At 44.0% G+C, this 72,089-nt stretch overlaps 2 long non-coding RNA genes across 9 annotated transcripts; one reads left to right on the top strand and one right to left on the bottom strand.

Annotated features, from left to right (window-relative positions):
• The first annotated feature begins 34,893 nt into the window (after positions 1-34,893).
• Positions 34,894-41,661, top strand: LOC123112080 (uncharacterized). Of its 8 annotated transcripts, none has more exons than XR_006455094.1 (7): positions 34,895-35,419; positions 36,387-38,517; positions 39,281-39,888; positions 40,006-40,315; positions 40,449-40,541; positions 40,689-40,909; positions 41,011-41,661. It is a non-coding gene; the product is annotated as an uncharacterized lncRNA (long non-coding RNA). The 8 variants fall into 8 exon arrangements; XR_006455091.1 differs by having other exon boundaries at positions 40,397-40,541; XR_006455093.1 differs by lacking the exon at positions 40,449-40,541 and having other exon boundaries at positions 34,896-35,419; positions 36,387-36,537; positions 36,626-38,517.
• Positions 41,662-44,402: 2,741 nt separating this feature from the next.
• Positions 44,403-46,971, bottom strand: LOC123116221 (uncharacterized). Its single transcript, XR_006456988.1, has 4 exons — positions 46,472-46,971; positions 46,378-46,396; positions 46,213-46,259; positions 44,403-44,790 (listed from the first exon to the last, which is right to left on the bottom strand). It is a non-coding gene; the product is annotated as an uncharacterized lncRNA (long non-coding RNA).
• Positions 46,972-72,089: the final 25,118 nt, after the last annotated feature.

Genomic DNA, 72,089 nt, shown 5'->3' with positions numbered 1-72,089 from the left:
TCCAAGTCGACTTGGCCATGTCCGATCATCACGTGAGACGGACTAGTCATCATCGGTGAACATCTCCATGTTGATCGTATCTTTCATACGACTCATTTTCGACCTTTCGGTCTCTTGTGTTCCGAGGCCATGTCTGTACATGCTAGGCTCGTCAAGTTAACCTAAGTGTTTTGCATGTGTAAATCTGTCTTACACCCGTTGTATGTGAACATTAGAATCTATCACACCCGATCATCACCTGGTGCTTCGAAACAACAAACTGTCGCAACGGCGCACAGTTAGGGGGAACACTTTCTTGAAATTATTATGAGGGATCATCTTATTTACTACCGTCGTTCTAAGTAAACAAGATGCAAAAACATGATAAACATCACATGCAATCAAATAGTAGTGAGATGATATGACCAATATCATATAGCTCCTTTGATCTCCATCTTCGGGGCTCCATGATCATCTTCGTCACCGGCATGACACCATGATCTCCATCATCGTGTCTCCATGAAGTTGCTCGCCAACTATTACTTCTACTACTATAGCTAACGGTTTAGCAATAAAGTAAAGTAATTACATGGCGTTAAATCATTGACACGCAGGTCATACAATAATTAAGACAACTCCTATGGCTCCTGCCGGTTGTCATACTCATCAACATGCAAGTCGTGATTCCTATTACAAGAACATGATCGCATACATCACAATATATCATTGATCATTCATCACAACTTTTGGCCATATCACATCACGAAGCAATTGCTGCAAAAACAAGTTAGACGTCCTCTAATTGTTGTTGCATCTTTTACGTGGCTGCAATAGGGTTCTAGCAAGAATGTTTTCTTACCTACGAAAAAGCCACAACATGATTTGTCAACTTCTATTTACCCTTCATAAGGACCCTTTTCATCGAATCCGCTCCAACTAAAGTGGGAGAGACAGACACCCGCTAGCCACCTTATGCAACTAGTGCATGTCAGTCGGTGGAACCTGTCTCACGTAAGCGTATGTGTAAGGTCGGTCCGGGCCGCTTCATCCCACAATACCGCTGAAGAAAAATAAGACTAGTAGTGGCAAGAAAGTTGACAACATCTACGCCCACAACAGATTTGTGTTTTACTCGTGTAAAGAGAACTACGCATAGGCCTAGCTCATGATGCCACTGTTGGGGAACGTTGCAGAAAACAAAAAATTTCCTACGGTTTCACCAAGATCAATCTATGAGTTCATCTAGCAACGAGAGAGAGGAGTGCATCTACATACCCTTGTAGATCGAGCGGAAGCGTTCAAGAGAACGGGGTTGAGGGAGTCGTACTCGTCGTGATCCAAATCACCGGAGATCCTAGCGCCGAATGGATGGCACCTCTGCGTTCAACACACGTACGATCAGCGTGACGTCTCCTCCTTCTTGATCCAGCAAGGGGAAAGGAGAGGTTGATGAAGATCCAGCAGCACGACGGCGTGATGGTGGATGCAGCAGGGATCCCGGCAGGGCTTCGCCAAGCGTCTGCGGGAGGGAGAGGTGTAGCAAGGGGGAAGGGAGGCGCCAAGTGCAAGGGTGCGGCTGCCCTCCCTCCCCCCTCTTTATATAGGGACCCTTGGGGGGCGCCGGCCCTAGAAGATTGAATCTCCAAGGTGGGGCGGCGGCCAAGGGGGTGCCTTGCCACCCAAGGCAAGTGGAGGCGCCCCCTCCCCTAGGGTTCTCAACCCTAGGCACAGGTGGGGGCCAAGGAGGGGTGCACCAGCCCACCAGGGGCTGGTTCCCCTCCTATTTCAGCCCATGGGACCCTTCGAGATAGGTGGCCCCACCCGGTGGACCCCCGGGACCCTTCCAGTGGTCCCGGTACAATACCGGTGACCCCCGAAACTTTCCCGATGGCCGAAACTCGACTTCCCATATATAATTCTTTACCTCCGGACCATTTCGGAACTCCTTGTGACGTCCGGGATCTCATCCGGGACTTTGAACAACTTTTGGTTTGCTGCATACTAATATCTCTACAATCCTAGCATCACGGAACCTTAAGTGTGTAGACCCTACGGGTTCGGGAGACACGTAGACATGACCGAGATGGCTCTCCGATCAATAACCAACAGCGGGATCTGGATACCCATGTTGGCTCCCACATGCTCCTCGATGATCTCATCGGATGAACCACGATGTCGAGGATTCAAGCAACCCCGTATACAATTCCCTTTGTCAATCGGTATGTTACTTGCCCGAGATTCGATCGTCGGTATCCCAATACCTCGTTCAATCTCGTTACTGGCAAGTCACTTTACTCGTACCATAATGCATGATCCCGTGACCAGACATTTGGTCACTTTGAGCTCATTATGATGATGCATTACTGAGTGGGCCCAGAGATACCTCTCCGTCATACGGAGTGACAAATCCCAGTCTCGATCCGTGTCAACCCAACAGACACTTTCGGAGATACCCGTAGTATACCTTTATAGTCACCCAGTTACATTGTGACATTTGGTACACCCAAAGCACTCCTACGCTGTCCGGTAGTTACACGATCTCATGGTCTAAGGAAAATATACTTGACATTGGAAAAGCTCTAGCAAATGAACTACATGATCTTGTGCTATGCTTAGGATTGGGTCTTGTCCATCACATCATTCTCCTAATGATGTGATCCCATTATCAATGACATCCAATGTCCATAGTCAGGAAACCATGACTATCTGTTGATCAACGGGCTAGTCCACTAGAGGCTCACTAGGGACATATTATGGTCTATGTATTCACACATGTATTACGATTTCCCGATAACACAATTATAGCATGAATAAAAGACAATTATCATGAATAAGGAAATATAATAATAATCCTTTTATTATTGCCTCTAGGGCATATTTCCAACATTTAGTTGATGTTGATTACGTTACTAAGTGGGTAGAAGCTATTCCAACTAGTAGTGCTGATCATAACACTTCTATTAAAATGCTTAAAGAAGTTATTTTTCCGAGGTTTGGAGTCCCTAGATACCTTATAACTGATGGTGGTTCACACTTTATTCATGGTGCTTTCCGTAAGATGCTTGCTAAGTATGATGTCAATCATAGAATCGCATCTCCTTATCACCCGCGGTCTAATGGTCAAGTAGAGTTGAGCAATAGAGAGCTCAAATTAATTTTGCAAAAGGCTGTGAATAGATCTAGAAAGAATTGGTCCAAAAAACTTGATGATGCATTATGGGCCTATAGAACTGCATACGAAAATCCTATGGGTATGTCTCCATATAAGATGGTTTATGGAAAAGCATGTCATTTACCTCTTGAACTTGAACATAAAGCATATTGGGCTATTAAAGAGCTCAATTATGACTTCAAACTTGCCGGTGAGAAGAGGTTGTTTGATATTAGCTCACTTGATGAATGGAGAACCCAAGCATATGAGAATGCCAAGCTTTTCAAAGAAAAAGTCAAACCCTGGCATGATAAGAGGATACAAAAGCGTGAGTTTAACATAGGAGATTATGTGTTATTATTCAACTATCGTTTAAGACTTTTTGCAGGAAAACTTCTCTCAAAATGGGAAGGTCCCTACGTTATCGAGGAGGTCTATCGTTCTGGTGCTATAAAAATCAACAACTTCGAAGGCACAAATCTGAGGGTGGTTAACGGTCAAAGAATTAAACATTATATTTCAGGTAATCCTATCAATGTTGAAACTAATATTATTGAAACCATAACTCCCGTGGAATACATAAGAGACACTTTCCAGAACGTTCCAGACCCCGAAAAGGCATAGGTACATGGTACGGTAAGTAAACCGACTCCAAAACAACTCTAATGGCATTTTTTGTCAGTTTTGGATTATTTAAGAATTCTAGGAACGAAGAAGTAGTCCGAAAGGGACACGAGGCTCCCACAAGAGAGGAGGCCGCGCCCCCCTTGTAGGGGGCGCCCCGTGTCTCGTGGGCACCTCGTGTGCCTCCCAGACTCCGTTTTCTTGTATGATACGTATTTTGGTCAGTAAAAATTCATTATATATACTCCCGAAGGTTTTGACCACCGTATCACGCAAATATCTTCTATTTTCATTTCGAGTTGTTCCTGTTGCAGAATAAAGCAAGATGTCTTCTCAGGAATCAGTTGGGGAGAGTTGGGTGTCTCACCCAACGCCAGGTCCAGGAGCAAATGGCGATGCCTATCACTTTGGACCATCAACGGAGGATGAGATGGAGGCTGATTTGAAAAGGATAGATGCCATGGAGGAAGATCAAGAAGTTACCTCTCGTCTCCAAGCAGAATTCACTATGGGGGAACTACCTAGCCTGGTTGTCCCTGCTTCAGTCATCCCTTCCAACTCTAGATTTCTTTCTTATGAAAATATGAAAAAGAGTTTCACGTGTTCTCCAGAAGCTATGCAGCATCCTTGGGTAAAAGGAGCTTTGGCCATTACGGGCAAGCTCCGTAAAGAAATTATGGACCTCAAACAACAAGTCAATAAGCTCGAGGAGGAGAACCGGATCCTGAAGGGCATCATCGCCAAGAAGATCATAACACCAACCGTGAAGAAGGAGAAATAATCACTTGGGTATGGGCACTCCCCTTGGCAACTGCCAAGCTTGGGGGAGGTGCCCCGGTATCGTATCACCATCACACTCCTATCTTTACCGCTTTATTTAGTTCGATCCTTTTAGTAGTATCTTGATCTAGTAGATTGAAGTTTTGATATCAAGTAGTTTTGAGTTTTGCATTGTGATCTCTTTATGTAATCGAGTCCTTGTGCTATCTATAATAAAGATTAGTGTTGAGTCAAGGGCTTTGCTATGTTGCTATGATCTTGAGAAAGTAGAAAGAACAAAAGAGTTCATATTGATCTTATGGATAGTGATAACTTCACACATAGAAAGTATGAGGCATAAAAATTGTTGAGAGTTGATGAAAGTAGCCTTGGTCATCGTTGCAATTAATAGGAAGTGATAAGGAAAGAGGGGTTCACATATAAATATATTATCTTGGACATCTTTTATGATTGTGAAGCACTCATTAAGTATGACATGCTAAAAGAGTTGATGTTGGACAAGGAAGACAACGTAATGGTTTATGTTTTCCGACATCTCAGTTAAAGTATATTGTCATTGACCTTCCAAATAGGTTGAGCTTGCCTTTCCCCCTCTTGCTAGCCAAATTCCTTGCACCAAGTAGAGATACTACTTGTGCTTCCAAATATCCTCAAACCCAGTTTTGCTATGAGAGTCCACCATACCTACCTATGGATTGAGTAAGATCCTTCAAGTAAGTTGTCATCGATGCAAGCAATAAAAATTGCTCTCTAATATGTATGACTTATTAGTGCAGAGAAAATAAGCTTTGTACGAACTTGTTGTGGAAGTAATAAAAGCGACAGATTGCATAATAAAGGTCCACATACAAGGGGCAATATAAAGTGACGTTCTTTTGCATTAAGATTTCGTGCATCAACCCTAAACGCGCATGACAACCTCTGCTTCCCTCTGCGAAGGGCTTATCTTTTACTTTATGTTTTTACTTTATGCCTGAGTCAAGGTGATCCTCACCTTTCCCCTTTTTCATTTTATCCTTTGGCAAGCTCCTCATGTTTGAAAGATCATGATACATATATCCAATTGGATGTAAGTTGGCATAGGCTATTATTGTTGACATCACCTAAAGGTGAATACGTTGGGAGGCAACACAATAAGCCCCTATCTTTCTTAGTGTCCGGCTGAAACTCTATAACCACAAGTATTGCGTGAGTGTTAGAAATTATGGGAGACTACGAGATAGTTGAGTATGTGAGCTTGTTGAAAAGCTCTATTATTGACTCTTTCTGATGTTACGATAAATTGCAATTGCTTCAATGACTGATATCATAGTTTGTTAGTTCCCAATGAAGTTTATGAACCATACTTGACATTGTGAATTGCTTATTACTTGAGCATAGGAAATCATATGACAAAATGTATATATGTTATTGTTATTAGAATGATCATGATGCCCTCATGTCCGTATTTTATTTTTATCGACACCTCTATCTCTAAACATGTGGACATATTTTTCGATTTCGGCTTTCGCTTGAGGACAAGCGAGGTCTAAGCCTGGGGGAGTTGATACGTCCATTTTGCATCATGCTTTTATATCAATATTTATTGCATTATGGGCTGTCATTACACATTATATCTCAATACTTATGGCTATTTTCTCTTATTTTACAAGGTTTACCATGAAGAGGGGGAATGCCGGCAGTTGGAATTCTGGCTGGAAAAGGAGCAAACGTTGGAAACATATTCTGCACAACTCCAAAAGTCCTGAAACTCCACGAAACAACTTTTTGGATTTATTAAGAATTTATGAGCGAAAGAAATAGGCCAGGGGGCCCACACCCTGTCCAGGAGACAGGGGCGCCCCCTATCTCCTGGGCCCCCTGGTGGGCCTCCGGCGTCCATCTTCTGCTATGTCATCACTTTTACCCTGGAAAAAATCATGGGCAAACTTACGGGACGAAACTCCGCTGCCACGAGGCGGAACCTTGGCGGAATCAATCTAGGGCTCTGGCGGAGCTGTTCTGCCGGGGACACTTCCCTTCGGGAGGGGGAAATCATCACCAACGTCATCACCAACGATCCTCTCATCGGGAGGGGGTCAATCTCCATCAACATCTTCACCAGCACCATCTCCTCTCAAAACCCTAGTTCATCTCTTGTATCCGATATTGTATCAAAACCACAAATTGGTACCTGTGGGTTGCTAGTAGTGTTGATTACTCCTTGTAGTTGATGCTAATTGGTTTACCTGGTGGAAGATCATATGTTCAGATCCTCTATGCATATTATTACTCCTCTGATTATGAACATGAATATGCTTTCTGAGTAGTTACGTTTGTTCCTGAGGACATGGGTGAAGTCTTGCTATTAGTAGTCATGTGAATTTGGTATTCGTTCGATATTTTGATGAGATGTATGTTGTCTTTCCTCTAGTGGTGTTATGTGAACGTCGACTACATGACACTTCACCATTATTTAGGCCTAGAGGAAGGCATAGGGAAGTAATAAGTAGATGATGGGTTGCTAGAGTGACAGAAGCTTAAACCCTAGTTTATGCGTTGCTTCGTTAGGGGTTGATATGGACCCACATGTTTAATGATGTGGTTAGGTTTACCTTAATACTCCTTTTTGTAGTTGCAGATGCTTGCAATAGGGGTTAATCATAAGTGGGATGTTTGTCCAAGTTAGGGCAGTACCCAAGTGTCGGTCCACCCACATATCAAATTATCAAAGTACCGAACGCGAATCTTACGAACGTGATGAAAACTAGCTTGACGATAATTCCCAATGTGTCCTCGGGAGCTCCTTCTTCATTATTAGAATTTATCCAGGCTTATCCTTTGCTACATAAAGGATTGGGCCACCTTGCTGCACTTTATTTACCTTATTTACTTTTTGCTCGTTACTATTTATCTTATCACAAAATTATCTATCACCTACTATTTCAGTGCTTGCAGAGAAAACCTTACTGAAAACCGCTTATCATTTCCTTCTGCTCCTTGTTGGATTCGACACTCTTACTTATCGAAAGGACTACGATAGATCCCCTACACTTGTGGGTCATCAATTAACTTCTACCTCGTTTCTTGTTTCTTGACATATCAACCAATAAAAGATGAGGGGTGTGCATGCTTTTAATGAGTTGAGACTACAAACACGACATGCAGTGGTTAGTTCATTGCATGCAATGATATTAATTAGCAAATAAACATTAATGTCTCTCGTTTTCCCCTCCTCCTTGGTCACGGTGCACAACCTAAGATGACTTACTCACCTAGACGGAGGGAGTACCTGAAGAAGCATTCATAATATGTCACCACCATAATGATCAATCATTTGTTCATTATGGAAGTACTCCCTCTATTTAATTATACAAGGCCACTATGAAATATACATTTTGCATCTATACAAGGCCACCAACAATAATCGACGTAAAAATTAATGATATTTCTTGTACTAGTAACTTGTTTAATGCCTGCATGCATACAGTCATAATGACACTTAGCTACTTCATCCACTCAGTTTTCTTGCATGCATGCAGTGAATTAATTATCTCGGTAAACAAGAAGAGAAGTTGACTTGCAAAGCATATATTAATTTTTACCTTGGTATCTGTAATCTGAGTTTGTGGCCTTGTATATAAAAATGGAGTATTGATAATACCAAGCCTCCATGACTTTTCGGCCTACTTATTTTTGTTATCAGCCACATTCCAAATCCATGTATCCCTATCGGCCACCGCCTCAAGAATGATGGTGTCATCCTTGGTGCGTCCTTTGAACTGTCCATGCCACGTTGTTGGACAATTCTTCCACTTCCAGTGCATGCAATCATATACCCAAGCCTACCTAGTAACCCACGGGTTGTGTTCATCTTCAAATGCCTCTGAGTATCCTGAGCATTGGGTGCTCTCAAGTACTCCCGAACAAACACTTCTACAATAGTCTTTGCAAATTGTTTGACATGAAAGAAAAGATAGAAGCGCTCTCTGCCATTGCCAAATTGTTATCAATTTAATCTGCTGGAATACCATAGGCCATCATGTGCAATGCAGCAGGGACCTTCTACACAGTGCTATGTCCAAGCAAACCGGCGCAATTCCTCCTCTGCTCGGAGCTCGGTCATGATGCTTCACGGAATTGCAAATGTGGATAAACAATCCTTGGACATTTTGAAAAGGCGGTGAAAATACCTCAACCGGTGGAGTACCAAAATAGTTGCGCATTAATTTTTCATGCGCCTCTACCCGTTCTCCCCAGTCAATAAGATGGTACTGCTGGTGCGGATATGGTTCTAAGAGATATCAAGGGCAAGATCATATTCTCATCCTGTAGGGTGCTATTTTCATGTGGTGAGGCTCTCGAAGCTGAGTTGTATGCGTGCATGGAAGGTCTCTCTTTCGCCCTACAAAGAAGTGACTTATCTATCATAATTGAGATGGATTCTATAGTTGTTGTCAAGTTGATCCAAGGCCGGGAAGAGGATAGATCAATCTACGCTTCTCTCATTAAGGAAATTAGGCATCTCTTGTCTCTTCGTGATTCTTGTATTACTCATATTAATCGTACTCGGAATAATGTTAGTGATAGTCTAGCAAAGTTTGCTAGAGATGAGGATAGAACTATGACTTGGTTAGGGTCTGGCCCTGAAGTTGTTTTGTCTTTAGCTTTTGATGATTGTAAGGATCTTGTGGTTGAGTAATACAACTTTTCACCCGCAAAAAAAAAACCTATGTGTCGTTGCGATTTCCTTAATCCTGTCTTGCCAAACTCGAATGCTTAATCTTGTTCGAATCGATGTTCATGATCGCAATTTGTTAGATGTGCCACGACTCCTCCAAGGTTCCAAACTGGCTGCCGAGCTCAAATGGCGAGAACATGCAGTGGAGCTAGCTAGGCCGGGTGAGCGCGGCCGGCCGTTTAATCAAACCAAGTACACCCGGTGTGGGGCAGCTTCCACAGAACTGGAGTCCTCTCCAGTGGTGTTTTACTCAAAAAAAAAAACTAAATCACGCTGTCTTTGCTCGGACCACACGTCTAATTAAGTCGTCATGCTTGTTCGTTTAAAAAAAAAAGTCGTCATGCTTGAAGCTGTCAACAAAAAAGTCGTCATGCTTGAAACTTCACGTGCGGGAACGCATTAGACCGAGACAGGTGTCTGGTCTGCTAAGAACGCAGGTTGGTTATTTTGCCAGGATGAGTATATACTGCTCGTGCATCGCATGTCTCGGGCTGGGACTCATCGACGAATGAATGTGATAAAGTTGATTTGCGTACGACCGCTCGATCGATCGGTCGACCAGGTCCCGCGTTTCTTGACCCTATGCATCTTCGATCGCTCTGTCCCATGGCCACGGGCAGTCGATCGACCCGGAACGATCGACGTGCACATGGTTCACCAACCCCGCACTCTCTGTCCTGCACAGTGATCCATCTAGCCAGCCAGTTCAGCCGTGCGTTCGCATGCATGCACGTACGGCGGAGGCGAAGGAACGATTGGTACGTACTCCTATACGTATGATGAGTGGCGAGGGAACGGAAGCATAACGTAATCAAAGCTAATCCACTACCCTCTCAGTCATCTTCCAACGGGTTAGATTACACCCGTCCCCTCCTGCTCCTCGTTTACATGGTGATGGTGGCGTGGGTGTACCTTGTCCTCGATCGGCCCGTGCGTGCGTGGCTAACCATTCGTGGCTGGGTCACGCATGATCGGTCAGTGTCACGCTGTCACTGATCGGCACCAAACCTAGGAGAAAACCGTTCATTCTTTGGGTCACTTCCGATTCAGGGGGAGGCGTCTTAGGTTCAAAACTGCACCTGCCACCGGCGGACCAATAAATGTGGCGACCGAAAGCGCTAGGTTGGATGAACGTGGGAGAAAAACCGAATGCTTTCGACGGCTACGAATGTCGATGTCTGATTTGCCCCGAAGAGTTTTCACATGTGTGTTTTTTTTTCCTGCAAAGCCCACATAATTCTTCTGATGCAGTATCATGTCAATTTAGGTTTGAAAGTAGACGGAGCAATTTTGAAGCTCATTGCCTAGGTAAGCATTCATTATCTCTCTCGGTAGGCTGCCATGTTTGGCTGGGCACTCGCCATGATATTGTAGGACGTGTTTAGTAGCCTGCATATGTAGGTCTAACCAGGCCGGCGCGATGCAATTTTGGCTCGTTTGTTGCATGTCCTGCATCTAAATTTTGACCCGCACAATGTTAAAAGCACCATGGGGCTTGGCTGAGTAGGAACGCTCGAATCGGTCGTTTTTTCACAACCAGGCCCGCGCGATGTAACTTGAGGCACGTGGGCATTGGAGGTTGCACACGTGGAGCCACAATCGAGACGTCGCTTTGTTTTCGAAAGCGCCACCATAACTACCCTCACCTTTCTCTCACCACTCTCCCCTCCCTCCCTCTCCACTCTCACACCGGCGGCGGCGAGCGCAAGATCCGGACAGCGAGCAACGGTGGCAAGCAAGGTTGTCAGAATCGTGATTTTGAATCGAATCGGAGCTCTGATGGTAGGATCGCAAATCGTAGAATCTTCACTATCAGGATCGTAACAACGTAGATTCTATGAACTAAAATCGTAGAATCAGAGGGGTTAGTTTGGATCGTAAAGTCGTAGAATCGTATAACAGAATCGCGATTCTGACAACCTTGGTGGCAAGCATCCGAGCGAAGAACTGGATGGCAAGCACCGACGTCGATCACTGGCTTCACTACCTCACCGACAGGCACTCGGAAATGGCAGTAAGCCCCCTGTCCCGATGGAATCGATTTATTCATGTCCACATTCGATTTACGCATCGCGCACTAGGCATCTAGTCTACCTTCCGGGCTCAATTTGGCACCCGGTTTAGGCATATTCGATTAGGGATTTGAGCACTTTGAATGGGATTGAGTACAATTTTCACTGGGAGGGGAGGGTGGGGGTACATCAAGCTTACATCCATTCAAACCCATCCCAAGAAGCACTGCATCCTAGTCGCGGCGAGCATGGAGGCGCTTGGGGCGCCAGAAGCATTGATGCTTGTAATCGTCCACCTCCATGGGCAGTGTACAGTCACCTGGCTCCGACGCCCAGACCACCATCTCCACCACTTTGCCATTGCGAGCATCCTCAGGCTCAACCATAGCATCCACCATCTCCTTCTCCTCCGCGCCCTCCAGAATGATGGTGGTCGGCGCCACCACGACGACTGATTGGTTATGAGGAGCCCTGACAAGTTTGTACTTGGCCCATCTAGCTCTCTGACCTGGATCGGCCGATTCAGCCTCATCCATAGCCCACTATAGTATTTCCACTAACATAGCACATTTGGCTCGGTCATAATACAAACTCTTCAACTTGGTCTTCGTCGCCTTTAACAACACAATGTATGCCTCTGCATCTCGCCGATGCTCTTGAACAAAGAGCACGCCTCCATGGTGTTTGCGAACTTGGTGCAGTCACCGATCGAGCACCCATGTAGGAATGCCCTCCATCCAATGCCTTTGGGGAAGGGGATGGGGATGGGGTTCATGGCAGTTGATCGGTAGTGAGATATAGGGAGAGTTGTGGAAGAGGGGACAATATAACACACACACACACACACACACACACACACACAGAGAGAGAGAGAGAGAGAGAGAGAGATGGTTGGAAGAGGTAATAGAGTACGATGGCGGATAAATAGGGTCTTCCGAGTAGGTGAGTGGGATGAATGAATGTTGAACTTTGGTCAACAAGTATGGTAATTATGGTCAAACAATTCTGCTTACATCCATCGATCTTGCTCATATGTGTGTTGCATTTTGCCCCTCCATTGACCTCCATTCATCATGTTCATAGTGCAAGGAGGTGGTCGTGGACAACAAGGGCAAGGCAGTGCTGGATCATGGCAGTGCCCCCAAGTGGCAGAAGAACTACGACCATTTGCATGAGGAGGCTGATGGCCTACAAATATAGGGGGTCAATCGTGGTCCTTTCATCAAGTAAGAGTGTCGAACCCAATGAGGAGCAGAAGGAAATGGCAAGTGATTTTCAGCAAGGTAATTTCTGCAAGAACTAAAATTGTCGGTAACAGGTAGTTTGATAGCAAGATAATTTGTAACGAGCAAGTAACGGTAACGATAACAAAAGTGCAACAAGGTAGCCCAATCCTTATTGTAGCAAAGGACAGGCTAGAACGGTCTCTTATAATAAGCAAAGCGTTCTTGAGGACACACGGAAATTTCATCTAGTCACTTTTGCTTGGGTGATGTTCGTACTTGAACAAGCCTCCCACTTATGATTAACCCTTCTCGCAAGCATCCGCAACTACGAAAGAAGAATTAAGATAAAAGCTAACCATAGCAATAAACATGTGGATCCAAATCATCCCTTACGGAATAGCGCATCAGCTAGGGTTTAAGCTTATGTCACTCTAGCAACCCATCATCTAATAACTACTCCACAATGCATTCCCTTAGACCCAAAGATGGAGGTTGGTGCAACTACATCTATGGCCCCCTCCCTCCCGCGGCGCTCCAGCGAGCGCCCGAGGGGAAAACCCTAGCGCCGCCTCCAGCCCCCCTTCCTCAAGCCTCCCTCTCCTCCCCGCTGCCTCGACGTACTAGCAGGCAAAGCCCGCCAGTGCTGGCGGTGGCGGGGTCCTCTCCTTCCCCCTCTCGGTCTGGCAGGCGCGGGCTTCCGGGGCGGGCGGCGGCAACGCGAGTTGTGGGCGGCAGCGTGAAGGGGCTGCAGTGGAGGTGCTGCGAGGAGGGCTCCGGCGGCAGCGTTCGGCCAGATCTGGGGCCTACCGGCGAGGTCCGCGGTCGGCGTGGGTTGCGGGCATCCGCCCCTATCGAGGCCTCGGCTGGTGGTGGTGGAGGCGCAACGGCGGTGGGTGGTGGGTGTGCTGGTCGGGATTCAGTCGTCCCGCTGGCTGGACGACAACGGCAGGGCAGATGGGCTCCCCAGTGAGTATTCTTCGCGTTCGGCGGCTGTACTTGGGGTCCCCATTGCCGGTGGTTGGGTCTGCATCGGTGGCCCTGCGCGGTGCTGCGTCGGCCGCCGCGGTGGGGCACCATAGGGGTGTGTCCGGCGGGGAGGCAGTCTGGAGGGATGGGTGGCGCCGACAGGGTGTCCCGATCTTTCGATGAGATGATAACTATCGATTTGGTGGAGACGACTTTGACGATCCGACTACAAACGTGCCCGATGTTGCGCCTTAGCAATCGCTAAACCAACTCCGAGAGGTTATTGACCATACCGGAGCACGATCAACCTGACCACGAAGGTCTATTCCTGCAAGCAATCGAAGAACAAGCAAGAATATAATAAAGCAATCTGAATATTGCGAATATATATGAAGTACTGATAAAGGTGGGGATCCGTAAGCGGTCTTGGTCTGGTCATTGGACACAAATGAAGTACACGAAGTTGCAATGGCTAACTTTTGACTAAACAAATCCTAAAAAAAAACTACTAGATGGATCTACTTATATAGGAGCAAAGGGTGGCGGCCAAAGAGGTGGGAGGACGTCCCAAGGCAGCCTAAAACTAACCCTAGATCGTACAAGGCCAATGGGCCCAAGTGGAGGTGACGTAACACCTTTGGACTTGTAGTTTTACCCGGATTCTGCTGCAGCGTCAGATTGTTTCGTCCATAACTCAACGCTCCGGACGGATTTTAAGGTGATTCCAATTGGGTTGGAAAGAGCATGAAATCTACTTTCCAACAAAAAAAGAATCACCCAATTCAGAGTCCGGATGAAAGAGTTCTTGGCGTTTTGAATCAGGTATGTCTGTGCAGTCCGAATCTGAGTCCAGAACGTGAGATACTTGGACTCTATCTTCTCTTGGGGCAAAAGTGACGCGAGAGAACTTTTTGAACAATAAGTAAACATCTCTTTCTCCCGTATCTTCATATGTGTATTGTACAAATGTCCCATACACATGCAATTAGACATGGCACAAAAGTTTGTGAAGTATTTTTGTCCTGGATGACATAAATAAATTATTACATAGTTTGCATTAGAAATCACCTCACAAATATACATGTATGCAATATATTTGGTCATATCCAAGGTAGTCATATCCTCATCATCCTCCCCTTCTTGAAAACAAAGCCATCCTTGGCGTTCCTTAATCTGAAATGTGGCTAACAAAAGAGACAAGGTGTACATGTTGTATATGTATATGTCATCCATTTTTACTTCCTTTGATTTTTGCACATATGACACATGTATACATGAGTAACTTTCATAGATCATAAAATATAAGCCAAAATATTATCATAAGTAGAAGGCATGAAAAATATTGCAACTCAGTTTGCACATATAAGTGAAGCTCTTATTCATATCAAAAGATTGACAATATTCATCATTAAACCATCCCAACAATGGTCCATAAACCTTACTTGCATCAAATTTACATGCTACAACATGCTTAAATAAGCAAACATGCAATAAGTCATTCGACACAGAATCATCACCAAGATTAGAGGTCATATCAAAATGATTAAACATTGATTCTTTTGCATCAACAGTTAATTCAATGGGTGCACTCAAAATTTGTTGGTATTTTAGTTGTTTGATCACATGACGCATTCATGATAGTATCAAGATTCTCTAAAATAGGTGTTGTGCTCAAATCACCAGCTAATTAAACACATGATGCATTCAAGTTAACTAGGGATACACCATTCTCATGTGAAGTTATATCATCAATACCTTTACTGTTACTTTGTCGCAAAGACGTAGCTGATATAGGTACGGACGTTGACAATGCACCATACTCTTGAGATGATGTCGCGCTCACAATCCGAGGTGGGGCTGCTCTAGTAGGTGCAACGGTGGAGGAACCAACCGGCGGTGGTGAGCACGAACTGGAATAGTAGTTGTTGTAGTCACGCAATCATCCTCATGTATCTATCTCTCAAAGGTACAAGCACGAATATACATACCAGTAATGCAACGAGGAATATACTGAAATCTTGCCTGAATATCATGGTTCAACCCACCAAAAAATCTATTCATTGTATCATCCTTAGATTCTTCTATGTCACAATGATGCATATAAGATTTAAACTCTTGGTAGTAAGCATGAACAGTGTTGTTGCCTTGTTTAAATTGTTCAAATTTTCGAAGCAATTCATGACGATAGTAAGGAGGGAAAAAATGTTGTCTCGTTACATCTTTCAAATCTTTCCAAGTTGTGGGTTGGTTATCTATGTTTTTCTTACAATGCACACTCCACCAAACAAAAGCAAAACCAGTAAATGCTCTAGTGGCAGCTCGTACTCGCTCAAGTTCAGAAAAGTCATGGTTACTAAAAACTTGTTCTACTTCAAACTCACAAGCTAGATAAATAGCAGGATTCAATCTACCCTCAAATGACGGTAAAGAGATAACCTAACCATGTGCTTGTGTGTGTTGTCCCAACTCTCGTGATGGTGAAGATATGTCCGTCGTCCAAGAACTTCTATCTCCGGAACCTGTCATGATTAGTAGAAACAAGAAATAAAATTCGAGAATAATGTTCCTATGAACTATTAGGATGTGGTTGTAAAGTGCTTACAGTAAAGCAAATATCAATATCTTACAAGTTCTTACCATGCGGCAGGTGATGACAGGCAACGAGCGATGTCAAATAACTCCGAAGATTGTGTAAAGCGATTGCCAGGGGAACGTACGTATACACGGTGTAGAAATATGTGGAACTGAGTTGGCTATATATGGTAGCAAAAGATTAGCAATAATCAGTTCAGAGATGCAATGTTCAATAAACGCTCAACGACGGTACTGTGCTGGTCCTAGGCTAGACCGGACTAGAGACGCGATCCTAAAACACTAATGAGGTCACGGCGTAGCACAACTAGCATCAATCAAGGATACTAAGTAGCTCTGGATAGCAAGATATAAGTGAAGATCACAACGGCAGTGAAGATAATGATAAAAAACAACTGCCAAGCAGGATATACAACAACTCTCTCCAACTTTCCTCTTGAAAAGTTTGAGCCAATTTTCTGATAAATTTTCAAAGAATGCTACTAACTCAAGCTTTCCAATGCAAAAAGAATCACTCAATTCCGAATTGATATGAGGAGTCAAAGAAATCTAAAACTGGCCTGAAAAATTGGAACAAGCTGTGTTCACGAACTTCGGAGGGCAAGAAGGCCTATTTAGAAGCCGATTTTGAGGTGTCAAATATTAAACTAGCTTCTCTAACTATTTAGATGCGGCTTGTCGCTAGCTTTAATTTGAGTACTTACGGAGCCAAAACGGACTTTGTATGAGGAAGATACATCTGTTTTACTGAACAATGCGCAAAACAGATTCCAATCCGAATTCAGATACGAGATTGATTCTAGATAGATCTGAATTTTTTTTCTTCTCTCTTTTTTTTCTCACGCTTTTTTTCTTTTTCTTCTCTCTTTTTCTTTTTCTTCTTTCCTTTTTTCTTCTTTTTTTCTCTATCTTTTTTTCTCCCTCTTTCCAAGACAAACTAGATAAGATGCAGATTGGATCAGACCAAGATGTGAATGACCTCAATTATGATTATGACAATGAACAATGCGTAGCACGTGGTAGAAATTGATGGATGAGATGGTGGACAGCGGAAGGGATAATGATGCAGCGGTGGCGTGACTAATGTGAACAGAACTCGAAACTCTAAAGGAACTAGACACTAAGACCAGCAACTCGACACGACGATGCAACCGATAATTCAATAATGCAAACAATGAAAAGAAAATTGCAAAGGCTTGGACTGGTTAGGACAAAGGATGAATAGATCTAACTTTTTTGTGGCTTTTTCTTGGATAATAGGTAAAAAAATAAATCGAATCTAGGGATAACTGGAAAATCTCATCGAGCAACCTGAAAACTGATACCACTTGATAGAGGCGGGGTGTCCCGATCTTTCGATGAGATGATAACTATCAATTTGGTGGAAATAACTTTGATGATCCGACTACAAACGTGCACGACGTTGCACCTTAGCAATCGCTAAACCAACTCCGAGAGGTTATTGACCATGCCGGAGCACGATCAACCTGACCACGAAGCTCTATTCCTGCAAGCAACAGGGCCGGCCTTGAGGGGGGGGGGGGGAGGGAGGGCGAACGGGGCGGCCGCCTCGGGCCCCCAAAAGTCAGGGGGCCCTCCCAGGGTATGTGTACGTATATGTATTACTTCGAGCGAAAATTAAAAATGAAGCCACAGTGGCGAAGTCAGTGACGCCTCAGCCTAGGAAAGAAAAAGAGAGATGTGGGCCTTGCCAATGTTTGCACAACGTCCACGTACAGGCACAATACGTGCACAGGAAAGGAACCGCTGGATTCACAGTTTCCTTTTCCTTCGGGATCGTTCGAGTCGTTCTTCCGCTGATACCGCTGTTCTATTCGTCTAATCATTGACTCGTTGTCTTCAACTCTGCGTCTCTGCAGCCTCCGACCGCCCGACAAACGACGGAACGAGACGACGACCGCGGACTGCAGCAGCCAGCACGTACGCCTCTCCTCACGCCCTCTGCGGCTCTGCCGTGCGGTCTGCCCTCTCTTCTAGTGTTCAGTGCTCTTCCTGTTTTTCTTAATCCTGATTCCCGAATCAACATGTCAATATGGAACTGTTGGCTGGGCGATTAAATCTTCAAGGATTGAGCACACATAGGCTGATTAGATTACGGAAAGAAGGTACTATATTATGCCCTACCAGATTTTTTTCATGATATTAGATGAAGATCGTCTGTAAATTAATCTAATATTCTAATTAGCTTTCTGCTAATTGTTTCTTTAAATTTCAGCAAGGTCATGTCCGCTCCGGATAGATCCAGAAGTCATAAAAGAAAAATGAAGGAGGAGGCAGATGAGGAAGAGGCATTAAAACAATCCTTTTAAAATATTATAAGAGCAATACGAGCACTTCAAGAAATCCATAGGAGTTGGCGATAGTTCTCACGGTTGATCAAAAGCCATTCCAAAAGATGATGGTACCCCTATAGAAGACGATGTTGACATCGACATGGATGATACCAATGTGAGTGATCACGAGCCCATATTTAATTCATCAGCGGCAGAATCTGCTAGTGTTAAGGAGGAACCGGTTATTACGGTGGATATTTATGATCCAAGCTATTGGGGGTAGTCTTAATAACAAAGCGAGGGACATATTAGTGGAAAATGGGCCTAAAAGGAAAGAAGAGAACACTAAATATCCTTTGCATAAAACTTTAAAACATTTTTCGTATAGGCATTACTCAAGAGAAATGAGCAATGGAGAGGTGCGTGAAATTATATCTAATATGATGATTACTAGTTAGACGCTTATACTAAGGGCCCCGAAGGGCTCCGGATTATAGTTTCATCCCAGGCCCCTGAAATCTCAGGACCGGCTCTGGCAAGCAATTGAAGAACAAGCAAGAATATGATAAAGCAATCTGAATATTGCGAATATATATGAAGTACTGATAAAGGTGGGGATCCGTAAGCGGTTTTGGTCTGGTCGTTGGACACAAACGAAGTACACGAAGTTGCAATGGCTAACTTTTGACTAAACAAATCCCAAAGAAAAAGCTATTAGATGGATCTACTTATATAGGAGCAAGGGGTGGCGGCCAAAGAGGTGGGAGGACGTCCCAAGGCAGCCTAAAACTAACCCTAGGTCGTACAAGGCCAATGGGCCCAAATGGAGGTGACGTAACACCTTTGGACTTGTAGTTTTACCCGGATTCTGCTGCAGCGTCAGATTGTTTCGTCCATAACTCAACGCTCCGGACGGATTTTAAGGTGATTCCAATTGGGTTGGAAAGAGCATGAAATCTACTTTCCAACAAAAAAATAATCACCCAATTCAGAGTCCGGATGAAAGAGTTCTTGGCATTTTGAATCAGGTGTGTCTGTGCAGTCCGAATCTGAGTCCAGAACGTGAGATACTTGGACTCTATCTTCTCTTGGGCCAAAAGTGACGTGAGAGAACTTTTTGAACAGCAAGTAAACATCTCTTTCTCCCTTATCTTCATATGTGTATTGTACAAATGTCTCATACACCTGCAATTAGACATGGCACAAAATTTTGTGAAGTATTTTTGTCCTGGATGACATAAATAAATTATTACATAGTTTGCATTAGAAATCACCTCACAAATATACACGTATGCAATATATTTGGTCATATCTAAGGTAGTCATGTCCTCATCAGAGGCTGTCTGGAGGGATGGGTGGCGCCGACGTGCTCGGGCCCCTGTCACTGGCACAGGGTTGTGACGGTCTGGATGCGTCCGCTCCCCCACCTCCCCCTTTCCCCGGCTGCGTGTTCGCTGTCACTGCTCTGGCGATGTTCAAGGCAGGATGTATGTTGTGATTTGTCGGTCAGTGGTGTTCCTTTGGTGCAAAGTTGATCTCTTTGGATGGTCTTGGGGGTGTCTAGATGTTGGGCGGCGGCCCTGGCGGCGGGAGGCGTGGCGTTCGAGGGCGGAACCTGCGTCTCAGGTGCGGAGGGCAGCCATGGTTTCGTGGGGGACGTGGCTGCGGGTGGTTGGCGGAGCAGGGGTGTGTCGGCGGGGTGTGAGCACCGGGGTTCATCACTTGCCCAGTTTCTGGCCGTCGGTGGCAGTGTCCGTGGACGTCGTATCCTTCTTGAAGGGTCCGTCATGGTGCTCCCACCCCCTGCGTCGCTTCGGGTGAAAACTTGATCTACGGATCAGACAGTGGCGGCTATCCGTGGGCATACCCTTCTGGGAGGCACCGTCTTGGAGTCCTTGCTTCGTCATGGTCCATCTCACCCCCTCGGTGGCTCCAAGTGGTTCATCGTAGCTCATTTATGTTTGCTTGGTTGTGTCCAAGTGGTGTGATGGTGCTCGGCACCTTTGTATCTAGCCTTGGGTGTGTTCGACGTGTGTCGTGGTGGCGTGTGTGTGTTCGGCTTGCTCAGATGTATGTGATGATGTTTGCTTTATAATATAAAGCGGGGGAAAACCCTTTTTCGGTAGGCCCAAAGATGGTGAAGTGTCATGTAGTCAACATTCACATAACACCACTAAGGGAATCACAACATACATATAATCAAAATATCGAATGAATATCAAATTCACATGATTACTTGCAACATCACTTCTCTCGCGTCCTCAAGAACAAAATTAACTACTCACACAACATGTGCATGCTCAAGATCATAGGAGTAATAAATATCATAATGGATCTAAACATAATCTTCCACCAAAAAAATTGGCTAGCATCAACTACAAGATGTACTCAACACTACTAGTCACCCAAACGTACAAATCTGAGGTTCCAGTACAAAGATTGAACACAAGAGATGAACTAGGGTTTTGAGATGAGATGGTGCTGTTGAAGATGATGATGAAGATTGACCCTCCCAAGGTGAGGGGGTTGTTGGTGACGATGATGACTTTGATTCCCCCCTCTCGGAGGGAAGTATCCCCGATGGAATCGCTTCGCCGGAGAGCAAAGTTCTCCTGCCCAGGTTCCGCCTCGAGACGGCGGTGCTCCGTCCCGAAAGTCCTCTCCTTATTTTTCTTCTAGGTCAAAAGACCTTATGTACTAGAAGATGGGCACTGGATGTGGGCCAGGGAGCCCACTACCCACGAGGGCGTGCCCTGGTGCCTAGTGGGCACCTAAGTGGCCCCCTCTGGTATTTCTTTTCTCCATTATTTTTATATATTCCAAAATAATTCTCCATAAAATTTCAGCTCATTTGGAGATGTGCAGGATAGGTATATCTGACATAGCTTTTTCAGGTCCAGAATTCCAGTTGCCGGTATTCTTCCCCTTTGCGTAAACCTTGCATATTATGAGAGAAAAGGCATAGAAAATTACTCAACAAAGTGTTATATTGAATAAAAACACTATAAATAACAGTAGGAAAACATGATGCAAAATGGACGTATCAGAGGATGGCCAAACCGACTTTTGCAAGGCCATCCTTGCACCCAAACTAGAGTGTATGCCGATGCCAGTGGAGTTCACCAAGCACTTGACTACCGTCCTATAGAATTCAAGCTGAAGATGAACACCGATTATGCCGGGAGGGTGATGGTCCGAATGATCAATGGCAGGCTCACTCTTGATAAGGGTTGGGGCTCCTTCGCCGTTGTTCACCAGATCAGATTGGATACCTCGCTACTTTCAATTTCGATGACTCCAGCACCATGAAGGTGATCATTTTCGATGAGGACGACGTTGAGGTGGTGGCCAAGTGCAAGAAGCACGAGGAGGCATTTGCCATGGATTCCTAGGAAGTTATCTCTGCACCTTAAGACCTTTGCGTAGGATGTTTCAGACTTAGATGTCACTTTTTATCATTTAACTGTGAGTTTAATACTACGTTTATCGGTTTATGTTATGCCTCTTTATCTATGTCGTGCTTGTGAGTGTTTACGCTATGCTTGTTTATCTATGTCATACTTATCGTTGTGTTGGTAACCTCACCACTCCAACAAGAGGTTATCATAACACATGTGTTGCATGTAATCACACCAAACACTCTACATCTTCCTAGAGCAAGCCTGCAACCAAACAACATGTGTGCATTTCTTCTCAACCAGGTTGGGGAGGATGCAGGCAAATAAACTATGTGCACAGCATGAATTTTAGCATGCATTTATTGAGCCAGTCCAAACTCAGTCACACATGCAAGGGGGCAGAAATCGGGTCAAGCTACCAAACGCATTTGTAATGAGCCGATGAATGTCGAACTCGAAAAAAGTGCAGCAATGTTTACATCACCAAACACAAATATGGTCTGCCAAGTACCTCATCAAGCATCTCTCCTTAACGTTCATTAATATCTAGGACACTTTTTTGAAAAGATTGAAAACCATATATTAGCTAAAACCAACGCTTACAAGATAAAAAATTACATCCATGTCCTCGAAGAAAATTGAGCACCGTCGTCCATCTACATCCATCGACGACACGCCATGAGCAAAACTCACCGCCATCTAGGGAGCACTTATTCCTCGCCGTCCATGGCGCCATCACCTCACCACCTTGTCGGCCAGACAATGTGACGTAACCCTAACTAAAGCTAAGGTGACCAGAGATTACACATACAGCCCAAACAGGGGGCCCACCTCATCGACGCCGAAAGACACTTGGAGGTGAGGGGAACTAATGGCAGTGGTGGTCCGAGGGAGGAGACCTAGTAGCTCTTGTGTTTGCGTGAGGGGAGGCGTACAAGTTTGGTCGGTATCATATCTAGAGCACCTTGATTGGTCACTGCCCTAACTCCTAGAGAAGCATCACTGATTTGTAAGAAAAACCAATGTTGAAGGTGATGCCAAAAAATGAAGCAAAAAATGGCCCCACACAACATAAAACATACATTATTTCTAATTGCGCCGCAATCATCACCGTTGAGAAGAGTTGTAATGGTGTACAGGAAAGGCCATGTAAACAAATCTTTTTAGATTTAGAGATCGAGACATGTCGAAACAAAGCACCACTAGCTCCACAACATCCCTACAAACAAAGAACGCATGGGCAAAGACGGATTCATGACTCCTAATGTTTCAAGTCATGTGCACCACCATGACTGTAACGAAGTTGAACTAAAAGAACTAGAAACCTAAGACCAAAATTGCACGCTTAAACACATGGATTCACGGCCTCCGCCACCTATGAAGGGGAGACGCTAAGGGATACGAGAGAGGCCTAATCAAACATATGTGTCAAAGGAAGCCTCACTTAGAGAAGCCTCGAAATCACGAACAGCTGCACTTTGTGTGATCATTTGGCATAATGCTATGTTAGTTAAGGGTGGGGTATTGACTTCCAGCTTTACCTCGTTTACATGTCTTCGTTGTTGCATGTAGTAGTCAGTGATGGTCATGTGTATATCCTATGAACAAAAGATCATCGGCAAACTAGGTAATCCTGATTGGCCACACACCATATTGGAGTAATGAGTACTATTATTTATATTTTAGGTTTTTCAACGAGCCATTGGTGCTGTCTGGTTTGCACTAGGTTTTTTTTGTTTCCGTTGTAGCAAGCCATGTTGAAATTGGTTCTTTGTGAAGGAAATATGCCCTAGAGGCAATACTAAAGTTGCTATTTTATATTTCCTTATTCATGATAAATGTTTATTATTCATGCTAGAATTGTATTAACCGGAAACTTGATACATGTGTGAATACATAGACAAAACACCATGTCCCTAGTATGCCTCTACTAGACTAGCTCGTTGATCAAAGATGGTTAAGTTTCCTAGCCATGGACATGAGTTGTCATTTGATAAACGGGATCATATCATTAGTGGAATGATGTGATGGACAAGACCATCCGCTAGCTTAGCATTATGATCGTTTAGTTTTATTGCTACTGCTTTCTTCGTGTCAAATATATATTCCTCTGACTATGAGATTATGCAACTCCCGGACAACGGAGGAATGCCTTGTGTGCTATCAAACATCACAACATAACTGGGTGATTATAAAGATGCTCTACAGGTATCTCCGAAGGTGTTCGTTGGGTTGACATAGATCAAGATTAGGATTTGTCACTCCGAGTATCGGAGAGGTATCTCCGAGCCCTCTCGGTAGTGCACATCATATGAAGCCTTGCAAGCAATGTGACTAATGAGTTAGTTACGAGATGATGAACTACAGAATGAGTAAAAATACTTTTCGGTAACGAGATTGAACTAGGTGTGAAGATACTGATGATCGAATCTCGGGCAAGTAACATACCGATGACAAAGGGAATAACGTATGTTGACATCGCGGTTCGGCCGATAAAGATCTTCATAGAATATGTGGGAACCAATATGAGCATCCAGGTTCCGCTATTGGTTATTGACTGGAGAGGTGTCTCGGTCATGTATACATAGTTCTCGAACCCGTAGGGCCTGCACGCTTAACGTTCGATGACGATATGTATTATATGAGTTATGTGTTTTGGTGACCGAAGGTTGTTCGGAGTTCCGGAGTGATTCAGGTATTTTTCGGAGTACCGAGGGGTTACTGGACCCTCCCCCGGGAAAGTTAATAGGCCATATGGGCCATAGGGGAGAGGACAGGAAGGCCACGAGGAGGTGCCCCCCCCATAGGGAGTCTGAATTGGACAAGGGGAGGGGGCGTGGCCCCCCTTTCCCTCTCCCTCTCCCTCTCTTTCCCTTTTCCCCTCCGTTGGAAGGAAGGGGGAGCCGACTAGGATTGGGAGTCCTAGTAGGGCCATTTGGCACACCCCCTAGGGCCGGCCTCCTCCCCTCTCCTCCTTTGTATACGGGGGTAGGGGGCACCCCAAAGCACAACAGTTGTTTTTTAGCCGTGTGCGGTGCCCCCCTCCACTGTTTACTCCTACGGTCATATTGTCGTAGTGCTTAGGCGAAGCCCGATGTGGATCGCATCACCATCACCGTCACCATGTTGTCGTGATGACAGAACTCATCGACTCCTTCGTACCTCTACTGGATCAAGAGTTCGAGGGATGTCATCGATCTGAACGTGTGCAGAACTCGGAGGTGCCATACGTTCGGTACTTGATCGGTTGATTCGAGAAGACGTTCGACTACATCAACCACATTAAGTTAATGCTTCCTCTTTCGGTCTACGAGGGTACGTGGACACACTCTCCCGTTCTCGTTGCTATATATGCATCTCCTAGATAGATCTTGCGTGAGCATAGGAAAATTTTGAAATTGCATGCTACATTTCCCTTCAGTGCCATCCGAGCCATGTCTATGCATAGATGATATGCACGAGTAGAACACAAAGAGTTATGGGCGGTGATCGTCATGCTGCTTACCACCAATGTCTTATTTTGATTCGGCTGTATTGTTGGATGAAGCGGCTCGTACCAACCTTACATGACCGCGTTCATGAGACCGGTTCAAACGACAGACATGCAACTAGTTTTGGATAAAGGTGGCTGGCGGGTGTCTGTTTCTCCAACTTTAATTGAATTGAATTTGACTGTGGCCGGTCCTTGTGAAGGTTAAAACAGCAAACTTGATAAATCATTGTTGCGGTTTTTGCGACATAGGTATGTACGGTTCATGCTAGAAGCCCGTAGCAGCCACGTAAAACTTGCAACAACAAAGTAGAGGACGTCTAACTTGTTTTTGCAGGGCATGTTGTGATGTGATATGGTCAAGGCATGATGTGATATAAGTTGTTGTATGAGATGATCATGTTTTTGTAAAATTTATCGGCAACTTGCAGGAGCCATATGGTTGTCACTTTATTGTATGAAATACAAATGTTGTGTAATTTCTTTACTTTATCACTAAGCGGTAGCGATAGTCGTAGAATCAATGTTTGGCGAGACGACCACGGCGCTACGATGGAGATCAAGGTGTCAAGCCGGTGACGATGGAGATCATGACGTTGCTTTGGTGATGGAGATCAAAAGCACAAGACGATGATGATGGCCATGTCATGTCACATATTTTGATTGCATGTGATGTTTATCTTTTATGCATCTTATTTTGCTTAGTACGGCGGTAGCATTATAAGATGATCCCTTACTAAATTTCAAGGTATAAGTGTTCTCCCTGAGTATGCACCGTTGCGAAAGTTCTTCGTGCTGAGACACCATGTGATGATCGGGTGTGATAAGCTCTACATTCAAATACAACTGGTGCAAGCCAGTTTTGCACACGCGGAAAACTCGGGTTAAACTTGATGAGCCTAGCATATATAGATATGGCCTCGGAACACTGGAGACCGAAAAGGTCGAACGTGAATCATATAGTACATATGATCAACATAGTGATGTTCACCCTTGAAGATTACTCCATGTCACGTGATGATCGAACATGGTTTAGTTGATTTGGATCATGTATCATTTAGATGACTAGAGGGATGTCTATCTAAGTGGGAGTTCTTAAGTAATATGATTAATTGAACTTAATTTATAATGAACTTAGTCTTGATAGTTTTTTGCATATCTATGTTGTAGATCAATGGCCTGTGCTACTGTTCCCTTGAATTTTAATGCGTTCCTAGAGAAACCTAAGTTGGAAGATGATGGTAGCAACTACACGGACCGGGTCCATAACTTGAGGATTATGCTCATTGCTGCACAGAAGAATTATCTCCTTGATGCACCGCTAGGTGCAAGACCTGCTGCAGGAGCAGAAGCTGGCGTTGTGAACACCTGGCAAGCTCGATATGATGACTACTCATTAGTTCAGTGTGCCATGCTTTACGGCTTACAATAGGGACTTCAAAGACGTTTTGAACATCATGGACCATATGAGATGTTCCAGGAGTTGAAGTTAATATTTCAAGCAAATGCCCGAGTTGAGAGAAATGAAGTCTCCAACAAGTTCTATAGTTGCAGGATGGAGGAGAATAGTTCTGTTAGCAAGCACATACTTAGAATGTCTGGGTACCATAATCACTTGACTCATCTCGGAGTTAATCTTCCAGATGATTGTGTCATTGACGGAGTTCTTCAATCACTACCACCAAGCTACAAAGGCTTTGTGATGAACTACAATATGTAAGGGATGGAAAAGACTATTCCCGAGCTCTTCGTGATGCTAAAGGCCGTGGAGGTAGAAACCAAAAATGAGCATCAAGTGTTGATGGTTAACAAGACCACTAGTTTCAAGAAGAAGGGCACGGGTAAACAGAAGGGGAACTTCAAGAAGAATTACATGCAAGTTGTCACGCCCGGGAAGAAACCTAAAAATGGACCCAAGCCTGAAACTGAGTGCTTTTACTGCAAAGGGACTGGTCACTGGAAGTGGAACTGCCCCAAGTATTTGGCGGATAAGAAGGATGGCAAAGTGAACAAAGGTATATTTGATATACATGTCATTGATGTGTACCTTACTAATTCTCGTAGTAGTGCCTACGTATTTGATACAGGTTCGGTTGCTCATATTTGTAACTCGAAGAAGGGACTACGGATTAAACGAAGATTGGCTAAGGATGAGGTGACGATGCACATCGGAAATGGTTCCAAGGTCGATGTGATCGCCGTCGGCATGCTACCTCTACATCTACCTTCAGGATTAGGTTTAGACCTGAATAATTGTTATTTGGTGCCAGCATTGAGCATGAACATTATATCTGGATCTTGTTTAGTGCGAGACGACTTCCATTTAAATCAGAGAATAATCATTGTTCTATTTATATGAGTAATATCTTTTATGGTCATGCATGATACGTCTCCAACATATCTATAATTTTTTATTGTTCCATGCTATTATATTATCTATTTTGGATGTTTAATGGGCTTTATTATACACTTTTATACTATTTTGGGGATTAACCTATTAACCGGAGGCCCGGTCCAAATTGTTTTTTTGCCTATTTCAGTGTTTTGCAGAAAAGGAATATCAAACGGAGTGCAAACGGAATGAAACCTTCGGAAGAGTCGTTTTTGGAACAAACGCAATCCAGGAGACTTGGAGTGGACGTCAAGGAAGCAACAACGCGGCCACAAGGTAGGGAGGCGCACCCAGGGGGGTAGGCGCACCCCCACCCTTGTGGGCCCCTTGTGGCTCCCCTGGCCGACTTCTTTCGCCTATATATACTCATATACCCCGAAAACATCCGAGAGCACCACGAAACCCTATTTCCGCTGCTGCAACCTTCTGTACCCATGAGATCCCATCTTGGGGCCTTTTCCGGCGCTCCACAGGAGGGGGAATCGATCACGGAGGGCTTCTACATCAACACCATAGCCTCTCTGATGATGTGTGAGTAGTTTACCTCAGACCTACGGGTCCATAGTTATTAGCTAGATGGCTTCTTCTCTCTCTTTGGATCTCAATACAAAGTTCTCCTCGATCTTCTTGGAGATCTATTCGATGTAATTCTTTTTGTTGTGTGTTTGTCGAGATCCGATGAATTGTGGGTTTATGATCAAGATTATCTATGAACAATATTTGAATCTCCTCTAAATTCTTTTATGTATGATTTGTTATCTTTGCATGTCTCTTCGAATTATCAGTTTGGTTTGGCCTACTAGATTGATCTTTCTTGCAATTGGAGAAGTGCTTAGCTTTGGGTTCAATCTTGCGGTGTCCTTTCCCAGTGACAGCAGGGGCAGCAAGGCACGTATTGTATTGTTGCCATCGAGGATAAAAAGATGGGGTTTATATCATATTGCTTGAGTTTATCCATCTACATCATGTCATCTTGGCTAATGTGTTACTCTGTTCTTATGAACTTAATACTCTAGATGCATGCTGGATAGCGGCTGATGTGTGACTATGCACTTTTCTATCAATTGCTCGACAGTAATTTGTTCACCCACTGTAATACTTATGCAATCTTGAGAGAAGCCACTAGTGAAACCTATGGCCCACGGGTCTATTTTCAATCATATAAGTTTCTGATCTATTTTATTTTGCAATCTTTACTTTCCAATCTATATCATAAAAATACCAAAATATTTATCTTATTATCTCTATCAGATCTCACTTTTGCAAGTGGCTGTGAAGGGATTGACAACCCCTTTATCGCGTTGGTTGCAAGGTTCTTATTTGTTTGTGCAGGTACAGGGGATTTGAGTGTAGCCTCCTACTGGATTGATACCTTGGTTCTCAAAAACTTAGGGAAATAGTTATGCTACTTTGCTGCATCACCCTTTCCTCTTCAAGGGAAAACCAACACATGCTCAAGAGGTAGCAATGCACCCTTGAAGAGCGGTCTATTTCTATTGAATCTTGATCGTGATGATACACATATTCATAATATTGATGCCAAAAGATGCAAAGTTGATAATGGTAGTGCAACTTATTTGTGGCACTGCCATTTGGGTCATATCGGTGTAAAGCGCATGAAGAAACTCCATGAAGCTGGACTTTTGGAATCACTTGATTATGAATCATTTGATACTTGCGAACCGTGTCTTATGGGCAAGATCACTAAGATTCCGTTCTCGGGAACAATGGAACGAGCTAGTGACTTATTGGAAATAATACATACCGATGTATGCAGTCCAATGAGTGTTGATGCTCGTGGCAGTTATCGTTATTTTCTGACCTTCACAGATGATTTGAGTAGATATGGGTTTATCTACTTAATGAAACACAAGTCTCAAACATTTGAAAAGTTCAAAGAATTTCAGAGTGAAGTGGAGAATCATCGTAACAAGAAAATAAGGTTTCTACGATCTGATCGTGGAGGAGAAATTTGAGTTATGAGTTTGTCCTTCATTTAAAACAATGTGCAATAGTTTCACAGCTCACGCCACCTGGAACGCCACAGCGTAATGGTGTATCTGAACGTCATAGCGCACTTTATTGGATATGGTGCGATCTATGATGTCTCTTAACGATTTACCACTATTGTTTTGGGGTTATGCATTAGAGACAGCTGCATTCACTTTAAATAGGGTGCCGTCAAAATCTGTTGAGACGACACCGTATGAACTGTGGTTTGGCAGCAAACCTAAGCTGTCGTTTCTTAAAGTTTGGGGATGCGATGCTTATGTCAAGAGGCTCCAGCCCGATAAGCGCGAACCCAAATTGGAGAAGTGCGCCTTCATAGGATACCCTAAAGAAACAATTGGGTACACCTTCTACCACAAGTCCGAAGGCAAGATTTTTGTTTCTAAGAACGGAACCTTTCTAGAGAAGGAGTTTCTCTTGAAGGAAGTGAGTGGGAGGAAAGTAGAACTTGATGAGGTAATTGTACCTGATCTCAATTTGGAAAGTAGCTCATCCGAGAAATCAGTTCCCATGATGCCTACACCAACTGGAGAGGAAGCTAATGATAAAGATCATGAAACTACAGATCTAGTTGCTACAGAACCTCGTAGGTCTGGCAGAGCACGATCCGCACCAGAGTGGTACGGTAATCCTATTCTGGAGGTCATGTTACTTGACCATGATGAATCTACGAACTATGAAGAAGTTGTGATGAGCCCATATTCCGATAAAGTGCTTGAGGCCATGAAATCTGAGATAGGATCCATGTATTAGAACAAAGTGTAGACTTTGGTGGATTTGCCCGATGATCGGCGACCCATAGAGATTAAATGGATCTTCAAGAAGAAGACTGGCGCTGACGGTAATGTTACTGTCTATAAAGCTTGACTTGTTGCAAAGGGTTTTCGACAAGTTCAAGGAGTTGGCTACGATGAGACTTTCTCACCCGTGGCGATGCTTAAGTCTATCCGAATCATGTTAGCAATTGCCGCATTTTATGATTATGAAATCTGGCAAATGGATGTCAAAACTGCATTCCTTAATGGATTTCTTAAAGAAGAGTTGTATATGATGCAACCGGAAGGTTTTGTCGATCCTAAAGGTGCTAACAAAGTGTGCAAGATCCAGCAATCCATTTATGGACTGGTGCAAGCATCTCGGAGTTGGAATATACACTTTGATGAGGTGATCAAAGCATATGATTTTGTACAGACTTTTGGAGAAGCCTGTATTTACAAGAAAGTGAGTGGGAGCTATATAGCATTTCTAATATTATATGTGGATGGCATATTGTTGATCGGAAATGATGTAGAATTTCTGAATAGCATAAAAGGATACTTGAACAAGAGTTTTTCAATGAAAGACCTCAGTGAAGCTGCTTATATATTGGGAATCAAGATCTATAAGATAGATCAAGACGCTTGATAGGACTTTCACAAAGCACATACCTTGATAAAGTTTTGAAGAAGTTCAAAATTGATCAGTTAAAGAAAGGGTTATTTCCTATGTTAAAAGGTGTGAAGTTGAGTCAGACTCACTGCCCGACCACTTCAGAAGATAGAGAGAAAATGAAAGTCATTCCCTATGCCTAGGCCATAGGTTCTATCATGTATGCTATGCTGTGTACCAGACCTGATGTGTGCCTTGCTATAAGTTTAGCATGGAGGTACCAAAGTAATCCAGGAGTGGATCATTGGAAAGCAGTCAAGAACATCCCGAAGTACCTAAAAAGGACTAGGGATATGTTTCTTGTTTATGGAGGTGACAAAGAGCTTGTCGTAAGTGGTTACGTTGACACTAGCTTTGACACTGATCTGGATGACTCTAAGTCACAATCCGGATACGTATTTTTATTGAATGGTGGAGCTGTCGCTTGGTGCAGTTCCAAGCAGAGCATCATGGCGGGATCTACGTGGAAAGCGGAGTACATAGCTACTTTGGAAGCAGCAAATGAAGGAGTCTCGATGAAAGAGTTCATATCCGATCTAGGTGTAATACCTAGTGCAACGGGTCCAATGAAAAAAAATTGTGACAATATTGGACGCTTCAAGAGACGCTTCAACTCCATCCGAGATTAGGTCAAAGAGGGAGACATAGAGATTTGCAAAATACATACAAATATGAATGTTGTAGACCCGTTGACTAAGCCTCTTTCACGAGCAAAACATGATCAACACCAAGACTCCATGGGCGTTAGATTCATTACAACGTAATCTAGATTATTGATGTTGGGGAACGTAGTAATTTCAAAAAAATCCTACACACACGCAAGATCATGGTGATACATAGCAACGAGAGGGGAGAGTGTGTCCACGTACCCTCATAGACCGAAAGCGAAAGTGTTAGCACAACGGGGTTGATGTAGTCGTATGTATTCACGATCCGACCGATCAAGTACCGAACGCACGACACCTCCGAGTTCAGCACATGTTCAGCTCGATGACATCCCTCGAACTCCGATCCAGCCGAGCTTTGAGGGAGAGTTCTGTTAGCACGACGGCATGGTGACGATGATGGTGTTCTACCAACGCAGGACTTCGCCTAAGCACCACTATGATATTATCGAGGTGGATTATGGTGGAGGGGGGCACCGCACATGGCTAAAAGATCTCAAGGATCATTTGTTGTGTCTCTAGGGGGTTCCTCCCTCCCTGTATATAAAGGAGTGGAGGAGGGGGAGGGGGCCGGACACCCTTGGCGCGCCCCATGAGGAGTCCTACTCCCACCGGGAGTAGGACTCCCCCCTTCCTTGTTGGAGTAGGAGAGGAGAGGGAAGGAGAGAGAGGGGGGAAGGAAAGGGGGGCGCCGCCCCCCCTCCTTGTCCAATTCGGACTTGGGAGGGAGGGGCGCGCGGCTGCCCCTTGGTCGCCTCTCCTCTTCCACCACTTGGGACCATGAGGCCCATTAACCTCCGGCGGGGGGGGGGGAGGGGGTTCCGGTAACCCCCGGTACTCCAGTATATATCCGATAACCCCGGGAACCATTTCGGTGTCCGAATATAGCCGTCCAATATATCAATCTTCATGTCTCGACCATTTCGAGACTCCTTGTCATGTCCGTGATCACATCCGGGACTCCAAACTACCTTTGGTACATCAAAACACATAAACTCATAATATAACCGTCATCTAACTTTAAGCGTGTGGACCCTACGGGTTCGAGAACTATGTAGAAATGACCGAGACATGTCTCCGGTCAATAACCAAGGGAACCTGGATGCTCATATTGGCTCCTACATATTCTACGAAGATCTTTATCGGTCAAACCGCATAACAACATACGTTGTTCCCTTTGTCATCGGTATGTTACTTGCCCGAGATTCGATCGTCGGTATCTCAATACCTAGTTCAATCTCGTTACCGGCAAGTCTCTTTACTCGTTACATAATGCATCATCCCGTAACTAACTCATTAGCTACATTTCTTGCAAGGCTTATAGTGATGTGCATTACCGAGAGGGCCCAGAGATACCTCTCCGTCAATCAGAGTGACAAATCCTAATCTTGAAATACGTCAACTCAACAAGTACCTTTGGAGACACCTGTAGAGCACCTTTATAATCACCCAGTTACATTGAGATGTTTGGTAGCACACAAAGTGTTCCTCCGGTAAACGGGAGTTACATAATCTCATAGTCATAGGAACATGTATAAGTCATGAAGAAAGCAATAGCAACATACTAAACGATCAAGTGCTAAGCTAACGGAATGGGTCAAGTCAATCACATCATTCTCCTAATGATGTGATCCCGTAGATCAAATGACAACGCATGTCTATGGTTAAGAAACTTAACCATCTTTGATTCACGAGCTAGTCAAGTAGAGGCATACTAGTGAAACTCTGTTTGTCTATGTATTCACACATGTATTATGTTTCCGGGTAATACAATTCTAGCATGAATAATAAACATTTATCATGATATGAGGAAATAAATAATAACTTTATTATTGCCTCTAGGGCATATTTCCTTCAGTCTCCCACTTGCACTAGAGTCATTAATCTAGATTGCACAGTAATGATTCTAACACCCATGGAGCCTTGGTGTTGATCATGTTTTGCTCGTGGAAGAGACTTAGTCAATGGGTCTGCAACATTCAGATCCGTATGTATCTTGCAAATCTCTATGTTTCCCACCTGGACTTGGTCCCGGATGGAATTGAAGCGTCTCTTGATGTGCTTGGTTCTCTTGTGAAATCTGGATTCCTTTGCCAAGGCAATTGCACCAGTACTGTCACAATAGATTTTCATTAGACCCGATGCACTAGGTATGACACCTAGATCAGATATGAACTCCTTCATCCAGACTCCTTCATTTGTTGCTTTCGAAGCAGTTATGTACTCCGCTTCATATGTAGATCCCGCAACGACGCTTTTTTTAGAACTGCACCAACTGACAGCTCCACCGTTCAATATAAACACATATCCGATTTGTGATTTAGAATCGTTCGGATCAGTGTCAAAGCTTGCATCAACGTAACCATTTACGACTAGCTCTTTGTCACCTCCATAAACGAGAAACATATCCTTAGTCCTTTTCAGGTATTTCAGGATGTTCTTGACCGTTGTCCAGTGATCCACTCCTGGATTACTTTGGTACCTCCCTGCTAAACTAATAGCAAGGCACACATCAAGTCTGGTACACAGCATTGCATACATGATAGAGCCTATAGCTGAAGCATAGGGAACTTCTTTCATTTTCTCTCTATCTTCTGCAGTGGTCGGACATTGAGTCTGACTCAATTTCACACCTTGTATTACAGGCAAGAACCCTTTCTTTGCTTGATCCATTTTGAACTTTTTCAAAACTTTATCAAGGTATGTACTTTGTGGAAGTCCAATTAAGCGTCTTGATCTATCTCTATAGATCTTGATGCCCAATATATAAGCAGCTTCACTGAGGTCTTTCATTGAAAAACTTTTATTCAAGTATCCTTTTATGCTCTCCAGAAATTCTATATCATTTTTAATCAATAATATATCGTCCACATATAATTTAACCTATAAACCTTGCTACGCTACCCGCTATCCTGGGGGGCTTGCGCTCGCAAGTGATTTCTGCCGCTCGATCGTTTTACTGTAGTCGTTTTTACCTTGCTGTCAACTGGTCAACCGTTCATCCGTTTTACACACATGACGTTGGCTGACGCTGCATGACTAGTGGGCTTGTTTGTCTATGGGTCCCAAAGGTCAGCCAGTGGGTTTTTTGCGGGCTGCGTGATGCACAATCAGGACGCAGTAAAAACCTAGCCCAATCCCCTCTCGTCCACAAGCCCCAATCGCCTCCCGTCCTCGAGCCCCACATCACAGCGACCCTCCTCTCCACTCCCGTGATTCCCGTCGCGTCGCCGCCCTTTCCTCCATCCCCGCCCCTGTCGCGAGCCCCTCTTCTTCCCCATCCCACCGACATCATCCTCTACCGCTCTCCTCGTTGTGAGTCGCTCCAGGTCGCAGAGGATGATATGCATCCGGATCTGCGCAGTTGAGGTGAGGAACGGAGGTGGGGGGAAGGAGCAGCGATGCTGGTGACCAGTCAGGGGACGGAGGTGGAGGAAGGAGTAGCAAGGCTGGTGATGGGCCAGGGGCCACCAGAGGATGCAGAAGGGGGACGACGTCGCGCTTCTCGCCACCTCCACATCCTCCTTATCAGCGGCGGCGCAACTCCAGCAGGGAAGGGGGACGACGCTGCGCTTCTGATGCTGGTTCACATGCAGGTTTCAGAGAGTAGCACCATGCATTGCATGATGACTGTGGGTGATCTTTGCAAGACAATGCTTTTGAGTATCGTGAATTATGGTCATTCTCAAAAGGTAGATCTGTTACATTGATTCAAAATGGCATAGTTGTGCTCTTGCATGACCACTTGATGTGTTTTTTAATATATTTTATTTTTCATTACAAAGTTATTGTATAGGATAAGGAAGAACTTTAGGAGACTCTTGCTTATTTTCTTCTGGAATAATAGTGTGTCTTCGATTCCAGTTTGTAGAGGCCTGCTAAGTATCCTAAATTAGTTTCACAAATATTTATGCCATCTACAAATTCGATGATCTGTAAAGCAGACGGTAGCATCATATGGCGCTGAGTGACAGGACATGAGACACCATCTCTATTTTTTTAACTCTGTATTATATATTTATTTATTTTTGACAGAAAGACTGTAAGGGAACCCCTTACATTATAATTGGTGCAACAAACCCAAATTGCAAGTACCATGCCTTGAACCTGGGTGGGTGGGAAGGCATCAGCCCCTTCCCACCACTAGGCTATGCCTTAGTCTGCCTCTGTATTATAATTTTCATTAGTATTTGCCTACTCTTTACGTAGTGATAGCCATTTATTCTTTGATTCATTGGACTGAAGACTAGACCAATTCATGCTTGCGATGGTTCATCTATAGTGTTATCGGAGCTTTTAGTTTGTTTGATCTGCTGTCCTTATTATATTCTTGCATTATACTATTTTTCCACTTATATAAATTCAGTTTATGTGGTGTCCACCTTTCTCATGTTTGCATTTGGTGATGAACCACCTGCAACTTGCAGGATTTGGTCATAGTTGGTGTGCAGTACAATTAGAAGTATGGTAGGCTCTATATATCCAAGGTCTTCCTGAAATGACTGATGTATTACCTATGTTTTGGGTTATTCAAAAGCATGCACTGTTGACTTTTCAAAACATCGCTTGCAATTTTTTGTGCTCCTTTGATTTATTTTTGCCTTCTGTCGTCCTTGGTTTTGCTATTTTGCTCACTCCTCCTCCCGTTGTTTTTTGCAGGGTTAATCAGTCATCTGTTCGTCTGTATTGCTACTCGGGGAGGTAAGTTCTTCCTTGCTCATCTCATATTCGACAAATTCATGTGAACTGAGATGACTCTCCATGAGCTGGCCAAGGTGATTCACGCTAAGGAAGCAGCCGACAGTGCAAGGTATAGAAGAGGGAATTTGTGTGATTTGTTCTCTCTTCATTTCCTGCTGGGAAGAAATTAGAAATAGTGATCACTCAATCTTCTGTAGCATGTATATACTGATGGTAGTTTCTTCGACTGAATATGTGAACCTGGAGAAGACTCTGCTATTAGAACGGCTGAAGGAGAGTATGCAGATCTTCAGTATCTTCGACAGGTTTTTGTTCTGTTACAAGCGCTAATGGCCTATTTTCATTTTGTTGAACTATGATTGTTTCTGTATGCTTCTTCTCTAAAAGCAAATTGTATTCTGTTATAGTTACAGTCAGTGTGGGCCTGAAATTCACATCACCAAAAGAATTGTAGAATTTGATAAGAGAATTGTTTCTTAATAAGTAAATAAGATACAAATACAGTGTCTAACATTGATGGAATGAACCTGCTGCAAGAGGCAATAAAAGTGACGATGCTTGATTTTATTAATTGACAGGATGAAATATTAAGTAGTAAGATAAATGTGAGCATTCACCTAATTTGTTTTTTACCTATTGAAATGGGTAGTTGGTCACGTATTGTCAACTTGGTACATTCAGTGTGCGTGTTCAGGTTTTAGGATGAAATTTAATCCAAGATCATTACTTCATGTTTTCCTACGTTTATGTTGGCATCTTTGACTTTGATATGTTCATTGCACTCTATTGGTTCTGATGCCACAAAGTGACTGTGCTTTGTTAGTACATCTATGGATACTTATGCTTTATTCAAGACACAATCAGTTTCTTTTTCCTTTGTAAATAGTCTGTAGATATAGCGTTGGCCTGAGCCCCTAAAGTGTCGTATACTATTTCCTGCATGCTCATTTTCTCTTTATATTCAATTCATGTGCCTTAGCAACAATCTAAGTTAAAGACAACAGGAATAAATATTAGTTGTTTCATCTATGGCCTCGTCATTTAGCTTTTACTTAAACTGAATAAAAAAATTGTATAATTTCAATATATACTATTTAATGTTTTGCCAAGACTCTCATAGTGTGTTAAAAATTTAAATATATAACTATGCAATAACAAAGTTATAAATTGATCCAGTGTTTCGTATGAAGGATTCGATTAGTGTATTTGTAATGCAGTTTTGTGATTCAGTATCGTCGTGGTAGTTCAAAGACCCAAGGTGAGATCGTCATATTTGATTTCTTAGTTCCTAGGTCACAAATCATCTGCTATCGCCAACATTCGAGTTGTCCATCCATCCATCTATCTATGGTGCGCTCGCCAACCACATCCTCTGTTCAGATTTTGAGTGTGGCAACAGGTCATCAGTTGTAGTGTCAAATACAAGATTAAGCTATTTGAATCTTGCCATATGGTAGACCTACGAGCAGAACAAAAAAAATATATAACTTATGCTGGTTAGAACAAATGCTCAGCTCGCCTTGTTTTTTTCTTTTTTGCCTCTTTTTGGTCCTGTTCAGAGGAGATGTTAAATGTTGGTTGATGTCTGCATATCGCCTTGTATTTAATGAAAATAAGGTCCTTCGATGGATATCCATGGCTTTCAGTTTTACTTGCAGCCAATGAATATAGTTATGGCACTTGTTGCCTTGTTGCGCTGTTCAATGATTATCAGGATTTTAACACCTACACTATATATCCTAGGTAAACCACATGGTGTTGTTTTCAAATCATATGTTTGTCCTAGGTAAACCACAGGAATTTATGAACTTTCTTGGCCGCTTTATTAGAACTACGGGTTTGTAATATGCTCCGGTTTTATCACTTTATGAGTATGTATATGGTAGGGAGCAGCACCCGTGTAAGCGAGAAAACTTGTTGGTTGCCTGCATATCATGTGATAGTTTTTGGCTACTATTCTGCTCATGTTTCCATGAACCCATTTATGATTCGAAGCAGTCAGGCCTCTCTCTTCCTTCTAATTTTCCATGAACACCATGGCCGCCTTCGCCGAGAGCGCCCGCATCTTCATCCATTGCCTCTCTGCCAGGTACGTGCCTCCTGCCATGCCTCTCCTTGTTCTTCCTTACCTCCATTTTTGCTCTGATTCTTAGGGGTAAACCTGTTTGATTTGGTTAATTAGGTTAATTAGGGTGACCGTTTCTTTTTGGGTTATCTGGGTGCGAATTTGATGCTTGTGTTAAATGTTCGAGGTATCTTGGGCAGGAAAAAATGGTGGTAGTTAATTTATTGGCGCCAGTTAGTATTACTGGAGATTAATTTAATTGATTGGCTTAAAAAACTTTCATGTATCAAAACAGTGTTAGTACTTTTGTGTTGTGGTATTGAATGGTTTACCAAAAGGAAGAGGGTTAATTTTGCTTGCTGAAATGAACTCAGCTAGCAACCTTGCTCTTGAAGATTACACCACAACAACTGAAAAGATTGCAGAGCAAAAAAATGGTGGTGGTTAATTTATTGGCGCCAGTTAGTACTACTGGAGATTAATTTAATTGATTGGCTTAAAAAACTTTCATGTATCAAAATAGTGTTAGTACTTTTGTGTTGTGGTATTGAATGGTTTACCAAAAGGAAGAGGGTTAATTTTGCTTTCTGAAATGAACTCAGCTAGCAAGCTTGCTCTTGAAGATTACACCACAACAACTGAAAAGATTGCAGAGCAACATTATGATTTTATGAATGGATTTATATCAGCAAATCTTGCATCTTAGTTGGTCCAGCTATGCCTATGCCAACATCTGAAAGTTATTGGCATTCTTTTCCCCTTCTGAATATTTTATTTTAATTTGTAGGAGCTTTAGCCGGGTTGCTCATCAGTAAAAACTGAGAAGTGTGTTTCTTCGTAGATGGTTGCGATATGGAGAAAGAATTTGGATATTTGGAGTGTGCACTGGACCTATTGGAAGATAATTCCATTACTAGATTCATAACTTTTGGAGTCCATTCAATATTCAATCACAAAATTCACTTATAAGAACAACTACGTACATATGATTGCTGCACTCATGATATCCTACTGTATTGCTTCTTAGTGATGATTAATTATGAGAACAAATATAAAACTGCTGCTGCCTGTGCTAATGGTTGGTACCCACTTGCTTTTGGATCTTCGATGCTGCCATTTTTTTCCTATCGAGTATTGATACTTGTTTGCTTTCTTTTGCTGTTATGCTAAATTTGTATTTTGATTTTGTAAACTAGGTCTGCACAGAAATACATTTAGTCCTCAAAAATGTTAAATGAAGACGCCCTGATGATGCTAAAGCATTTCTAAATCTGAAGTATCGAGGAAGTTAACAACATGGAATGTATGACGCTAAGTGCTCTGTGGTACAGATGGTTTAGTAGTACCATACTACCTTGATTAGATGCTTATAACTGTGACATGTTCCATGAATACGTAAGTGATCTGCGTGTGCATTCATGATAGATGTTTATGGCTGCGATCTTTTCTGGAAGTTGTTTCTAAATTCTAATTGTTTGTGGTTCTTATGCATAGTCTGTTATAAAAATGTAGTTCTGTTACGTATAGCTATGGCTGCCCAACAAGCGGTGAGCCTAAGAACCCCGTCGGATGTTCATTGCATATAGCTCGGGAGGCAGACAAGAGGAACCAAGCGGATCTCCTTCCATGACGGCAACCCAAGCAGAACCAAAATCTTCCACGTGGCGGCAGCCATTAGTGAGATCTGGAGGGGAGCAGCAGCCGCGGCCTCGATCCGGAGAAGGGGAGCAGCAGCGCCCCTCTTCTTCGCACGTGGCGGCCTTGCGCAGCTGCCTCCATCCCACGCGTGCAGCTGCCACATGAAGGCAAGCGAGCACACATGGTGAGAATCCCCTGCGTCCTAAAATTTGTTGATTTTTTGGTCCAATATGAATATACATGGGAAGTTGATGCTGGCTTACAGAAATAGATATGGCAAGTGGATTTCCTCTCACCTCAACACTCACTGAATTCAGTACCAGAAGAAGCCTGCTATGCCACTGATTTTGCACTACTGGTGTAAATATTGAGAACTATATGAACCGATGCACCTTGTGGTCTGGAAATATGTATATCTCTGTCTCCTTTTCCTAGCACTTCTCATTTATGAAAAAATTCATTCCCTATACCGTATTTAAATATCTTTACATTTGAACATAACTTATACTAGGAATTCCAAGGTTTTTTAAGTAATCGAGTGAAACCTATTCTTGCAGGCTCCTGATTGTGTGGATATTTGCAGCTTCAGAATTATTTTATTCTTAGCCATATGTCATCAAGGTGCAGCTGCTCATATGATTTCCACTCGCTATGGAATTAGGAGAAGTCAGTTACTTGATCTGACTGTTTAAAGTTCCACGGTTTTTCAATATATGTTAACTATGTTCAGAGATCTAAAAGACTATCAGGCTACACCAATTCTGAATGCAGTTTGAAAGTACGTGTTGTTCTATGTTCTTGGGCACGTAATAAGCTTCAAGCTTGCGACAGAAAAAGATACACATGCTCACAATTATTATCTTCTGGCGACCATTTTAGGCTTGTTTCACGAAGTGAGTATGCAAGATAACTTCAGGCAAAGTGTACAGAGGCTGCAGCTGAAGCCGGACTTTGATGCTTGCAAGTTGGTGGATCACCAGTTATTATCAGGTTCAATCCCTTTGCCATGTAATACTGTGGCGACATTGTCTGTTATGTATAATTGTGCACACAGGTTTCTGTTGGAACAATCACTGAAAACGATGATAGACTTTGTCTCACATGTGTCGCTCACTGATGAGAACTAGACTGAAGTGAATTGTGCTAGAGAAGGAGTGGCCGGGAAAGTACACCAGTGATGCCCTACAAGGCGAGCAGAAGAAAGCTAAAGAGATGCTCCGTGTAATCCCTAAGAAGCAGAAAGGGAGCAAAAGAACAGGTCCGCTTCAAGGGTAAAATCCTCTGTTTTTTTTTTCGAAAAGGAGGTTATTCCCCGGCCTCTGCATCAGAATGATGCATGCGCCCATCTTATTAATAAGCTGATAAAATCATCTGTAATCCCTAATTGTGCTTTTGTGAAAATATGTAGATCAGTTTGATGCTGGACACGATTAATTTACTATTGTTGGTACATGTAGAAGTAATTCTGGATTAGCCACATTGTGGTTTCCTACTAGGAACTGAAATTATGCCCAGTTCATTGGCATGGTATTATGTTGATGTACTCTCATTATCTGCATTAATGTTAATACTTCAGAACTGTTCACAATTTACCGTGGTTGGTTGTTTCTTCATGTCAGTCATGTTTGTTATGCTTCATACATGTTGCAAATACATGTATGATCATAGCTGACCAAATTTATTTAATAGGTAATGTGTGATCAAAATGGTGTTAGCAAGGGGTCTGGCGTTGTTGCATTGTTCTACCTATGAGGAAGCATCTCAACGCTGAGCTGTGTTGATGTCTCACAGAGTATCGTGCTGGCCAATATGTAGAGGATAGTAACAGCCTACAAACACCATCCTTTTATCCGTATGTATGAGTGGGTAGAGGCAAGGAGGATGAGGAAGGAGACAAGCAGGAGGAATAGAGATTCTCACGAGCACACTCACAGACCGCCTTCCGAACTTACTAAACTAGGTTATGCATTTTCATTTCTAGCGCATAGTTAGTTTCACTCCAGCATAAACACCTAAAGATAATGATCTGAATATACTCTCGCGCAAGTGAGCTATGTTGCAAAACAGCTTCACGATACGACTTTGCAATCAGAATAAATTCTACAAAAAATAAGCAAGTATTACTGGGACATATACCTACTGGCGGCAAATACAAGACTCATGAAATGCATCTCTACTAATATAGATCTCTTTATAAAGCTAATGTATGATATAATCAAGTGATCTCAATACTTTCTTTTAATCTATGAAGCTACCATGTAATGGATTATAAGTATTTGCTAAGTTGGTTCTGAATCAATCTTATATGCATGGGCGCAACTCGATTTTTGCTAAGTTGGTTCTGAATCAATCTTATATGTAATGGATTATAAGTGATCTCAATACTTTCTTTTAAGCTATGAAGCTACCATATATGCTATAAGACTTGGCTCACTCTCGCTTTTTGCGCCATGGGCACAACTGGTCATCTAGTATTAGAAATGCTACAGAGCTCCCACTCACTTTCTTGTAAATACAGACTTCTCCAAAAGTCTGTATAAAACCATATGCTTTGATCACACTGTCAAAGCGTTTATTCCAACTCCGAGAGGCTTGCACCCGTCCATAAATGGATCGCTGGAGCTTGTACACTTTGTTAGCACCCTTTGGATCGACAAAACCTTCTGGTTGCATGATATACAACTCTTCTTCCAGAAATCCATTCAGGAATGCAGTTTTGACATCCATTTGCCAAATTTCATAATCATAAAATGCGGCAAATGCTAACATGATTCGGACAGACTTAAGCGTCGCTACGGGTGAGAAAGTCTCATCGTAGTCAACCCCTTGAACTTGTCGAAAACCTTTCGCAACAAGTCGAGCTTTGTAGACAGTAACATTACCATCAGCGTCAGTCTTCTTCTTGAAGATCCATTTATTCTCGATGGCTTGCCGATCATCGGGCAAGTCAACCAAAGTTCACACTTTGTTCTCATACATGGATTCCATCTCAGATTTCATGGCCTCAAGCCATTTTGCGGAATCTGGGCTCATCATCGCTTCCTCATAGTTCGTAGGTTCGCCATGGTCAAGTAACATGACCTTCAGAATAAGATTACCGTACCACTCTGGTGCGGATCTTACTCTGGTTGACCTACGAGGTTCGGTAGTAAATTGATCTGAAGTTTCATGATCAAATCATTAGCTTCCTCACTAATTGGTGTAGTCATCACAGGAACCGGTTTCTACGATGAACTATTTTCCAATAAAGGAGCAGGTACAGTTACCTCATCAAGTTTTACTTTCCTCCCACTCACTACTTTCGAGAGAAACTCCTTCTCTAGAAAGGATCCATTCTTGGCAACGAACGTCTTGTCTTCGGATCTGTGATAGAAGGTGTACCCAACAGTTTCCTTTGGGTATCCTATGAAGACACATTTCTCCGATTTGGGTTCGAGCTTATCAGGTTGAAGCTTTTTCACATAAGCATCGCAGCCCCAAACTTTAAGAAACGACAACTTTGGTTTCTTGCCAAACCACAGTTCATAAGGCGTCGTCTCAACGAATTTTGATGGTGCCCTATTTAACGTGAATGCAACCGTCTCTAAAGCATAACCCCAGAATGATAGCGATAAATTAGTAAGAGACATCATAGATCGCACCATATCTATTAAAGTATGATTATGACGTTCGGACACACCATTACGGTGTGGTGTTCCGAGTGGCATGAGTTGCGAAACTATTCCGCATTGTTTCAAATGTAGACCAAACTCGTAACTCAAATATTCTCCTCCACGATCAGATTGTAGAAACTTTATTTTCTTGTTATGATGATTTTCAACTTCACTCTGAAATTCTTTGAACTTTTCAAATGTTTCAGACTTATGTTTTATTAAGTAGATATACTCATATCTGCTCAAATCATCTGTGAAGGTGAGAAAATAACGATACCCGCCGCGACCCTCAACATTCATTGGACCAGATACATTAGTATGTATGATCTCCAACAAATCAGTTGCTCGCTCCATAGTTCCGGAGAACGGCGTTTTAGTCATCTTGCCCATGAGGCATGGTTCGCAAGTACCAAGTGATTCATAATCAAGTGGTTCCAAAAGTCCATCAGTATGGAGTTTCTTCATGCGCTTTATATCAATATGACCCAAACGGCAGTGCCAGAAATAAGTTGCACTATCATTATCAACTCTGCATCTTTTGGCTTCAACATTATGAATACTAGGTGATTCCCCGCGCGTTGCTGCGGAATTTTTCATGTGGATTTTCAGAGTAATATCAGCATCTCAAAGAAGAATATAATTTCAATTGTGATAGATTTATATGCACCGCATGATTAAACCTAGCAGTTTATAGCATGAACAATATATATTGTATATGATAAAGCTATAGCACTTTGTAGCATCAAATATACTGTTGCAGGATATCTTTGATGTTGTTTGTAGGTGTGCCTTGAGCAATTACTACGACCTGGACATATGGTATCTCATTCTTCATACTCAACAATGTGTCCAACATATGAAAATAGATGGTCACCAGACAGTTATAAACTCCAGGTCTTTTGTGCTCTTCCTCTTTGCAATTGCATCTGTGTATTTCTTTTGAGCTTCTCTTATTGAAATGATGGTAGAACATGGCAGATTATTGTTTGCGGAATTAGGTGACATCCTGGAGAAAATAGATGTATGTTCTCAATCAAGGTAAGAAATGAAATAAAATATAGGGTATACCAATTTCAGTAGGAGTGCCTGCTACTTTGGTTGTCCATTTGTACCTATTGTTGACCCGTGATTGAAAAGATAAGGTAAGCTGAAAATACGACAGGATTATGTTATATAGATGTGTGTGTTGTAGTAGTAAGTTGTTTTGCTGATTACCAAATGAGGCTAAATAAAATTCACTCTTGCTGGTTACCAAACTATGCTAATTAAACTGCACACTTAGTTTGCTGCTAGCAGTACAAATTAAATAGATGGTATACATCCATAATTTTCTATATGAGGGAGGAACATTTAATACATCGACTAAACAGAAAATGGTGATAATGCCAGAATAATTAAGAAAGATTTTCAAATATATGGCAGTACCAAAATTATAATCTCGTTGTGTTGCTCCAAATCTATGTTTTCAGTAAAGCAAACAACGGACAAAATAGGAAGTAAAGGAAGTTTGAATACATCCGAGTCTACATTTCTTGATGGAAACCAAATTAAGGGGACTGATTATGTTGAATAATTATTTTCTTTTCCCATCCTATCCAACTGTGCACCAGGCAGCCTAACACATGTATAAGCTTTAGACTAATTTTATTATACTGGTACCCATCTAAAGGTGACTGTATACGTCTTGCAAAATGTAATAAGTTCAATAAGCAAAGCGAGTTAAGCCCAAGTTTTCTCTTGCTAAATCTGTGGTTGTATATATTTTTCCTCTTTTACACATCTCTTATATTTTTTTATCAGTTCACTTATCTAACATTTACGGTAAACTATACACCGTATAGATAATTCATAATGTTAGAGACAAAGCTTGAAGCAAGAACACATGTAGACCTGTCAAGTGTATTATTCCCAAGATATACATACAGTCTTTCAAGCTAGCAGAGTCACATGTCTATTTGTTGCATGTAGTTATACTTGATGATATATTGATAAGAACATATAATTCCTCTTTGTTTCCAATTATAGATGTAGTTTCTAATGTTCGTGTTGCTTGTCTGCAGATTGAACGAACTGCATCTTTTAATTCTTCTCTGGTATGTGACTTGGCTCAACTAACAGATTAGTGATGTATATACATTATACAACAATCAGATTGCATGGGAGAAAAAGATTATATAGCAAAACTTAAAATCCATAGATATTTATTGATAATATGTCATAGAAATATACAGGTAAAATCAACTAACGGACACAATATTGTGGTATATTGGAACATGGAAAATTTAAGAGCAAAATTTCGTTATATTTCTGTACAGCAGCCAGATCGCATCAACCTTTGCATCGGCCAAGATATGCAATTTCCAAGATGAGAATAGCACAACCAAGCAAAAAAAATTAGATGATGCAGTTCTAGGTGTAAGAACCAGACCTGTAGTGCAAGGGGGCGGAATCAGAGGGCGTCTCGAGGAGAATTTGCTGCACATGACAAAGTGAGAGTAAATCACAATCTGGAACAAATGCAAAGAAACATGTGAAGTAATGAAACAATTCCCAACAGTAAGAGATGTTTGAAGAATAACATGGAGCAGAGCACCTTTGATCTCAAGCGCCACCTGAAAAGATAAAAAGGCATAAGCTTCAGGATTGGAAAAATCATAGGCATTTGGAAATAGGAACTATGCAGCTACCTGGCCGAAGGCCTCTTGCGATGGGACGCAAGAAGTCATGTGTGATGGATGACAATGACACTACATAGCAGGGGTACTTAAATCCACTTTCTTCCGCATTTGCAGGTTAATGAAGGGTGATGTAATGAGGTTAGGTGAATTAGTTGGTGAGTGAGGCCGTTTCATGTGCATTTGTGGCCGGAATATCATATGTTGTGGAGCTGGAAGGGTAGTGGCGGCCATAGAGCGGTAGCAGGAAGAGAATTAATGCAGGGGAGATCGTCGGTCGTGGCGGCAGTAGTAGGTGGCGGAACGTCGGTCGCGGTGGCGGCGGCTCGCCGAGAGAGCGTCGGGCATGGTGGCGATTGACCGGGAGAATGGACAGCTAGCATTCAGCATGACAGCGTCTGGCCGAGGGACAGGCCGGAGAGAGCAGTAGCGGTGCCGGCGGCTGGCCGTGGTACTGGGCGAGGATCGGCGGCTGGATGGGGAAAATAGGGCGTGCACGGGGAAGATGGATGCAGACGCAATGGGCGACAATAGTGATGTGCGGAGGATACATGGGCTATTGATTCGTTTTCCATGGGCTTTAGACCGTGTCCAAAGAGTCCAACCCTATAGCCCAGTTACGTAAGCAACAAATCGTTATTTTCACTTCGCAAGTCCTAGTAAATTTGATCAACTCTTGATCATACGGCTGCAGACTGCTGAACTGAATTGCATCAACGGCTATAAAAATTCTGATGACGTGGCCTCGTGAGGAGCTAGAGAAATCAGCTAGTGGGGTGTCCCTATTTAGATATAGAAGATGTGTATCACTACTATCGAGATTCATCAGAAATAAACCACTCTTTAAGGGTGCATGACCATAAAAGATATTACTCATATAAATAGAACAACCATTATTCTCAGATTTAAATGAATAACCGTCTCGCATCAAACAAGATCCAGATATAATGTTCATGCTCAACGCTGGCGCCAAATAACAATTATTTAGGTCTAAAACTAATCCCGAAGGTAGATGTAGAGGTAGCGTGTCGACGGCGGTCACATCGACTTTGGAACCATTTCCCACGCGCATCGTCACCTCGTCCTTAGCCAGTGTTCGCTTAATCCATAGTCCCTGTTTCCAGTTGCAAATATTAGCAACAGAACCAGTATCAAATACCCAGGTGCTACTGCGAGCTCTGGTAAGGTACACTTCAATAACATGTATATCACATATACCTTTGTTCACCTTGCCATCCTTATCTGCCAAATACTTGGGGCAGTTCCACTTCTAGTGACCAGTCTGCTTGCAGTAGAAGTACTCAGTTTCAGGCTTAGGTCCAGACTTTGGTTTCTTCTATTGAGCAGCAACTTGTTTGTCGTTCTTCTTGAAGTTCCCCTTCTTCTTCCCTTTACCCTTTTTCTTGAAACTGGTGGTCTTATTGACCATCAACACTTGATGCTCCTTCTTGATTTCTACCTCCACAGCCTTTAGCATTGCGAAGAGCTCAGAAATTGTCTTGTTCATCCCATGCATGTTATAGTTCATCACTAAGCTCTTGTAGCTTGGTGGCAGTGATTGAAGAATTCTGTCAATGACACTATCATCCGGAAGATTAACTCCCAGTTGAATCAATTGATTGCAATACCCAGACATTTTGAGTATATGTTCACTGACAGAACTATTCTCCTCCATGTTGCAGCTGTAGAACTTATTGGAGACTTCATATCTCTCAATCCGGGCATTTGCTTGAAATATTAACTTCAACTCCTGGAACATCTCATATGCTCCATGACGTTGAAAACATCATTGAAGTCCCGGTGCTAAGCTGTACAGCATGTCACACTGAACTATTGAGTAGTCATCAACATTGCTCTGCTAGACGTTCTTAACGTCGTCAGTTGCATCTGCAGCAGGCCTGGCACCCAGCGATGCTTCCAGAACGTAATTCTTCTCTGCAGTAATGAGGATAATCCTCAAGTTACGGACCCAGTCCGTGTAATTGCTACCATCATCTTTCAACTTTGCTTTCTCAAGGAACGCATTAAAATTCAACGGAACAACAGCACGGGCCATCTATCTACAACAAACATAGACAAGCAAAATACTATCAGGTACTAAGTTCATGATAAATTTAACTTCAATTAATCATATTACTTAAGAACTCCCACTTACATAGACATCCCTCTAATCATCTAAGTGATCATGTGATCCAAATCAACTAAACCATAACCGATCATCACGTGAAATGGTAGTTATCAATGGTGAACATCACTATGTTGATCATATCTACTATATGATTCACGCTCGACCTTTCGGTCTCAGTGTTCCGAGGCCATATCTGCATATGCTAGGCTCGTCAAGTTTAACCTGAGTATTCTGCGTGTGCAAAACTAGCTTGCACCCGTTGTAGATGGACATAGAGCTTATCACACCCGATCATCACGTGGTGTATGGGCACGACGAACTTTGGCAACGGTGCATACTCAAGGAGAACACTTTTATCTTGAAATTTAGTGAGAGATCATCTTATAATGCTACATCAATCAAAGCAAGATAAGATGCATAAAAGATAAACATCACATGCAATAAATATAAGTGATATGATATGGCCATCATCATCTTGTGCTTGTGATCTCCATCTCCGAAGCACCGTCATGATCACCATCGTCATCGGCGCGACACCTTGATCTCCATCATAGCATCGTTGTCGTCTCGCCAACTATTGCTTCTACGACTATCGCTATCGTTTAGTGATAAAGTAAAGCAATTACAGGGCAATCGCATTGCATACAATAAAGCGACAACCATATGGCTCCTGCCAGTTGCCGATAACTCGGTTACAAAACATGATCATCTCATACAATAAAATATAGCATCACGTCTTAACCATATCACATCACAACATGCCCTGCAAAAACAAGTTAGACGTCCTCTACTTTGTTGTTACAAGTTTTACGTGGCTGCTACGGGCTTAGCAAGAACCGTTCTTACCTACGCATCAAAACCACAACGATAGTTCATCAAGTTAATGTTGTTTTAACCTTCTCAAGGACCGGGCGTAGCCACACTCGGTTCAACTAAAGTTGGAGAAACTGACACACGCCACCCACCTGTGTGCAAAGCACGTTGGTTGAACCAGTCTCGCGTAAGCGTACGCGTAATGTCGGTCCGGGCCGCTTCATCCAACAATACCGCTGAACCAAAGTATGACATGCTGGTAAGCAGTATGACTTGTATCGCCCACAACTCTCTTGTGTTCTACTCGTGCATATAACATCAACGCATAAAACCAGGCTCGGATGCCACTGTTGGGGAACGTAGTAATTTCAAAAAAAATCCTACGCACACGCAAGATCATGGTGATGCATAGCAACGAGAGGGGAGAGTGTGTCCACGTACCCTCGTAGACCAAAAGCGGAAGCGTTAGCACAACGCGGTTGATGTAGTCATACGTCTTCACGATCCGACCGATCAAGTACCGAATGCACGTCACCTCCGAGTTCAGCACACGTTTAGCTTGATGACGTCCCTCGAACTCCGATCCAGCCGAGCTTTGAGGGAGAGTTCCATCAACACGACGACATGGTGAAGATGATGATGTTCTACCGATGCAGGGCTTCGCCTAAACACTGCTACGATATTATTGAGGTGGATTATGGTGTAGGGGGCATCCGCACATGGCTAAGAGATCTCAAGGATCAATTGTTGTGTCTCTAGGGGGTGCCTCCCTCCCCGTATATAAAGGAGTGGAGGAGGGGGAGGGGGCCGGCCACCCTTGGCGCGCCCCATGAGGAGTCCTACTCCCACCGGGAGTAGGACTCCCCCCTTCCTTGTTGGAGTAGGAGAGGAGAGGGAAGGAGAGAGAGGGGGAAAGGAAGGAGGGGGCGCCCCCCCTCCTTGTCCAATTCAGACTTGGGGGGCAGGGGGAGGGGCGCGCGGCTGCCCCTTGGCCGCCTCTCCTCTTCCACCACTTGGGCCCATGAGGCTCATTAACCTCCGGGGGGTCCGGTAACCCCCCGGTACTCCGGTATATATCCGATAACCCCCGGAACCATTCCGGTGTCCGAATATAGTCATCCACTATATCAATCTTCATGTCTCGACCATTTTGAGACTCCTCGTCATGTCTGTGATCACATCCGGGACTCCGAACTACCTTAGGTACATCAAAACACATAAACTCATAATATAACCATCATCTAACTTTAAGCGTGTGGACCCTACGGGTTTGAGAACTATGTAGACGTGACCGAGACATGTCTCCGGTCAATAACCAATAGCGGAACCTGGATGCTCATAGTGGCTCCTACATATTCTATGAAGATCTTTATCGGTCAAACCGCATAAGAACATATGTTGTTCCCTTTTGTTGGGGAACGTAGCAGAAATTCAAAATTTTCCTACAAGTCACCAAAATCTATCTATGGAGAAACTAGCAACGAGGGGAAGGATAGTGCATCTACACGCCCTTGTAGATCGCTAAGCGGAAGCGTTCAAGAGAACGGGGTTGAAGGAGTCGTACTCATCGTGATCCAAATCACCGGAGATCCTAGTGCCGAACGGACGGCACCTCCGCGTTCAACACACGTAGAGCCCGGTGACGTCTCCCATGCCTTAATCCAGCAAGGAGAAAGGGAGAGGTTGAGGAAGACTCCATCCAGCAGCAGCACAACGGCGTGGTGGTAATGGAGGAGCGTGGTAATCCAGCAGGGCTTCGCCAAGCACCGCGGGAGAGGAGGAGGACTTGGGAGAGGGGGAGGGCTGTGCCAGAACTTGGGTGCGGCTGCCCTCCCACCCCCACCATATATATAGGGACAAAGGAGAGGGGGGCCGGTACCCTCAGATCCAATCTGAGGATGGGGCGGCCGCCAGGGGGGTTGCCTTGCCCCCCAAGGCAAGGGGGCGCCCCCTTTTAGGGTTTCCCCCAAGCCCTAGGCGCCTTGGGCCTTGGTGGGGGGCGCATCAGCCCACCTGGGGCTGGTCCCCTCCCACACTTGGCCCATGCAGCCCTCTGGGGCCGGTGGCCCCACTTGGTGGACCCCCGGGACCCTCTCGGTGGTCCCGGTACATTACCGATAGCACCCGGAACTTTTCCGGTGACCAAAACAGGACTTCCCATATATAAATCTTTACCTCCGGACCATTCCGGAACTCCTCATGACGTCCGGGATCACATCCGGGACTCCTAACAACATTCAGTAACCACGTATATCTATTCCCTATAACCCTAGCATCATTGAACCTTAAGTGTGTAGACCCTACGAGTTCGGGAACCATGCAGACTTGACTGAGACGTTCTCCGGTCAATAACCAACAGCGGGATCTGGATACCCATGTTGGCTCCCACATGTTCCACGATGATCTCATCGGATGAAGCACGATGTCAAGGACTCAATCAATCCCGTATACAATTCCCTTTGTCTAGCAGTATTGTACTTGCCCGAGATTCGATCGTCGGTATCCCGATACCTTGTTCAATATCATTACCGGCAAGTCTCTTTACTCGTTCCGTAACACATCATCCCGTGATCAACCCCTTGGTCATATTGTTCACATTATGATGATGTCCTACCGAGTGGGCCCAGAGATACCTCTCCGTCACACGGAGTGACAAATCCCAGTCTCGATTTGTGCCAACCCAACAGATACTTTCGGAGATACCCGTAGTGCACCTTTATAGACACCCAGTTACGTTGTGACGTTTGGTACACCCAAAGCATTCCTACGGTATCCGGGAGTTGCACAATCTCATGGTCTAAGGAAATGATACTTGACATTAGAAAAGCTTTAGGATACGAACTACACGATCTTTGTGCTAGGCTTAGGATTGGGTCTTGTCCATCACATCATTCTCCTAATGATGTGATCCCGTTATCAACGACATCCAATGTCCATGGTCAGGAAACCGTAACCATCTATTGATCAACGAGCTAGTCAACTAGAGGCTTACTAGGGACATGGTGTTGTCTATGTACCCACACATGTATCTGAGTTTCCTATCAATACAATTATAGCATGGATAATAAACGATTATCATGAACAAGGAAATATAATAATAATAACTAATTTATTATTGCCTCTAGGGCATATTTCCAACAGTCTCCCACTTGCACTAGAGTCAATAATCTAGTTCACATCGCCATGTGATTAACATTGACAGGTCACATCGCCATGTGACCAACATCCAAAGAGTTTACTAGTGTCACTAAACTAGTTCACATCACCATGTGATTAAGACTCAATGAGTTCTGGGGTTTGATCATGTTTTGCTTGTGAGAGAGGTTTTAGTCAACGGGTCTGCAACATTCAGATCCGTATGTATTTCGCAATTCTCTATGTCATATTGTAAATGCTGCTTCCACGCTCCACTTGGAGCTATTCCAAATGGTTGCTCCACTATACGTATCCGGTTTGCTACTCAGAGTCATTCGGATAGGTGTTAAAGCTTGCATCGACGTAACCCTTTACGCCGAACTCTTTATCACCTCCATAATCGAGAAACATGTCCTTTATTTACTCCAAGGACAATTTTGACCGCTGTCCAATGATCCATTCCTGGATCATTCTTGTACCCCTTGACTGACTCATGGCAAGGCACACTTCCGGTGCGGTACACAGCATAGCATACTATAGAGCCTACGTCTGAAGCATAGGGGACGACCTTCGTCCTTTCTCTCTCTTCTGCCGTGGTCGAGCTTTAACTCTTAACTTCATACCTTACAACTCAGGCAAGAACTCCTTCTTTGACTGATCCATCTTGAACACCTTCAAGATCATGTCAAGGTATGTGCTCATTTGAAAGTACCATTTAGCGTTTTTGATCTATCCTCATAGATCTTGATGCTCAATGTTCAAGCAGCTTATTCCAGGTTTTCTATTGAAAAACACCTTTCAAATAACCCTATATGCTTTCCAGAAATTCTACATCATTTCTGATCAACAATATGTCAACAACATATACTTATCATAAATTTTATAGTGCTCCCACTCACTTCTTTGGAAATACAAATTTCTCATAAACTTTGTATAAACCCAAAATCTTTGATCATCTCATCAAAGTGTACATTCCAACTCCAAGATGCTTACTCCAGACCTTAGAAGGATCGCCAGAGCTAGCATACCTTTTAGCATCCTTAGGATCGACAAACCTTTCTGATTGTATCGCATACAACCTTTCCTTACAAAAACTGGTAAGGAAACTCGTTTTGACATCCATTTGGCAGATTTCATAAATGCAGCTAATGCTAACATGATTCTGACGGACTTAAGCATCACTACGGATGAGAAAATCTCATCGTAGTCAACTTCCTTGAACTAGTGAAAAACTCTTCGCCACAAGTCGAGCTTCACAGACGGTGACATTACCGTCCACGTCCGTCTTCTTCTTAAAGATCCATTTATCTCAATGGCTTGCCGATCATCGGGCAAGTCCACCAAAGTCCATGCTTTGTTCTGATACATGGATCCTATCTCGGATTTCATGGCTTCTAACCATTTGTCGGAATATGGGCCCACCATCGCTTCTCCATAGCTCGTAGGTTCATTGTTGTCTAGCAACATGACCTTCAAGACAGGATTACTGTACCACTCTGAAGTAGTACGCATCCTTGTCACCCTACGAGGTACGGTAGTGACTTGATCCGAAACTTCATGATCACTATCATAAGCTTCTACTTCAATTGGTGTAGGCGCCACAGGAACAACTTCCTGTGCCCTGCTACACACTAGTTGAAGTGACGGTTCAATAACCTCATCAAGTCTCCACCATCCTCCCACTCAATTCTTTCGAGACAAACTTTTCCTCGAGAAAGGACCCGATTCAAGAAACAATCCCTATTGCTTTTGGATCTGAATTAGGAGGTATACCCAACTGTTTTGGGTGTCCTATGAAGATGCATTTTATCCGCTTTGGGTTCGAGCTTATCAACCTGAAACTTTTTCACATAAGCGTCGCAGCCCCAAACTTTTAAGAAACGACAACTTAGGTTTCTCCAAACCATAGTTCAAACGGTGTCGTCTCAACGGAATTACGTGGTGCCCTATTAAAGTGAGTGCGGTTGTCTCTAATGCCTAACCCATGAACGATAGTGGTAATTCGATAAGAGACATCATGGTACGCACCATATCCAATAGGGTGCAACTATGATGTTCGGACACACCATCACACTATGGTGTTCCAGGCGGTATTAATTGTGAAACAATTTCCACAATGTCTTAATTGCGTGCCAAAGCTCGTAACTCAGATACTCATCTCTATGATCATATCATAGACATTTTATCCTCTTGTCACGATGATCTTCAACTTCACTCTGAAATTACTTGAACCATTCAATAATTCAGACTTGTGTTTCATCAAGTAAATATACTCAGTATCTACTCAAATCATCCGTGAAGTAAGAACATAACGATATCCACTGCGTGCCTCAGCACTCATTGGACTGCACACATCAAAATGTATTACTTCCAACAAGTTGCTTTCTTGTTCCATTTTACTGAAAACGAGGCTTTCAGTCATCTTGCCCATGTGGTATGATTTGCATGTCTCAAGTGATTCAAAATCAAGTGAGTCCAAACGGTCCATTTGCATGGAGTTTCTTCATGCATATACACCAATAGACATGGTTCGCATGTCTCAAACTTTTCAAAACGAGTGAGTCCAAAGATCCATCAACATGGAGCTTCTTCATGCGTTTTATACCAATATGACTCAGTGCCACAAGTATGTGGTACTATCATTACTATCTTATATCTTTTGGCATGAATATGTGTATCACTACGATCGAGATTCAATAAACCATTCATTTTAGGTGCAAGACCATTGAAGGTATTATTCAAATAAACAGAGTAACCATTATTCTCCTTAAATGAATAACCGTATTGCGATAGACATAATCCAATCATGTCTATGCTCAACGCAAACACCAAATAACAATTATTTAGGTTTAACACCAATCTCGATGGTAGAGGGAGCGTGCGATGCTTGATCACATCAACCTTGGAAACACTTCCAACACATATCGTCAGCTCACCTTTAGCTAGTCTCCGTTTATTCCGTAGCTTTTATTTCGAGTTACTAACACTTAGCAACCGAACCGGTATCTAATACCCTGGTGCTACTAGGAGTACTAGTAAAGTACACATTAACATAATGTATATCCAATATACTTCCGTCGACCTTGCCTGCCTTCTTATCTACCAAGTATCTAGGGTGGTTCTGCTTTAGTGTCCGTTCCTCTCATTACAGAAGCACTTAGTCTCGGGTTTGGGTTCAACCTTGGGTTTTCACTAGAGCAGCAACTGTTTTGCCGTTTCATGAAGTATCCCTTCTTGCCCTTGCCCTTCTTGAAACTAGTGGTTTTACTAACCATCAACAATTGATGCTCCTACTTGAATTCTACTTTCGCGGTGTCAAACATCGCGAATACTTCAAGGATCATCATATCTATCCCTAATATGTTATAGTTCATCACGAAGCTCAGCTTGGTGGCAATGACTTTGGAGAAACATCACTATCTCATTTGGAAGATCAACTCCCACTCGATTCAAGTGATTGTTGTACTCAGACAATCTGAGCACATGCTCAACGATTGAGTTTTTCTCCCTTAGTTTGCAGGCTAAGAAAATCATTGGAGGTCTTATACCTCTTGACGTGGGCACGAGCCTGAAATCCCAATTTCAGCCCTCGAAACATCTCATATGTTCCGCGACGTTTCGAAATCGTCTTTGGTGCCTCAACTCTAAACCGTTTAACTGAACTATCACGTAGTTATCAAAACGTGTATGTCAAATGTTTGCAACATCCATAGACGACGTTCGAGGTTCAGCACACTGAGCGGTGCATTAAGGACATAAGCCTTCTACGAAGCAACGAGGACAATCCTTAGTTTACGGACCCAGTCCGCGTAATTGCTACTATCAACTTTCAACTAAATTTTCTCTAGGAACATATCTAAAACAGTAGAACTAAAGCGCGAGCTACGACATAATTTGCAAGAATCTTTTGACTATGTTCAGGATAATTAAGTTCATCTTATTAACTCCCACTCAGATAGACATCCCTCTAGTCATCTAAGTGATTACATGATCCGAGTCAACTAGGCTGTGTCCGATCATCAGTGAGACGGACTAGTCATCATCGGTGAACATCTTTATGTTGATCGTATCTACTATACGACTCATGCTCGACCTTTCGGTCTCTTGTGTTCCAAGGCCATGTCTGTACATGTTAGGCTCGTCAAGTCAACCTAAGTGTTTCGCGTGTGTAAATCTGGCTTACACCCGTTGTATGTGAACGTTAGAATCTATCACACCCGATCATCACGTGGTGCTTCGAAACAACAAACTTTCGCAACGATGCATAGTTAGGGGGAACACTTTCTTGAAATTTTAATGAGGGATCATCTTATTTACTACCGTCGTTCTAAGCAAATAAGATGCATAAACATGATAAACATCACATGCAATCAAAAAGTGACATGATATGGCCAATATCATTTTGCTCCTTTTGATCTCCATCTTCGGGGCTCCATGATCATCATCGTCACCGGCATGACACCATGATCTCCATCATCATGATCTCCATCATCGTGTCTCCATGAAGTTGTCTCGCCAACTATTACTTCTACTACTATGGCTAACGGTTTAGCAATAAAGTAAAGTAATTACATGGCGTTGTTCAATGACACGCAGGTCATACAATAAATTAAGACAACTCCTATGGCTCCTGCCGGTTGTCATACTCATCGACATGCAAGTCGTGATTCCTATTACAAGAACATGATCAATCTCATACATCACATATCATTCATCACATTCTTTTTGGCCATATCACATCACATAGCATACCCTGCAAAAACAAGTTAGACGTCCTCTAATTGTTGTTTGCATGTTTTACGTGGCTGCTATGGGTTTCTAGCAAGAACGTTTCTTACCTACGCAAAAACCACAACGTGATATGTCAATTGCTATTTACCCTTCATAAGGACCCTTTTCATCGAATCCGATCCGACTAAAGTGGGAAAGACTGGCACTCGCTAGCCACCTTATGCAACAAGTGCATGTCAGTCGGTGGTACCTGTCTCACGTAAGTGTACGTGCAAGGTCGGTCCGGGCCGCTTCATCCCACAATGCCGCCGAATCAAGATTGGGCTAGTAACGGTAAGTATATTGAACAAAATCAACGCCCACAACTACTTTCTGTTCTACTCGTGCAAAGAATCTACGCAATAAACCTGGCTCATGATGCCACTGTTGGGGAACGTAGCAGAAATTCAAAATTTTCCTACGAGTCACCAAGATCTATCTATGGAGAAACTAGAAACGAGGGGAAGGAGAGTGCATATACATACCCTTGTAGATCGCTAAGCGGAAGTGTTCAAGAGAACGGGGTTGAAGGAGTCGTACTCGTCGTGATCCAAATCACCGGAGATCCTAGTGTCGAATGGACGGCACCTCCGCGTTCAACACACGTACAGCCCGGTGACGTCTCCCATGCCTTTATCCAGAAAGGAGAGAGGGAGAGGTTGAGGAAGACTCCATCCAGCAGCAGCACAACGGCGTGGTGGTGACGGAGGAGCGTGGTAATCCAGCAGGGCTTCGCCAAGCACCGCGGGAGAGGAGGGGGACTTGGGAGAGGGGGAGGGCTGTGCCAGAACTTGGGTGCGGCTGCCCTCCCACCCCACCATATATATAGGGGCAAAGGAGAGGGGGGCCGGCACCCTTAGATCCAATCTGAGGATGGGGCGGCGGCCAGGGGGGTTGCCTTGCCCCCCAAGGCAAGGGGGCGCCCCCTTTTAGGGTTTCCCCCAAGCCCTAGGCGCCTTGGGCCTTGGTGGGGGGGCACACCAGCCCACCTGGGGCTGGTCCCCTCCCACACTTGGCCCATGCAGCCCTCTGGGGCCGGTGGCCCCACTTGGTGGACCCCCGGAACCCTCCCGGTGGTCCCCATACATTACCGATAGCACACGGAACTTTTCCGGTGACCAAAACAGGACTTCCCATATATAAATCTTTACCTCCGGACCATTCCGGAACTCCTCATGACGTCCGGATCACATCCGGGACTCCGAACAACATTCGGTAACCACGTATATCTATTCCCTATAACCCTAGCGTCATCGAACCTTAAGTGTGTAGACCCTACGGGTTCGGGAACCATGCAGACATGACCGAGACGTTCTCCAGTCAATAACCAACAGCGGGATCTGGATACCCATGTTGGCTCCCACATGTTCCATGATGATCTCATCGGATGAAGCACGATGTCAAGGACTCAATCAATCCCGTATACAATTCCCTTTGTCTAGCGGTATTGTACTTGCCCGAGATTCGATCGTCGGTATCCCGATACCTTGTTCAATCTCGTTACCGGCAAGTCTCTTTACTCGTTCCGTAACACATCATCCCGTGATCAACCCCTTGGTCACATTGTGCACATTATGATAATGTCCTACCGAGTGGGCCCAGAGATACCTCTCCGTCACACGGAGTGACAAATCCCAGTCTCGATTCGTGCCAACCCAACAGATACTTTCGGAGATACCCGTAGTGCACCTTTATAGCCACACAGTTACGTTGTGATGTTTGGTACACCCAAAGCATTCCTACGGTATCCGGGAGTTGCACAATCTCATGGTCTAAGGAAATGATACTTGACATTAGAAAAGCTTTAACATGTGAACTACACGATCTTTATGCTAGGCTTAGGATTGGGTCTTGTCCATCACATCATTCTCCTAATGATGTGATCCCGTTATCAACGACATCCAATGTCCATGGTCAGGAAACCGTAACCATCTATTGATCAACGAGCTAGTCAACTAGAGGCTTACTAGGGACATGGTGTTGTCTATGTACCCACACATGTATCTGAGTTTCCTATTAATACAATTATAGCATGGATAATAAATGATTATCATGAACAAGGAAATATAATAATAATAACTAATTTATTATTGCCTCTAGGGCATATTTCCAACACCTTTGTCATCGGTATGTTACCTGCCCGAGATTCGATCGTCGGTATCTCAATACCTAGTTCAATCTCGTTACTAGCAAGTCACCTTACTCGTTACGTAATGCATCATCCCGTAACTAACTCATTAGCTACATTGCTTGCAAGGCTTATAGTGATGTGCATTACCGAGAGGGCCCAGAGATACCTCTCCGACAATCGGAGTGACAAATCCTAATCTCGAAATACGTCAACTCAACAAGTACCTTTCGAGACACCTTTAGAGCACCTTTATAATCACCCAGTTACGTTGTGACATTTGGTAGCACACAAAGTGTTCCTCCGATAAACGGGAGTTACATAATCTCATAGTCATAGGAACATGTATAAGTCATGAAGAAAGCAATAGCAACATACTAAACGATCAAGTGCTAAGCTAATGAAATGGGTCAAGTCAATCACATTATTCTCCTAATGATGTGATCCCGTTAATTAAATGACAACTCATGTCTATGGTTAGGAAACTTAACCATCTTTGATTCACGAGCTAGTCAAGTAGAGGCATACTAGTGACACTCTGTTTGTCTATGTATTCACACATGTATTATGTTTCCAGGTAATACAATTCTAGCATGAATAATAAACATTTATCATGATAGGAGGAAATAAATAATAACTTTATTATTGCCTCTAGGGCATATTTCCTTCTATTGACTCTAGTGCAAGTGGGAGACTGAAGGAAATATGCCCTAGAGGCAGTAATAAAGTTGTTATTTTATATTTCCTTATTCATGATAAATGTTTATTATTGATGCTAGAATTGTATTCACCGGAAACTTGATACATGTGTGAATACATAGACAAAACACCGTGTACCTAGTATGCCTCTACTAGACTAGCTCGTTGATAAAAGATGGTTAAGTTTCCTAGCCATGGACATGAGTTGTCATTTGATAAACGGGATCACATCATTAGTGGAATGATGTGATGGACAAGACCCATCCGTTAGCTTAGCATTATGATCGTTTGGTTTTATTGCTACTCCTTTCTTCGTGTCAAATATATATTCCTCCGACTATGAGATTATGCAACTCCCGGACACCGAAGGAATGCCTTGTGTGCTATCAAACGTTACAACGTAACTGGGTGATTATAAAGATGCTCTACAGGTATCTCTGAAGGTGTTTGTTGGGTTGGCATAGATCGAGATTAGGATTTGTCACTCCAAGTATTGGAGAGGTATCTCTGGGCCCTCTCGGTAATGCACATCATATGAAGCCTTGCAAGCAATGTGACTAATGAGTTAGTTATGGGATGATGCACTATGGAACGAGTAAAGAGACTTGTCGGTAACGAGATTGAACTAGGTATGAAGATACCGACGATCGAATCTCGGGCAAGTAACATATCGATGACAAAGGGAATAACGTATGTTGACATTGCGGTTCGACCGATAATGATCTTCGTAGAATATGTGGGAAGCAATGTGAGCATCCAGGTTCCGCTATTGGTTATTGACCGAAGAGGTGTCTCGGTCATGTCTACATAGTTCTCAAACCCGTAGGGTCCACACGCCCAACGTTCGATGGCGATATGTATTATATGAGTTATGTGTTTTGGTGACCGAAGGTTGTTCGGAGTCCCGAATGAGATCACGGACATGACGAGGAGTCTCGAAATATTCGAGAGGTAAAGATTGATATATTGGAAGGTTATATTCGGACACAGGAATGGTTCCAGAGTGATTCGGGTATTTTTCGGAGTACCGAGGCCCGAGGGGTTACCGGAACCCCCCGGGAAAGTTAATGGTCCATATGGGCCATAGGGGAGAGGAGAGGCAGGCCACGAGGAGGTGGCGCCCCCCCCCCCATAGGGAGTCCGAATTAGACTAGGGGAGGGGGTGCGGCCCCCCTTTCCCTCTCCCTCTCCCCTCTGTTGGAAGGAAGGGGGGAGCCAACTAGGACTGGAGTCGTAGTAGGACCCCCCCCCCACTTGGCGCGCCCCTAGGGCCGGCTTCCTCCCCTCTCCTCCTTTATATACGGGGGCAGGGGGGCACCCCAAAGCACAACAGTTGTTTCTTAGCCGTGTGCGGTGCCCCCCTCCACCGTTTACTCCTACGGTCATATTGTCGTAGTACTTAGGCGAAGCCCTGCGCAAATCACATCACCATCACCGTCACCACGCTGTTGTGTTGACGGAACTCATCGACTCCTTCGTACCTCTACTGGATCAAGAGTTCGAGGGACGTCATCGAGCTGAACGTGTGCAGAACTTGGAGGTGCCGTACGTTCGGTACTTGATCGGTTGATTCGAGAAGACGTTCGACTACATCAACCGCGTTAAGTTAACGCTTCCGCTTTCGATCTATGAGGGAACGTGGGCACACTCTCTCCCTCTCGTTGCTATGCATCTCCTAGATAGATCTTGCGTGAGCGCAGGAAATTTTTAAAATTGCATGCTACGTTTCCCTTCACATTGTTTCTCTTTTGTATCATTTTTTTTGTTTTCTTTATGTTTTTATTTTCCAATTTTCTATTTTGTTTTAACCATTTTACTTTTTGTATTCATGAATATTTTTAAAGTTTGTGATTTTTTTAAATCATGGACATCTCTTGAATTAGCAACATTTTTTGAATTCCATAACATCTTTTCAAATTCATCTTTCTCAAATTCTTGAAAAAAAATCAAATTCATGAACATTTTTTGAATTTGAAAACTTTCACCATTTTGTGAATTTTATTGAATTTGCAAACATAGTTTTGAATTCATGAACAAATTGTTATTTGATAAAAAATTAAAAATTCATGATTTTTTTAAATCCTGAACACTTTATAAATTTGTGATTTTTGTAAAACAAATCGTGAATTATTTTCAAATTCACAAACATTTTTGAATTTAAGAGCTTTTTCAATTTGTGAATAATTCCTAATTGATTTTTTTTGAATCTGTGAACAATTTTTGAAAAGAACATTGTTTTCGAATTCGTGAACATTTTTTGAATCCATGGATGTATTTTTATTTAGCGAGCATTTTTTGAATTTGCTAACATTTTTTTGAATTCATGAATATTTTTTATATTCGGAAACATATTACGAATCCAAGAATATTTTTGAATTCATGATTTCTTTTCAATGCACAAACATTTCTGTTGAGTCCGTGAGTATTTTTCTTAATTGAAATAAAACAACCAAAAATTGGAACGAAAAAACCCGGCTTGAGCTACACTCACAAGGCCTGGTCCATGTAGCGCGTGAGCATGTGCTTGCTTTGAGCGACGCAGCCGGTTGTGCTCACTATAGTCTACTCCCTCCGTTCCAAAATAGATGACCCAACTTTGTATTAACTTTGTACTAAAGCTAGTACAAAGTTGAGTCATCTATTTTAGAACGGAGGGAGTATAAGCGACACACAACAGCGCCCAGGTATTAATTTTTTTTTCAAGGATACGTCAAGCAGACGTATCGAGATCAAAGATAGAAGATGCCAAGATGGCGAGTTATTACAACGTTACAACAACCAAACAACCCCGGCTGCACTAGGCTGAGACCGCATGCTGACTACTCGCTATCGCCCACCCTATCTATTCTGACTGGGAGCGATCCTGCCTCCCGCAACAGTGCCGCAGCCCTCCAGTTTTGTCCCTCCGCTTCGATCTGTCGCAGAACCTCATTCACGGAAGGTGAAGCTCCATTGAACACGATGTCATTCCTGTGTTTCCACAGGGTCCAAGCCACTAGGGTGATCACCGTCCATGTTTCTTTTCTTTTGTTCTTCTGGATGTTGAGGGAGGTCCACCATCCCACGAGTTCAGCCTCCGGTGCAGGTGTCCAGTGAGGCTTTCCCCAGTTACCCATGATGACAACCCAAACTTGCCGAGCGAGAACACATCCAAGGAGTAGGTGATCAATCGTTTCTGGCTCCTGGTCGCAGAACGGGCACGCCGCTGGGTGAGGCAGTAGACGTCTTTGTAATCTGTCTGACGTCCAGCATCTTCTCTTTGCCGCTAGCCATGAAAAGAACTTGCAAGTTGTCGGTGCTCTGGACTTCCATATTTCCGTGGCCCCCACCGCCTCAATTCTTGCGGCAAAGTGAGCACGATAGGCTGTTCGGGCGGAGAACAAGCCATTATCTTCCCATGTCCAGACAATCTTGTCATCGATCCCTTCCGCAAGTTCGACAAACCGAACTCGATCAACCAATCTCAGAAATTCTTGTATGCCTTGGGCGTCCATGTTGGGTGACACGTCACGCCACCATTGCCCAGACATCGCTTCTCTCACTGTTCTGACCTTGGCTGCGCTCTTCTTGACGACACTGAATAGGTTTGGCATGATGTCATGTATGCGTCCCTCCTGGAGCCACCAATCCGTCCAGAATAGTACCGTGGCTCCATCCCCCAAGATGCATTTCGTGGCTGCTCTGTAGATGGCTAGCGAGTCCGATGAGACTTGGAGATTAAATTCTGCCCATGGTCTGGTCGTATCCGTCCGTGCCAGCCACGGCCATCTCGCTCTCAGCGAAGTATTGAGAAGGCGCAAGTTGGGCACTCCCAGCCCAGCGTATTCCTTGGGCGAACAGACTTTGTCCCAGGCCACCAAACAGTGCCCTCCGTGTACGTCGCGTCGACCCTTCCATAGAAACCCTCTACAAATTTTGTTGGCAGCTTCAATTGTCTTAACTGGAAGGTCCAACGCCATCATGGCGTGAATTGGCATAGATGCCAGGGTGGTCTTCACCAGCTCCAGTCGTCCTGCACGATACAGTAGTCTCGCTTGCTGTGGGCATTGCTGTGGGTATTAATGACAAACTAGATCTTTGATGGCACGCATTGCTGTGGGCATCTATTTTTAATGTTGTATAACAGAGATATGATATTTTTTATATACATACCTAGAGATGATAAATAATACCAAATGATAAAAATAGACTGAAGTAAGTTGTTCCCCCCAAAAATTCCTTTTCATTTCAAATGAGAGGCGGTACAACCAGTAGTAAGTAATAACCTAAAAGAGAATGATACCATACTAATCCTGGACGGAGCAACATTTAGCTTCTACTTGGCAAAAACGATGCAGCCGCACCCATGCTCCATGCCGAATGAATAACATTCAACAAGAATTTGCAAGGAACTGCAACAATGCAATGTAGAATACTTTTTCTGGCAGCAGACATTTGCAATTCTGCACCCCACTATAGAGACGAAAGATCTGAAAAGGCAATAGTTACCTTCTATGAGGATGCAAGTAAAATGTTCATATTCTGCTCTTGGCTTTGCATAGATGATATATCTTTCTCCAAGAAACAGGTCCTGCTGCATCCTCATTGAAATGATATGAGTTTTAACACAAACATAGTAAAACAAAATCCTTTACTATTTTTTTCAGCAAGAATAAAAAACTGAGTAAACTACACATTAGCAGGAACAAGGCCAAACTTGCTTATGGTAACAACATGCATTCATATTCAACAAACATACTGAGTATGAACGAAATGTACACAAAATTATTTAAAAACACAAACTCAGGAATTTGAAGTTGAAAAAGAGCGGTCTGAAGTCGATTTGAAAGGACATGTGACCAGCAAAAATTCCAGGGAATTCCTCCGTTAGCTGGGTAACAATCCAGGCAACAACTCAATGGAAACAAAATTTCACCGGTGCATCGGACACTGATTTGAAAGAATAGAAACCAATAATAACATATACTTCAGTCGGGAAAAAAGATTATCATGCTACTGCTACGGTTACAACATTAACAGACCTGTAGTATACCATGTATAGAAATGCTCATAACGATCGTGAGTACTCAATCATCAATCTTGTGCACAGTGCTGTAAAAAAACATCTGCAAATATATAATGATAAAAGATAATCTAGATACTAAGGCCCCGTTCGGGAATACTCCGCTCCACGCTCCGATCCGGGAGCGGATGGAGCTGTAGTATGAAATCTGGGAGCGAGCAAACTGCCGCTCCACAGATTCTTAGGAGCTGGTGAATTCCCGAACGGGGCTTAAATAGAAGCTGGATGAGCTTTTGTACTCTTCTTCGTAAGGGATTTCTGTACAGATACCCTAGGACCATGGACTGTAGGTGAACATAGATATCTTTTGGCCCCTCTTGCTAGGTGATGCAAGTATCAGAAAATGATAGAAAACTGATTATGCATACTTGTAGTCATGTACTAAAAATCGGCTTACTTGCATTAAAATTTCCTACCCTGTAAATAATATCAAACGTGGTTGAGTCGACTAAGAGTTTTGGATCACTGGGACCATGAAAGTCAAATCTGACATAGACACCAATATATAGCCAGATAGTCATAGTACAAATTAAGATAGATTGTCACAAGACATCTTTGGTGTAACATAGATGGTTCAGATAAATATAGGACGATTTTTCATGCAATAAGCAGAGGAGGCGCATACCTAGAGTCATCATCCAAAACAATTATTAGCATTATAAGCAAAACACAGTCCTAAAAAGTAAATGCACTGGTGGAGCAACATGGGACTAATGGATGGGTCAAAAGTATAAACATAGCCAATATATTTATGAGCAAGTCAGACTGTGCAATGGTTATACTAATTAACTATATTTTTTTTGAAACCTGGACCATAGAAAATATTAATAAAATATTGACAAACAGTCTAGTACAAAATGGAAATCATCCAATGCCCTCTCTAGGAAATATGGGAAATTATTTATAAGTACTGGTCAATCCAACTAACAATTTGTGATGCTTTGTGTTCCTTAGTACGAAGACACAGAATCTTTAATCCTTCCTTGAGGTAGAACTTCCATGTGCTGATGTGAGGCGGAGCATATCTAAAATCTTATCATTTCTCACCATCCAAGTACTCCAGCTTCCCATTATAACGATCTCCAGGGCAAATTCTTTGGGTAAACTCATCATCATAAGCTGAAATCCCTCTCTGTCTAGTTGGCAACAAGTTGTACCAGCAGCTCAGTGAGAAAGGGCAGTTCCAAAAAAGGTGGAGAAGAGTTTCCTTAGTACCTTCTCCACACATAGCACAAGAATAATCAGGAAGGGACATATTTCTACGTCTGAGCAGATTTCTGGTGCTAACTCTATCATGAAGTAACAACCAGAAGAAGATCTTGTGTCTGAGCCTACAAGAACTTTTCCATATCTGCTTGAAGATGAAGTCAGAGCCATTCTTTCCACAAATGCTCTTGTACATTCTCATCGAGGAGTATTTCTGACTGGGCCAGGTGTAGCACCATTTGTCTTGTTCCACAGATTGTGTGATGCTTTGAATGTGAGTCTGAAGGGAGTTGAATTGGTTGAAGGCTTGTAGAGATAGTGGTCTATGAAAGATGTTACTGAGGTCCTGCTGCTCTAACACTTGCTTCAGTGAAAGCTTTGTGTTGATTACAAATGAGAAAAGCTCTAGAAGTTGTTGTTGCAAAGGTTCGCACATCCATTTGTCATGCCAGAAGAGAGCAGTGTCTCCTTTTCCTGGTTTACAGATAGCATGTTGCTTGAAGGTGTGCATAGTTTTCATGATACTCTTCCACCAGAAGGACCCAACCATTCTGTCCCCAGGTAGGGAGTCTTGATAGTAAGCCTCCCATATGATCTTAACCCATGGAGTGTTGTCTTTATTGAAGAATTTATGGAGGTACTTCATGAACAAGGCTTGATTATGCAGCTGAATATCTAAGACTCCCAGACCACCTTGTGCCTTGGGCTTACAAACTTGTTCCCATGAAATTAAGACAATATTTAGGTTTGTCATATATTATGTAATTTTTAATCAAGTCTCCTAGCATATAGCAATTTCTCACCGAAAAAGACCCCAATGGAGTTGACCACTTAAGCAAACAGTTTCATCACAGGTTTCAGGAGCTCTACAGAAAGCAAGTGTACGATAATCTATCACAACTATTAGTGTTTCAAAAAATTACATCACAACTTAGCAACAAAATCAGGAGATCAACAAAATCAGGTTCGCAACATAGGACGAAGATAAGAACGTCTAGGGGTACTGTAGCACACATATGTGATTAGCTGGATGAACTCCACATTGATTTTGCGGCACCATATGCTGCTGGATGCTGGCCTCCTCCTGAAAAATGAACTCATGTAAAGGTCTTATTAAAACTGTGTGAAAAAGGTGGCAAATGCAAACCTAGGGAATGAGATCAAAGAACCAAATCAAATTTTGAAAAATCGGACCTCAACTTCAAACCTCACACTACTAGGGAAAAGCCTATACACGGGATCTTACCAGCAGCGAGTTTTAAAATAAGGCGCTGTTGCAATGTAGCAGTAGCGTGCTCCAGCAGAACTCGCTGCTGAAATAAACGTAGCAGTAGCACGCATCCTCTAAGCCGCGCTACTGCTATAATTCCCACGACCCCGCCGGGAAGATAGTTATAGCAGCATTGCGTTAGTTCGAAGTGCGCTACTGCTAGGTTGTTTAGCAGTAGCGCCTTTACCTATAGCGCGCTACTGCTAAAACTAGCTATCTCCCACCACTCACGCTCTCTTCTATCTGATCCACACTCACACTCACACTCACTCGATCTCCCCCTCAACCCCCCCCCCCGCCGGTCCTCCCCCACCTGCCGCCATCGCCCCCGCCAGCCGCCTTCGCCTACCCCTCCTCCCTCTGCGCCGCCGTCACCTCCTCCTCCTCGCTGGACTCGGTAGCGCCTTCCTCCTCCGTCCTCCCTCGACTCGCCGCCGGCCGGCCCCTCCTCGCTCCACCCTTCCTCCTCCGTCCTACTCTCTCCTCCCTCCTCCAGTTGCCCCTCCTTCTCTCTCCTGCCTCATTCATCCACAACCCCTCCTGTGACGCCCTCGATTCAATCGTACACTAATCATACACGCAAATGTGTACGATCAAGATCAAGGACTCACGGGAAGATATCACAACACAACTCTAGACACAAATTAAAATAATACAAGCTTTATATTACAAGCCAGGGGCCTCGAGGGCTCGAATACATAAGCTCGAAAACAAAAGAGTCAGCGGAAGCAACAATATCTGAGTACAGACATAAGTTAGACAAGTTTGCCTTAAGAAGGCTAGCACAAAACAACAACGATCGAAAAGGCAAGGCCTCCTGCCTGGGAGCCTCCTAACTACTCTTGGTCGTCGGCGTCCGTCACGTGGTAGTAGGCACCCTCGGGGTAGCAGCCGTCGTCAAAGGTGGCATCTGGCTCCTGGACTCCACCATCTGGTTGCAACAACCAGAAAGAAGAAAGAAGGGGGAAAAGGGGGAGCAAAGCAACCGTGAGTACTCATCCAAAGTACTCGCAAGCAAGGATCTACACTACATATGCAACATTATCAAAGGAAGGCTGTATATGTGGACTGGGCTGCAGAAATGCCAGAATAGAGAGAAGGTCTAGTCCTATCGAAGACTAGCATCTTCTGGAAACCACCATCTTGCAGCAAACACGAGGGAGTAGAGTAGCATAAAGTAAAGCGGTAGTAGGGTTATCAACCTCGGCCAGAGATCCTTTCTCGACTCCCTGCGAGAAAGCAATCCCAGAGCCATACTATCCAGTTATCATCACAGTCAAATCCTCATCACCATCCAGTTCTCATCACAAGTATCCAGTTCTAGTTGTATCGATCGGGATACAACTCCAAGTGTCCGTTACCGTAGGACAGGCTATGCATAGATTAGTTCTTCCCTGCAGGGGTGCACCAACTTACCCACCACGCTCGATTGACTCCGGCCGGACACACTTTCCAGGGTCATGCCCGGCCTCGGCCAAACAATACGCCGCAACCCGACCTAGACTTAACAGAGAGGTCAGCACGCCGGACTAAACCTATGCCCCCAGGGGTCATGGGCCATCTCCCCGGAAACTCCTGCACGTTGCGAACGCGGCCGGTGCGCAGACCTAGCTACCTCCCTAAAAAGGCAGGAGCTTACCAGTCCAACCCGGCGCGCGCCGCTCCGTCGCTGACGTCTATTAAGCTTCGGCTGATGCATACGACGCAGAACGCCCATACTATGCCCACGTGATGGTTAGTGCTATCAGGCCAGAGGCCCCTCGGATCAAATATCCAAATCGTAGTGGATTAGGAACGCGCGGTAACAAGCAGAGACTCACGAAAGAGGTGACCCCGTTGCCCCGTCTCGAGGACTTGCGGCAAGGGCTAAGAATGCCCGGCCACGCCTCGTAATTATCTCACGGGCACCTTCCAGGTCAACCCGTCTCCACATCACTTTCCAAGTAACAGTTGTAAAGTCCAAGTATCCGTGTGTCCAAACATCAAGAGGAAAACCCAAGGAATCACCCTCGGTGGGTTCCGCTCAATGTAATCATCAAGGTGAACGTAGAGGAATCACCCTCGAGGTTCACACTTGAGGGGTTGCACGACAGAGTCGTATCGGAAGTGGTTAAAGAGGAAATCACCCTCGATGACCACGACCGAATAGCTACACTACAGTGTTAACATCAGAAGTGTTGTAGAGGTCTCACCCTCGGCACTCGATAGTATCCCAGTAGTGTCGAGCAACTAAGGGGAAAGTGATGTGCGGTGCAGGGGCCTGGTCTTCGATCCCGTTGATCGGGTCTTCAATGATGAAGCAGGGGCAACAAGGACAAGGTGGGGGTCACTGATGGATCACTAACCAACCTATACTAAGCAGTTTAGGATAAGCCGGTAAGGTAACAATAAGCAGGTTACAAAAGGAGGCTATGCATCAGAATAGGAGCAAACAATAACAATAGCAAAATCTAATGCAAGCATGAGAGAATGGAATGGGCGATATCGGGATGATCAAAGGGGGGGCTTGCCTGGTTGATCTGGCAAGAAGGGGTCGTTGTCGACGACGTAGTCGATCACCGGGGCATCAGCGGCCTCGGAGTCTACCGAAGAGAAGAGGGGGAAGAAACAGTAAATACATAGCAAACAGAGGTAACACTAAGCATGACATGACGATACGTAGCGCTAAGCGTGCTCTAACGCGGTCCTAAACGTTATAGGTGAAGGGGGAAATCAACCGGGAAGGTGTTCCCGGTTCCGGACCTGTGTCAGACAGATGACCGGAGGGGGAAAGTTTCATGTTCAGCATGCTAGGGGCATGTGACAAATGAACGGACCGCATATTCGGATTCGTTGGATTTTTCTGAGCAACTTTCATATAGAAAACATTTTCATCGGAGTTACGGTTTATTTTCTATGAATTTTCAAAGATTAAAGCCATTTCTGGAATTATTTAAGTTAGCAGAAAAGGAAATATGACATCAGCATGATATAGGTGTGACGTCAGCAGTCAACAGTCCGGTTGACTGGTCAAAGTTGACCAGGGGGGTCCCACATGTCATAGAGAGAGTGCTAACAGTGGGTTATTTTAAAAGAACAGGGGGGTAATTAGCAGTTTGGCCCCACATGTCAGTGGCTAATTAGATTAACTAATTAACTTTAGTTATATAAACATTTTAATTAACCGAATAACTGTGGGGCCCGCATGTCAATGACACTGGGCTGCCCAGTCAGCACGTTGACTGGGTCAACCCAGTCAACGGGGCTCGCGGGGCCCATTGGCAGCGACACAAGGAGGGCCGCGTGGCGGACAGGTCAGCAGGCGACGCCGGAGTCGCTCCGGCGACCCTCTCACGACGGCTCCTCGCCGGAGTTCGCCGGAAAACGACCTCAGGGGCCCGTTTCGGCCGCGGTTTGAACCTACGACACCGCAGGGCTCGCGCGCATCCGACTGCGGTGGTGGCTTGGCCGGAGCGCGCCTGCAGCGACGGCGGCGAGTACGAGCAGCGACGGCGCTCGGGTGCACAGCGGGGACATTGCTAGGGGCACGGCGAGGCGAGCCAGAAGGCTTGCCCCGCCTCTGGGAGCGTGCTGAGCATGGCGGGGTGGCCGGCTACGAGCTCCGCGAGCCGTGGCTACAGCGGCGAACCACACGATGGCGACAAGCTCGGGCATGACGGGGGAACCAGCTACGGGTAACGGCAGAAGCAGGGAAGAGAAGGAAAGGGGGGGAGGTCCGGCGCTCACTTCCGTTGCTGGGAAGGCCCGAGGAAGAGTCGAGGTGGCCGGAGACGGCGTCGGCGTGCGGCGGCCCGAGGCGGACGGAGGTTGAAGAAGGCGGTGTGACGGCGCTCTAGCGCCTCCGAGCTCTTGCGGATGGCACCAGGGGGCGTAGCGGATGATGGCGAGGAGCTACGTCATGGCGAAGACGCGCGTGGTGGCCGGTGGCCACGAGGGCGACGGCGGCCATGGCGGCCGTGGCGTTCGGATGCGATGGGGAGGGGATCTGGGGTGCGAGGGAGAGACGAAGCGGGCGAGGGGAAAGGACTGGCGCGAGTGGAGTGGCAGAGCAAGTGGAAGGGGAGCCTGAGGCGTCGCCCTTATCCTCTCCCGGCGAGGTCGGCGAGGTGGTCGGGTGGCGCCGAGGCGCCCGGTCAGTCAAACAGTGGGAGGTGGGAGACGACAGGGGAGGGGTAGTGGGCCACATGGCCTGTTGGGCTTAGCCCGGAGGGTTAGGCCCAGGATGGGGGGGGTCAGGGGCCTTTTCTCTCTCTCTCTCTCCCCTTTTCCTTTCTTTTGCTCTTTTCTTTTTACAGAAAAAATGATATGCAATATTTGAGCTGCCAAAAGGAGTTCTGAAAAATGTGGGACTTGGCCAAATAAATACATTACAATATTTGGCACTTGCCACAAAAAGTTTGGGAGGAGTTTGAAATGACT

The sequence above is a fragment of the Triticum aestivum genome, chromosome 5B (genome assembly GCF_018294505.1).
Source record: "Triticum aestivum cultivar Chinese Spring chromosome 5B, IWGSC CS RefSeq v2.1, whole genome shotgun sequence".
NCBI lineage: Eukaryota > Viridiplantae > Streptophyta > Magnoliopsida > Poales > Poaceae > Triticum > Triticum aestivum.
Note: the sequence above shows the minus strand (reverse complement) of the source record. Positions and strands in the feature narration are given on the sequence as shown.